This window comes from Telopea speciosissima, chromosome 10 (genome assembly GCF_018873765.1).
Source record: "Telopea speciosissima isolate NSW1024214 ecotype Mountain lineage chromosome 10, Tspe_v1, whole genome shotgun sequence".
Taxonomy (NCBI): domain Eukaryota; kingdom Viridiplantae; phylum Streptophyta; class Magnoliopsida; order Proteales; family Proteaceae; genus Telopea; species Telopea speciosissima.
The window spans coordinates 10,716,069-10,768,502 of record NC_057925.1 but is presented as its reverse complement, the minus strand read 5'-3'; the positions used below and the strand labels follow the sequence as shown (position 1 = coordinate 10,768,502).

Genomic DNA, 52,434 nt, shown 5'->3' with positions numbered 1-52,434 from the left:
GAGAGCACGGAATATGTGAATGTTGAGATCCTCAGTAGGTAAGGGCTTACTGGTAGCAGCTAGTTCGTCAGTGATAATGTGAATATTATTCCTTGATTTCATACCTCTCAATGGAGAGTTTATATACATAATACAAGATAGGAGATCCTAGTTATTCTAAACTAGGAATGGATTACAAAAGATTTACAATCAAATATTGTGTTTCCTTATTCAAGGGATTGAGTCCTACAAGGTAAGATATCATGATCACATGTGGAGATTGTGTTCTACATGGTAGGATTCTGTGATCACATGTGGATGGCTGAGAAAGGAAAGGATATCTGTCGATATCTCTCAATACACCCCCTAAAGGTGGAGAATCGGTTGGCCAAATCTTCAACTTGTCCCTTAAGAAAATGAACCGCGTCGACCCAAGTGGCTTGGTAAGTGTATCTGCGAGCTGATCATGGGTAGAAATAAACTGAACTTGCAGCTGCCGTTTGGACACTCGATCACGAACAAAGTGGAAATCGATTTCCACTTGTTTGGTGCGCGCGTGAAATACTGGATTTGCAGACAAGTAGGTCGCCCCGATATTATCACACCACAAAATTGGTGGTTTGCCCAGTGGACAACCCAGTTCGTGCATGAGAGATTCCAACCAGACTAGTTCGGCTGATGCATCGGCCAGGGCTTTATATTCAGCCTCAGTTGATGAGTGGGCCACAGTACGCTGCTTCTGAGAAGTCCATGAAATTAAGTTAGGCCTGAGAAAAATAGCAAACCCTCCTGTAGACTTGCGATCAGTGCTATCACCGGCCCAATCAACGTCCAAGAAAGCTTGAAGTGAGCGTATAGGGGAACGCTCAATGAAAAGTCCATGCGATTGTGTACTCCGAAGATAACGAAGGATCCATTTAACAAGCTGCCAGTGATCCTCCATTGGAGCGTGTATATACTGACATGTCCTGTTGACCGAGAAAGTGACATCAGGCCGAGTAAGAGTAACATATTGAAGAGCACCCACAACAGACTGATACTTTGTAGGGTCAAACATCAATGCACCCCGTGAGAAAGACTTTTCATGTTGGAGAAAGGAGATGACATTCTCAATTCTCATCAGGTTTTTGAGTTAGGTTCTGCAGGGCAACATTGAGGGACAATATTCATGTCGTTGAGGCCGAACTATAGGTAGCGTGAAGGGGCGTCCCATAAATCCTTGTTGGGATTACGACCAACTGTAAGGACTATAGTGTTTTCAGTAAGACATGCAATGAGGAGACTATTCAAAAGAGCATCCTATTCACGCCAAGTAGTTGCAAAGGCTGGATCTTGAGGACAGGGCTTGTCACCAGTAACAAAATTATAGAGACGCTGCTGGATGAGGTAGGGCTCAATCTGAGTGCGCCAGTAGACATAGTTTTTGGAGGAGAGCTTTAAGTGCAAGAAGGTAGAGGAACCAGTGAGAGAAAGAGGGCCATAAGAAGCCGTGGGCAAGGTGGAGTCGGCCATGGAGCAGACGTCAGACATGGATGGTAGAAGTAGAGAACAAGAGAAAACGTTGAAGATGTAGGATAAAAAAATATATATAAAAAAATTAGATTTAGGTATGCTCGTTGGAGCGGGAGGCTTTGTTGCCGACTCTTCTACTTCCGCCTGCCCGGTACTTTCGTGCGCCCACACATACAAGGCGAGTGGAAAGTATCACCTTACCCCTCTCGGGCAAGGCGCTCAGACAGAGGTAAGGCAGTACATTCCACCCGCCTTGTATGTGGGGCCCACGAAAATACAGCCCGAGGCGGAAGTAGAGGAGTCTGATTGCTGTAAACCATAATGATATTGGAGTTTTGTTTTCATTAAAGTATAATTCTCCAATAGGAGTGAATATATAGTACAAAGGGAAAGCCCTAGCCGATTATTTAGGCTTAGAGTTTTAAACTATCTAAAACACATGGGATCCATTATCACATGTAGGAGATAAGGATAAAATCCATTAACTCATGTGATATGGATAAACAATGGTGAGAAGTTTTAGTCTAGACCTATGGGGACGGTCTCCATATGGGAATTCATTGTTCATGCATGGGGTGTGGATCCCACACTTCAGAGATAGATTCCACTCCCTATAGACAGTGGATCCCCATATAGGGGACCGTTCCCACATAGGGAGCGGAACTGGACTTGTGTAAGGGGGTTTCATGTCAAATATGAGCAAAACATTCTGGGTTTCTTAATAACTATGACATTAATATGTCTACAAATACAGTATTGCATTGCCTATACTGATAAACATTTTTTTTTTGGTAAAGCCTATACTGATAAACTTACCAGTACATACTGAGTGAGGAGAAGCATAGTATTTATGTATGATGCATGGAGATCACTATACGTAGGAAGTATGATTTTGGTTCAATGCAAAATCAATACTTGGTAATGGGATTTTTTTTTTTTGTTGTTGTTGTTGTATATATACATATATTTCTATTAAGTGTTTTAACTAAGTTTATGTAATCGAAGAACAGGAGATGATTGATCTGAGAGGTTTCTTGGGCTTCCCTGCTCTCCAGCAACAGGCTCGAGTAGTTGAAGGCCCTTCTCGATCTTATGCAGCAGTGGCACGACCGGTGTTACCTAACATCGAGAACCTGCCATCACCCGTAAGGGATGGTTCCCTAACAAGGATAAACATCCCGCAGGAGGCTTATCCCAAGCAACTGGAGACGCTGAAATATGCTCTTCTGGGAAGACTGAACTTTCGACATACCACGATGGACAGGCTGCGAGACTCGGCCAAGGGATGGGGTCTGAAGAATGGTGTTTTCACGAAATCACTGGGGAAAGGTTTCGTTGTTTTTCGCTTCCTCTCTGAGGAGGATATGACCAGTACATGGAAGCGAAGCCCTGTGCGTGTGGATGGGCAGTTGTTGCGCTTCCAGCGTTGGAGAAAGGATTTTAATGTAGATGATCCGGCTATCACTCATAGGCTCTCTTGGGTACGCTTTTCGAATCTGCCGCAAGAGTACTGGCACAAGGAGGTTCTTCTCTCTATGGCAAAGGCGGTGGGGGCGTTCCATTGCAATTGACCGGCGCACCAAGAACTCATTCTACGGTCTCTTTGCGAGGGTTTATGTGGACATAGATGACTCGGCACCGCGCGTGGAGGAGATTTATGTTGAGCGTGAATAAGAAGGGTCACAAGAAAATTTTGTGTTCAAGCAACGGGTGGTTTTCGAGAGTCCACCCTCGCGATGCACTTACTGCCGGCGCTATGGTCACAATGTGGAAGTCTGCTCGGCTAAGGCGCAGGTGCAACCTGCAGAGGCGGAGATCCCTGGAGCAATTTACGTTGATCAGCATGATGTTCAGGTAGGGCGCCCACGGCGGGGTTGGAGACCCAGGGAAGGTCCGGCAGCGGCGGAGGAGGCAGTCAACGGCGGCAGTGAGCACGTCATATAGTTAGATAAGGATACGGTTGCCCAGCCAGCGGCTTTTGCGCCAATCTTGGAGGACACCCAGCCTGTGAAAGCGGTTGTACAGGCTAGGATTTCAGATGAGCCAGCCAACTCAGATTCAGTTTCGTTAGTTCAAGACTCCTTATGTGAGTTGGTTACTCCACGTAACAAGGATTCTGAAACTCCACGAAACATGGATTTTGAAACTCCACCTAATTTGGCTGTGCATGAAGGGAGGAATCTAGAGCCGAGAATGGATAATTGGGTTTTATCTACCATTGACCCGGCAGAACCGAACCGGGATGGTCCAGAACAGGTTCAAGTGATGGCTGGAAGGCTTGAAGTCATTCTCTCACCAGCTGAGGTTATGTGTAGTGACAATGGACGCACAGCGGTGGTTGTTCACCCGATGCATTCACAAGAGAAGGACAATGCTGATGAAGCACCTTTCATGAAAGTAACGCGACGCAAGCAAGGGAAAAATAAGCACATACGGCAGGCGAACATCGTCACTGGTGCTCGGCGAAGAGGAAGATCAGTTCTTGAAATGGGCGCTGTAGAGGCCAGCTTAATAGAACAGCAGCAAGGTGGCGAGCCAAATGGACGCCAGAGTGAATCCCATTCCCAATGCTAATGAAGTGCGTGTTTTGGAATATTAGACGGTTGGGAAACGACAGAGCTCGTTCACACTTGAGATTTGCTTGGCGGAACCAAAAATCCCAATTGAGAGGTGCCCAACCAGGTTTTTTTCAAGGATTGGTTTGCATTCTGAGGTTATCGCGAATCACAGAGAAGATGGAGCTGCTAACTTATGGTTTCTTTGGAAGGCAGGGCTGCCAAAACCGGTGGTAATCCTTAGCTTCAACCAGCATATGACTCTGGAGGTCGAAGTCCAAGGGGCTAGAAGTTTTATTTCAGTGGTTCATGCCAGCTGCTTACGAGCAGTACGACGTGAACTGTGGTGTGATTTAGCATCTGTAGCAGGTGTTAACTGTCCCTGGTTGGTGACTTTAATGCGTATTTATGTGCTAGTGAAAAATCGGGACCTGGTCGCTTCAATCAGGGTGCAGCTGAGGAGTTTGCGGCAATGGTGGACATGGCATCGCTAACGCCAATCCCTTCTTCAGGTAAGAAATTCACATGGTCTAATAACAGAAACGTCGGAAATGTGCAAGCAGTCGTTGATAGAAGCTTTGGGAATGACGCCTGATGGCATCAGTACGAAGGGTGCACTCAGCGTGTCCTAATGAGTAGTTATTTGGATCACTCTCCTATTTTGGTTTCTTGTGATAATATTCCACGCCCTACCAATGTGCCTTTTCGATTTCAACGGTTCTGGAGTGATCACGAGGACTTTAAGGGTTTTGTTAAAGCTTCCTGGGAAGAACAAGTCAAGGGCTCACCACTATTTGTAGTTGCAACGAAGCTGAAGCGACTCAAAGGCCCTCTTCGTGACTGGGCTAGAGGGGCGTTTCCTCGTATAGATCATGAGATTTCACGCACCAAGGATCACCTGCATTCAATTCAACAATCCATTGAGGAAGATGGTTTCTCGGATGATTTGTTTGAGAGAGAGGTGTCAGCGAAACTGAGTTATTCTAAGGCAGTGGAGCTACAGGAGAAGTTGTGGAAAGAAAAAGCCAAGGACAAATGGGTTAAACACGGGGACAGATGCCCAAAGTATTTTCACCTCTCCACTAAAATCCGCCGGGTTGTGAATTTTATCCAGGAAATAAAGCGGGACGATGGAGTGAGATTAACGTAAGTTGGCTCAATTGCTGATTACTTTGTGAACCACTTTGAAAGCTTTTATAAAAGAGGGACAGTTTCTAGAAACACGGAGTTGGTTGCAGCTATTCCCTCTCTGATCACTGATCAAGGAAATGAAATGCTAGCAAAGGTCCCCACGCAGGAGGAAATTAAAGCTGCAGTTTTTTACCTTGACCCCTCTAGTGCCCCAAGCCCGGATGGCTTTCCAGGTACCTTCTACAGAGTTTGTTGGGATTTTATAGGGAGGGACGTCTGTCGAGGGATTCAAATTTTTTTTCATGAAGGAGTAATCACTAAAGGCTTGAACAGCAATTTCTTAACTCTCATTCCCATGGTATACAATGCCAATAAAGTAGGGCGGTTTCGGCCTATCTGCCTAGGGAATTTCTTTTTCAAGCTCATCCCTAAAATCATGGCTACTCGGTTAGCTTCTGTACTTCACAAGTTGATTCCGGCGGAGCAAGGTGCTTTCCAGAGAGGAAAAGTTATTTTTGATAGCATTGGAGTAGCTTCTGAACTTACAAACTTGATGGAAGTCAAATGTAGAGGAGGTGGGTTGGGAATGAAATTAGATGTCCAAAAGGCTTTCGATACTTTGGAGTGGGGATTTCTCTTTGATGTTTTAAGAGCCTTTGGGTTCTCTACCCTCTGGATCAACTGGGTGCACCAAATTCTACTTTCTACAAAAAATTTTGTTTTGATAAATGGAGGACCAATAGGCTTCTTTGGGATGGAACGAGGACTGCGACAAGGGGACCCTTTGTCCGCTCTCTTGTTCATTTTGTCTGAGGAGGTGTTGTGTAGGGGTCTCAACCAGTTGCGAGATCAAGGCTGGATCACGGCGCTCCCAAGGCTGTGCGGGGTGACAACACCCACCCATATACTTTATGCAGATGATCTATTTATATTTATGAAGGCAGAGCTGAAAAATGTTTAAAAAGTCAAGCAGTTTTTGGAGGAGTATGGTAGTTCTTCGGGTCAGGTAATCAACACAGCAAAGAGCAAGGTTTTTTTAGGGAAGGTTAGCAGCGCCCGAAGGCAAAAGCTAACATTGATCCTACAGATGCCGGTGTGTGTCTTCCCAACAAGATATCTTCGTGTAGAAATTATGAAGGGAAGAGTGAAGAAAAATACTGTCCAGCCGCTTGTTGACCATTACAAGAAGAAATTGTCAGCTTGGAAAGGCCGGCTCCTATCTATGGCAGGGAGGGTTGAGCTGGTGCGTTCTGTGTTGGGGAGTGTCCCGGTACATAATTTTTCTGTTTACTTATGGCCTGCAGGTACCATTGAGGTCATGGAGCGATGGACACGAAATTTTATTTGGGCAGGGGAAGCAGAAAAATCAAAAGCTATTGTTGCTCGTTGGGACGTGGTCTGTAAGCCAAAGAAAGAAGGTGGTCTTGGGATTCGCCATCTCAGGGACTTAAACATGGCGCTGATTGCTAAGTTTGCTTGGAAGATCAGAAAGGAGAATTCTATGTTTGCAAATTTCTTGCGAGGACGGTATTTGAAATCTGATGGCACCCTCAAGTCTTGCATTGGGTCCTCCACAATTCTACTAGGCATACGGAAGGTATGGGATTTCGTTCAAGATGCAGAGCGATGGGTTGTAGGCAATGGCAGCACAGTCAGCTTCTGGTATGATAAGTGGGTAGGAAATCAGAGCATAGAAAACATGTTGAGCCCAGCTTCTATACCCCTAGGTCTCTCAGCCATGGTGTCAGATTATTGGGAGATGAATAACTAGAATTTCCCAAATGTAGGAAGTCCCACCCTGCAGGCAGTTCTCAATGTTATTAAAGACTTGAACATCTTGGTCACGGAAAGAGAGGATAAGTGCTTTTGGGCGCACACGCAATCAGGCTCATTCACGGTCAAGTCTGTTTGGGAAGTGCTAAGGAAGAAGGCGCACCCTCCTGCATGGGTCTAGGCGATTTGGCATAAGCACTTCCTGCCACGTACATCACTGTTTGGTTGGCGCACTCCCTACAGATGACAAGGTGAGGCGCAAAGCAATACCCATTGTGTCAAGATGTGAACTTTGTAGGGCTGCATGTGAAACAGATACCCATCTCTTTTTGGAATGCGCCTTCACGACCCAAGTTTGGAGAGAATGCTTATACTACTTCAGTGAAAGCTGGGGACGATTTCCAGCCATGGAACTACTATTTTCTTGGTGGAGGAGAAAATCAAAGGTAGTTTGCTTACCCAGGACTTGGGAAAGTTTGCTGGTCATTTTATGCTACCAGGTATGGATGGAGCGCAACAGAAGAAGGTATGAAGGTACTGCGAAAAACCCCAAACAGGTGGTAAAGCTAAGCTTATTTGAAGCCTCAGAGGGCAGCGCTATTCATGGGGTGCAGATCAAATCGGTTCAAGCTCTAGTAATGGCAAGACACATGCAGCTCACTATCACAAGACCAACAGCAAGAAGAATCATTGAAGTTCATTGGAAACAGCCACCCATGGGCTGGTAGAAGCTCAACATAGATGGATCATCAAGGGGTAACCCAGGGCCAGCAGGGGCAGGAGGAATTTTTCGTGATTACAGGGGCACAGTAGTAAGGTGCTTTGCAGCTTTCGAAGGAGTGGGTACCAACTATATGGCAGAAATGGAACCATTTTTTAGTGGGGTGAATCATGCAAAAGAAATGAATATTGATAGAATTTGGATTGAGAGTGACTCAGCTGCGATGGTTACAAGTATTCTCTCAAGAAGCATCCCTTGGAGTTTGCTGCAAAATTGGTGGTCAGTGTCCTCTTTGCTAGACACTATCCATTGGCGCATAACTCACTGCTACAGAGAAGCGAATGTAGTGGCAGATAAGATAGCGAACTATGCAGCAACAGAGCAAACAAACAGCTGCTGGACTACCCCTCCAAGCTTCTTTGCTCATGCAATTTTGTGGGAAGCTTCTAGACGGCCTTATTATAGATTCACTTAGAGCCTTCTTTTGTTCCTACTTGCAGGAGTGGATTGATTGAGATAGCCAGGCTGAGGGTATTTAGCTCTCACCTGGATCTTTCGTTACATTTGTATTTTTAAATTATTTTACACTTCATTAGTTCAATACATTGCTAACCTTTAGCAAAAAAAAAAAAGTTTATGTAATTAAAGCAGTGTTTGGTATGCATTCTTGAAATGCATTCTAAGTCGATTTCGTATTTCAGATGATAAAAATAGTTGTTTTATCGCCTGAGAATGCAAAATGCACCTAGAATGCATACCAAACACAGCCTTAAGATAAATGGCTAATCTCAGTAGCTCACAGACTGGCTAATGAGGCCAGGTTTGAAAAACTTAAGGAAACTATGATGCATGCATGCAGGACTTGAATACTGATCTTTTCGCTTAGTGTTTTAATTTTTTTTTTCACTTTTTTTTTGTTAAACGTCAGCAAATGATTTATTAAAAAGGAAAGGAAAATACAACACAAATAAAAAAGAAAACAAAAATATTGGGTCTCTACTCCACCTTGGGCATGGCCATCAGTAGAACTACAACTCAATCAAAAGATAACAAATAATTAAGTAAATTTATATCGAGGTCTCATTTGGGGGAGTCCCAGCTAATATCTTTTTTTTTTTTGTAGAAAAAAGGCTATTCATTCATGCGAGTCCCAACTTCATGGATAGTGAATGAAGGCGCAATGTCCCAGATTAAAGATAATGTTGTTGATGCTGCATATTTTGCCGACTTATCAACCACCATGGTTGCTTCACAGAAACAGTGTGAAATATGCCATGAAATATTATCCAAAAACCTCATTAAGAATCTCCATTTTTTTTTTTTTAAAGCACCATGAGAATTTATTATTTTTTATGCAATCCACAATGCTTGAAATTTTATTGTTGAAACAGTGTGAAATTGTTTTTCACCCAAAAAAAATAAAAAAAGAGACATATCTGTCTAATAATTGAAATTGCCAAATCATCCTTCAACGTGTCACAACTAGGTTGGCGAAAGCCCATACAACCGCCTTTTTGAGCCTCATGGAAGATTTTTAAAGAAAAATCCTTGCCGGATATCTACATGTGAAATTTCGTGTCATATCAGACTCTAAGACATCTACATTTAGTAGATTTTCCTATTATTTATAATCATCTGATTTTGGACTTTGGAGTTGAGTGACTCGAGTCCGACGGGGGAAGACATGGCGAAATGATTGCCAGCCCTCATGAAAGGTGGAAATCCCATCCCTGAGATGCCAGTGCTTGTGCTTTCATTGGTTACTGCACTTGCGAGCCCCTGTGCTCCACATAGAGAATGCTCCATATTATTATTATTATTAGGGAAAGAGAATGCTACTGAGCGTGTATGGTTCACTGCTCTTGTGTCCAGACACAGGGGCACGAGAAATGACCAACACACCCCTAACAAATTCTATCTTTCCTTGGGGGGCATGGTAGTAATTTCACATGCCTCTGTGTCTAGGTGCAGGACAGTGCACAACATGCACCCAGGTAGCATTCTTTCTCCCTTTTTATTATTAGGAAGAAAGTTTTCAATCGAAGAGTGAACCGTCTACATCCAGATATAAAGGGCGGTGAAATAACTACCCCATCCACCGTAAAAGATAGAAATGCTGGCCCCCATGATGCCAATGTGCATGCATACTCTCGTTAGTCCCCACACACATGCAGGGACTACACTTTCCCACATAGAACACCAACCCTTATTCTTCTTATTCTTATTATTATTATTATTATTATTATTATTATTATTAAATCTTTGAAAACTAGCCGGAGTCTTGGAGTTACTTAGTTAATTAATAAATAAATAAATAAAGGGAAGATGAATGCTGCTTTGTCACATGGTCCTTGCACCAGATTATGTATCGAGGAGATGTGTAGGGTCATCCAATAAGAGGGGTGGGGCAATCATTTTTCTCCCTTGTGTGTGGGTGCAAGGGGAACGCAACCAGACAATGTTTTTTTTGTCATAAATAAATAATGCCAAAAGATTGGGCATGCTGGCAACATACCCAACATGTGTCATTCTCTTTCTTCCCTTTTGGAAAAAACCTTGAATCAGGATCAGCTACCCACATGGTGATAGATGGGGATTGATTTGACCCCTCTATGGGATGTGGGCCGTCCCCATGTGGGTAACAGATCTGAACTCCCCTTGCCTTCCAATGTCTTTTTTTATTTGGGTAAAGCCTTGCCTTCCAATGTCCAACCTTGTGGTTGACATATACCACTAACTTACCAAAAACTGGTAAAATACCTAACCCTTTCCCAGAAATAATAAATGTGAAACCATCATCAAATCCATCGGAGTGGATCATCATTGATTTTTGTCCTTATTTTTAGCATGTCTAACATATAGCCATAGTACTATAACCTCAAGTACAAGGCCTGTACAATTGACACTACAGAGTCATCTAGCTATATATAAATCTTGTGCCCCACTTGTAGCACGTTTTATCACATTCAGACATCTTTTTTGCTGTTTCCTCATGTAAGATTTTTTGTTTTTTCTTCATTTAGTGATCACAAACACTTTCTTATTTACTGTTAAATTTCAATATACTCAAGAACCCTTTCTAAGTAAAATCAAGCCCTCTTCTTTCTATTTTAAGCTTGAATCCAACCGAGATGCATATTCTTTTCAGCAAAAATTTTCCTTTTTTAAGATGTTGGTTCACTCACAAGTTTACAATCATCATTATTCTACCCTTATGTTGGAGGTCTAAAATGCTATTCACTTATATCTTATATCCATCAAATTAGGGCTCCCTAATGTTAGATTTTGTTGTAGTGGTACATCACACCTATAGATTCAAGTAACAAAAGTATCTAGTTGAAGAGGTTACTTGATGAACTGAGAATCAAGCAAAATGTGATAATTATTTATTGTGTCAGTCAGAGTACATTACGTTTGTCTTTAAATCCAATGTTTCATTCTTGAATTAAATACATTGATCTAAAATATCATTTTGTTTGAGATGTGGTGGAAGATGGAGCAATCTCTCTACAAAAGATTCACACCAATGACAATATTGCAGACTTGCAGTCAATTTGATGAAGCCTGTTACAAAGGAGAAGTTCATATGATGCAAAACTTCTTTTGGGCATGTGTTTACTTGATCAAAAGTGACCTTTGAACAATTCAGAGCTGTGAAGGTTATTATCAAAATTAGTATTCGAGTGAGAGAATGTGAACTTGAATTGACAATTAAAAAATAAAATTCATGAGCTGTGAAGGTTATTATCAAAATTAGTATTCAAATGAGAGAATGTGAAATTGAATTGACAATTAAAAAATAAAATTCATTAACTACCCCACCATCATTACAATATTGGTATAAATGAATGGGAAGATAATTCCCATTACGTCTTCTCTTTGTAGGTTGTAGCTAATGAATGAAGAAGAAAAATTGAGAGAAGGGGTCAGCCATGGTCGGCACAGCCCATACCTACCGCTGCCATTTTTGAAGAAAATGGGGAAAGACAAGACCGGTACAGAATCATGAACGAGGTATCGCATCCCGCTCACCGCACCTATAAATAGGGAAGAAGGGAAAAAAGTTGCACACAGAAGAGCGACCGAGAACTAAAGAATTCAGGAATTCATTGAGTGGTGTTCTTAAGTTGGGTTGGGTTTTTCACTTTAGGAATTTTTAGTGTGTATTACTCTCTATAATTGTTTTCTTTTGGGGAGATTGTGAGGGTGATACTATGAGTGTGAGATTTGTTGTTTAGTGGATTCCACGTACAATATTGTGGGTATGGTGTGTCAGTTGTATATTTTCCTAAATTATAAAGTGAGCTCTGTGAGATTGCCCCATAAACATAGACCATCGCACTAAACCACGTAAATCCTATGTCTACGAATCTTTTACTTTTTCATGTTTATTTTAATAATAAACTTTATATTCATAGTACCAATTAGTATGGGATGAATTTCCGTTACATTCTTCCCCCTTTACTTTTATGCTTCTATCTTCTTTTCTTCTCTTCTACTCTTACACTCTTAAAACCAACCTCAATTACCTAACACATTTTGCAATGGATGAAGCAAACTTTTATTTATTAAGACGTATTTTTCAACGTCACTATCATAACAAAACAGTCAATTCACACCCACACACAATCTTCAGATAGAGAGAGACGGGAGAAGAGTAATCTTCCTCAGTCCCCTCAATTCTACATACACTCATACATAATATTAGATTAGAGAGAGAGGCGAAATGACCAAAACACCTCTCTGCTCTATTTCCTACATAGAAGACACAGGAAGCTTGATATCCCCTTCGTTTATTAGGAAGCCTTTCAACCACTTAGCTGATTCCTTTGGGATCCGCTTCAGCCTAGACGATATTATCTCAAAATCCACGTAGTAAATTCCAAATGGGGTGGTGTAACCATAGTTCCACTCAAAGTTGTCAAGCAAAGACCATACGAAGTATCCTTTCACATTTACACCCTCCCTGTTCAAGACAACCAAATAAAGAGGATTAAATTTTGGTTAATCTTAATAATAATTAATTATTGCATCATGGAATACTTTTAATTGGCAAGTCAATACATTATGGCTATTTCAAAAGAAAAATGTAGATGATGTTGAAGAGTCATATTTGAAATAACCAAGCTAGGTAGCTCAACCCAGTTATAGTCCCTTATGAACTAAGCCATGCTTTCGTAGGATTAAGAATGCCACATCCTAGTTTCCACAACTAAGTAAACATATTTTTTTAGGAGATCTTATAAATGTTGAGAGACATGCATCATGAAAAACTACTTAGAGAGAAGTCTTAACAACCGTATCTAACCCATAAGTAAAAGCAACTTAGATAAGTCTTTTGGGTGGAAGGACTTTTCTGTGCTGTAGTTTTCTTTTGGCATTTTATGATATTTTCTTTCTAACACCAACACCCCCCCCCCCCCCAAACAAAAAAAATAAGAGTAGAGATTTTTGGATATTATATAGACAATTTTGGGGATTGCTCTAGATACTTACCTGATGGCTCTGTGAAGGTAATATAGATGACTTTTGAGGTAATCAATTCTGTCGGTGTCATTGAGGGACTTCGATTTTGGGGCTTTCTCCTGGGAAACTCCTGCATGGGTAGCCAAAATTAAGAAAAATAACTTCATTGGAAATTGATTTTGAAATGAAATTTAAAACTTCCTATGTTAATGTTGCGAGCTTTCCCCTCCAGTTGATGGCATTACTGTAGGTTGTAGGAGTCTGATTTTTGTTGCTGCATTGGTTTCAAACCAACTTGTATTTTTTTCATTCTTTCTGCCTTTAATATAAATGAACTTTTAGCCAAAAAAAAAAAGATGGATCTTTAATTAGTCTTACCATTCTCGGTGATGTAAATAAGAGGATTGTTGTATTTCCCATTTATGTAATTCAGAACTTGTCCCATGGCCATTGGATATACATAGAGCCATGATGAAGCAGTCTGCCAAAAAAAATTAATAATAATAATAAATCAAATGCAACATCACTATTATTAATTTGATTACTGTGTCACATGGGGAAAATTAAAGCTCCCTAAAACTGCATTTTCCATACAAAAAAGTGGAAACTACATCGATAGGGAGGGCTAAGTGGTGTGCCTCCCCCACATAGGGGCGAGGGCCAATAAAACGGAATTTTTACCTATCTGACTCGTGTCAGATGTGGAGTGTACCCAAAAAAAAAAAGATGTGGTGGAGATTCCACTTCATTGGTCTTCACCATTTGGGGTGGTACCCTACATGAGTAGAGAATCTGGATTCAACTAGTGCGGCCAACCACGACTGTTCACCACTTTAATATGAACCTGTGTTTTTTTTTGGAAAAAAAATCCTCTTCAACCATCCATCCAATGGTGAGAAGAACTTGGATACGCATCCCCAGATATTGGGGAGATGTTGGGATGCATGTCCAAGTCTTCCCAGCCAATGGATGGGTGATTGGAGAGGATCTGGATCCGTTTGTCTTTATCACTTAAAATAAAACAGGGATGGGTAAGTTTGTAATTAAAGCTCATACCAGTGTACCAATTGCAGTGCCATTTCGAACACCTGTGACATTGAATATTGAACAAGAGTGGGAATTATAAGTCTATCATTAATTAATATTAGGGTTCCATGGATGTATTAATATCATCTTACTGGTGGTATTGGCACAAGCATCAGTTTGATAGCTTAGATAGTTGGGGTCGGCTGGAGGAACATTGAAAGCATAAGAGGTAGTATAGTAATTTAGCCCCAGGAAGTCAAAAGACCCTTTTAACATCTGTGATTCTGTTGCATTAAATTTCGGCAGCCGTTCTCCCACAAGTTCTTTCATAATTTCTGGATAATCGCCATTGGTTATTGGGTCCATATACCTTCTCGTACAGGAACAAATTAAAAAATAAATAAATAATAAAAACTGAATTGAGAATAAATAATAAAAACTGAATTGAGAGAGAGAGAGATCACTGTACGTTAAACTGCAAACGGAGGAGACTCACCATCCAAACTTGAAATCAGCCGATCGTTGGGTGGCATTAATATCTTCCAAGTGTGAGGAGTAAGGCACCGTCCAGAAAAAATTTAATGCTAATCCAATCTTTCCATTTTGAGATGCCTGCAAGTTCACAAAAATTTAATGCTATTCAATCGTGCTAGAATTCAGTCCCTAATTGCAAAGGGAGAGCAGGCTTGTTAGTAGGCCGATGTGGGATTAATCTTCCAACACTATCCCGCACTATATGTGGCAGTCTATACTAGAGACACGTGGATACAGTGAAAAACCACTTTGGTACCATGTAATGATTCTATTCCAAAAGTTCGAACTGTTAGGAAGAGGGACTCCTAGGTGTATTAGGGGGCTATAGGCTTGTTAGTAGCGGATGTGGGATGCACCTTATATTTTCTCCTATACACATCAACTGCTGCTGCATGAGCAAGGAGCTGATTATGGCTCACAATATATGGCTCCGTCGATGAATCCCCTCCACTGCAACCCAACCATGTAGAACATCGGGCTGGCGCATAGGTTCCATCGCCATATCCATACACCGCATAGGAATATGGCTCGTTCAAGGTCATCCAGTTCTTCACTCGGTCACCAAAGTACTGAAAGCACACATCTGCATAATCTCTAAAATCATTCCTGCATGTACACAAATGAGATCATCAAAAATGGACTCTGGAAGGGTAGCTCTTGCACCTAGATATATGATGGTGCGACAGCCTCACCCCCATGAAAGAGAGAAAAAAAACCCACCCCTGTTATGCTTTCTCGTGCGTTCCCATTACCCTCTTCCTCCAATTCCCTAATTATGTTGGGGAAAAGTTTCTAAGTCAGTGACATAGGCCACAACAACACTCTCTCTCTCTCACTCACCTCCCCTCCCTATACTCCTATTTATGAACCGTCTCTCACCCTTCCATGGCTCCCCACTCCCATCAACAAAATTTGAAACCCAATCCGTACTGCCTAGCAAATAAAGGGCTCAAGTTCCTTACACAATACTAGAGTTTAAGAAACCCCCGTATGCATCTTCAAGGGCTTGGGGAGAATCCCAGTGAAATAAAGTTACGAAAGGCTCAAGACCTGCACACGATGGACAACCAATATATAAGAAAAACACAAAGACAAAAGAGAAGAGAGAAGAGAGAGAGAGAGAGAGAGAGAGAGAGCTGACTATTGTTCTTCAGGTTATCAATAAGGTCACTGTAGAATTTGATGCCTTTAGGGTTTATTCCCCCACTTAGTGTGCCATCTGAAAATTAAAATTTTTTCAAAAGAAAGCAAAGTAAATATTGGATTATCTTGCACATAAGAAGAAAAAAATTATATTTGTATTTTGGTATAGACATATTAAAAAAATGTTTAAAAAATCATCTTCTGCTGATTTCTGGGCAAGGTTGAGTTGTACCTGACCACCACGAGGAGTTTCCAGGTGGTGGTCACCTATTCTAGTACTACTATCGCCCGGGCCAATAACCCTAAACTGTGAAGTTCTGCGTAGAAATGATTTGATCTAATCAAAGAGCACTTCTCTTCTTTTTTAATTTTGTCATCTTCATTTGAATGAATATCAAATGATCATCTCACTTACGAGGTAATATTCTAGACCACGAGATTGAGAACCTGAAAGCTGTCATCCCCATATCCTTCATCGTGAGGACATCCTCCTGTTAACATTGGACACGCCCCCATCCATAAATACATATATAATGTCTAATACACACACTAGTACTGTTCATGGTTTAAAATTCAAAATCAGCTAATAACTTACTTAAAACTAAAATTTAAGCATAAGACCATAAAAACCCCAGGTGAGAATAAAACAAAATAAGATCCAATGTTACAATACCGGATAGCGGTGATAGAAATCCACCGTAATATCTGCATTGGAATTATCTGCTATGGCATCTGTTCATATAAACCACCATACAATTCCGTGAAGAACAAAGTTTAAAAATTAAATGGTAAAAATTTATAGAAAATGGTTTAAGGTAAAATTTTATAAACCTAAATGGTTAATATTTATATATTTTGGAACAAAGTTTTCCTCTACCTATAGAGGATTGTTCAACCACCATCCTAGGGTTCACAAACCCCTCCTGGGGTTTTAGTATGTTCCAAAATACCTCTCAATACCCATTGCCGCCCTCTCCCACCCGTAGGTGGAGGGAAACTTGATCTAATCTTTTGCATGGATGGTTTACTACAAAAGAGATCCAACCAAGTGGTAAGATAGGGCATTTTGACTTAACTAGGTTACCCTAACTTTAGGTAGAGAAGAGCTTTCATGTGGTAGAAAAGACTCTTTTAATTGCTGGCTTTCAAATAGTAGATGCTTTTGCTTATCCTCTTTGAGTGAAAGAGAGACCTGGATGATCACGAGTTAAAGTGTCCCAGATGCTTGGGCCTCTACCATCTACATTCCATGCACCTTCATACTGAAACACACACACACACACACAAACAAACATGTTTATTAGAAGAGAAAATTAAGTAGATATCTAATAAGAACATTATTAATGACAATGGCCGGAAATGATAAGAAGAACTACTTGGTAAGCAGATGATGCGGAACCGAAATAAAAATCCGATGGGAAATCAAGCCGGTTGATGGCATTGACATCATCGAATGGTAATGCATTCATGGAAAGGGAGAAGTAGTTGGAAAAAAGGACTAGGAAGACAAGAAGAACAAACTGAAGAGGAATGCCTAGAAATGCCATTGTAGATCTTATGAGTTTTCAAGCTTCCTTGGCTCCCCTTTTATAGAGTCTGGATATGGTTCATGACCACAAGGATAGCATCTGTTAAGGAACGAGTGAATAAGAGAATAGATGAGAGAAAGAAAGAGAAAAACAGAATGAGTTTAACGTGGCCCACCCTAAGATGATTTTCCACTATATTTTGAATTGATGATTTTCCACTATTTTGAATTGATGATTTTCCACTCTATTTTGAATTGATTACAACTCTTGCAGCCGCCCGGGGAGGTCAGTGTAGTAAAAGTCCCCTTGGGCAGTCTCTTAGATAGGTTAGCAAAAAATAATAATAATAATAATAATAATAATAATAATAATAATTAACGTTGGCTGAACTGCACTGGTCTTAATTCTACCACCAAAAAAAAAAAAAAAAGAACTGCACGGTGGAGATGTTGACACCTAGCAGCTCGGACATCCAACGGTCCTAATTCATTGATTTCTCTTGTGTTCGGGTTGTTGAATGTCTGAGCTGCTAGGTGTCGACATCGCCACCTAGCACTGCCACACTGCACACTTTTAGGAATTGGAGATGATTAAAATCCGTTCCTTTCCTTCCATAGATGATTATAGTGGAACAATATCAAGTCATCAGTTATATTAGGATAGCATTAGCATATATGTGTTGATGCCCTTGCGCGCACTCTTATTAATCGCCACGATAGTGCAAAGGCTACATGATCAAGCAGCAATCCTGCCCTTAAATAAATTAAGTTCATCTAACTATTAGCAAGTTCCCCTCTCTCTCTCTCTCTCTCTCTCTCTCTCTCTCTCTCTCTCTCTCTCTCTTGGAGAAGGTAGTTCTTCTCACTCAGGCTTGAGTAAGGATCAAAATTAGAACAAAAATAAAAGATATTCTTATTGACACCCCTTAATGTGTCAAATAATTTGTAACTTTACTTTTTCACCCTTTTGAGTTTTATACATAATTTTTTACTAATGACGGTAATAGTGTCATTTCACATATATAACAAAAAAATGTGAATGAGAATGATCCTTTTTGATAATGACATAATTATATTTAACTTTCAAATTATTTTAAAAACCCTTTATACCCTTATCTTAAAAAACTTTTAGGAATAAGACAAAAGGGCAATTAAAAGAAAATACAACAACAACCCAACCTTATCCCAACTAAATGGGGTCGGCTCCATAGATCCTTTCAAAAATAAAGTAGGAAAAACTGAAGTCCTCATAAAGAGAAAGGAAAATAAGAGAAACTTAAAAGAAATTGGATAAGCAAAGTAAGTAACGGAAAGTGAAAGATGTAAGTAAGAGGAAAGAGGATAGCCCAGTAATTCAGAAAAACCTTAGCTACATGGTGTCGATAACATGGATCCTTGCCTTCTAATAGGCTCTATCTGAGGTCATACTCGGTACAAGGCCCAGACTATACATGTCATTCTACACAACCTCACCTATAGTCATCTTAGGCCTGCCCCTAGCTCTTTTAGCTCCCTCAATTGGCATCAGATCACTTCTTACTGGAGCATCCCTAGGCCTCCGTTGTACATGGCCAAACCACCTCAAGCGACATTTTCGGAGCATGTAGTTGATCAGGGCGACTCCCACATCCGTTGTAATACGTTCGTTCCTCACTTTATCCCTCCTAGTTTTGCTGCACATCTATCTTAACATTCTCATCTCCGCAACACATAGCTTCGCTATATGACACTTCTTGGCTGCCCAACATTCTGCCCCATACATCATAGCCGAGCGGACAACAGTCTTGTATAACTTTCTTTTAAGCTTTAAAGGAATGTGTCGGTCACACAAGACTCCAGACACCTCTCTCCACTTCATCCATCTTACTTTAATTCTTTGTGAAATATCATCATCTATGTCACCTTTTTTGTGTATGATAGACCCTAGATATCTGAAATAGTCATTTGGCGTTATCTCTCGCTCCCCAATTTTCACCATGTCATCATCCATCATAGTGTGACTAAAGTTACACATCACATACTCCATCTTTGATCTACTAATCTTAAAGCCTCTTGATTCCAAGGTTGTTCTCCATAGCTCTAACTTAGTGTTAATCCCTGCTTTTATCTCATATACCAAAATGATATCATCGGCGAAGAGCATACACTATGATACCTCATCCTGGATGTTCTTTGTTAATTCATCCATGATAAGCGCAAACAAATAAGGGCTTAGAGCTGATCCTTGATGCAACCCAACCGTAATTGAAAATTTCTTGCCCTGGTCGGGGGGGGGGGGGGGGGGGGGGGGGGGGGGGGGGGGGGGGGGGGGGGGGGGGGGGGGGGGGGGGGGGGGGGGGGGGGGGGGGGGGGGGGGGGGGGGGAGGGGTGGCAAGACCGCAGGAGAGCGTGGGTTCTTACTTTTTTTAAGTGGCCTACTGTCAAAAGTGAGGGAAGGAGGTCTCGGTGGGATAATGCTGAAAGCAACCGAGACAGTGGAATAGGAGAGGGGTCTAGAGGTCTATAAGGCTAAAACAGAGATAGGGAAGGGGATAAAGACTTTTGGAAAAGAATATACTAAGAGAAGGCTTCTCATTTTGTAAATGGGAAAGGGTGAGGTGGCAAGTGGTGTAGGGAAGACGAGGTGAAGTGGTAAGTGGTAAGTGGGGTAGGGATGATGTAGGCTAGGTGTTAGGATGGCTTGGCTTGGTCCGAATTAGTCTGGGTTGGGTCAACCTGTTTTGATCCAACTTGATTCGGTCCAAAATATTTATATTTTTGGGGCAAGAGATCGCTGCCAATGCTCACGGTTCGAGTGCAAAGAAAGGTTGTTCATTGTGACCAAGTGGTCATGGGTTCGAGTCTGGAAACAGCCTCTCTGCGAAAACCAAGGATGAAGTTGTGTACATTATGACTCTTCCCATACCCCATAGTGGCGGGAGCCTTGTGTACTAGGTACGCCCCACATCATTGCCTAATAATGTAACTCTTGCACCAATGCGGGGGTCAATGAGAGCAAGTGTAGAGACATCAATATAGATGAGATTTCTTATTTCATGTGGGCAGAATGGTAATTATTCCATCACTACCGATAGCATCTTCGTGGTGGCAAAATTCATTGTTACACTCTATGAAGGAAAGGGAGCTTCTAAAGACGTTAAGTGGCTATTAATAAATTCGATCATTCTTCTAAAAAGATTTTAGGGGTTTTTCTAAAGACATTAAGTCACCACCTAAATTAAGGTCAATTAAGAATCCACAAAAAATTTGATTCCAAATTACTCCAAGGAAAATTTTGACCATGAGATCGAGAACTTGTCAAGTTACAGCCAAAGAAGTTCATAGGAACCCAGTCCACTCGATGAAAATTGATCTTCTATTTATTTGATATTTTATTAGATCATGAATATTTATAAAATAAAATAAAAGAGTTATCTCACCATGTTGCATATTCAACATAGGATTAGAACCTTAGTAAGTTCGGGAACACCAGTAAAATGGGTACAGATACATACGTCAATTAAACGAATCAGACGATAATTATACTTTTTGAAAATTCGGCATAATAAAATATGTATAGCAATGATACTGTATGAGTTTAATACAACCGCTGTGTAAACAAAAAATGTGAGTCTTTATTTTCCGTACAAAATACTTTTTATTAAGATTTTAAGCCAAAAAGAGATTAATTTTTTATTCTTTTTATGGTAAGAAAAAAGAGATTAAAATTGACTTGTTATGATTGGTTGAAATCAATATTCAAGATAAAGCAACGTCCTATAGAAAGAACTTTTCTACACAACCACACAAAAAAAAGGACCTCAAAGGAATGTAGATCAACCCAAATGATTTGAAGGGAAAAAAAAAAATTGCTACTGCATAGATTCCTCAATGCGTGGCCATCTATAATGGCCTAGCCTATTAGAAGATATTTTTTATTGATAAAATAAATTGTTCAAATAATGGAAATATACTAAAAAATAACCGTCATAAAAAATTGTAAATTACCTAGAAACCACAAGAAAACACCATAATAAATCCAAACTAAACCAAAAAAGCTTGAAAATTTTGTATCACAAATTAGAGCAAAACTAATCCTTTGGTGTTCATTTTGCAATTACTTCAATGGTTTAAATAAAATCAAATGAAAATTATATAGACACTCAATTTTGTCACTCTAGAGGGCCCTCTAGATAAATTGAGCCTAGCGCTGCTCTTAGAGGTTGTACAGTGAAAAATGACCATTTTTTACTAGAATGAGTTGATTACCTAAACCTTATCTGAATCGTATGATACCTTTTTGATATGTCTGTTTTATCATATTTAGCCTGAATCTAGGCTCTATTGCAAATGACATTGTTTTGCCATCATCTCATCAAAATTACTATTTTTACGTCCCCTTCTTTGGGCATGGTTTTGATTGTGTTCTTAGTAAAAAATTTTATCGATCTTCACATCATTGGATATTACATGGAAATACATTTCTAAAACTATATGGATCATAAATTCCGATAATGAGATCTCTCGAAATCACCGCCTAAAAATCAGCCAATAAAGCAACAAAACTCAGCAAATCAAAGTTTTCTTGCCAACCGGGCTTGCCATGTAGCAAGACCCTTGGTGACACCACCAAGGAGTCCTGGTGTTGCCGCCAGAGCCCCTTGGTGGTGCCACCGTTGGTAAATTACAAAAAAAATACCCCTCTTTAGAGGCTATAAATAAGGCATTAGTTAACAGTTCAAAACACACCTCTAACCAATTAAAATCCCAAAGCTTTGGAGAACCCTGAAATCTACAAATAGTTCTAAAAAACCCTAAGAAAGAGTCTTAAAAAATCTTGAAAAATTGGAAAATACCGAAAATACATCTTAGAGTTGGGATTCTGATGTGATTGCAACCAAGCTGCCTACATTACTGATGTAGAGAAAGTATCGGTTTAGTTCTTGGATTCTCTGAACTAACAGAAAGTCACTTGATATGGTAGAAAATACTGAAAATCCCAAGGTGAACTTCCGGATGGTGTAACTTTGTCATTTCTCATTCGATTCGCTACTATAATATCTTTTTGAAAATGGCGTGTAGAGATCTACAAATTATGAGAGTAACCTGATTCAACAAAAGTATCCACCCAAAAAACCCTTCGTTTTCAAGACCATCTGGTGCTTCAAAATTTGGGTGCAATTTTTGAATTTTGAATTTTAGCCCACTTTTATTAGTTCAAAATGTATCTTGACCTATTATCTAAGGTCTCTTTGGGGTTTGTAAAGGGTTATCTTGAAATCTATTGAAATCTGTCATTTTTCGTCCTTATCTTCTATCTTGTGGGTTCAAGGTTCGTTTGTGCTAGAATGGTATCTCGCCCATCCATCCTTCTACTGCGTCAATTACACATGACCAGATCCCTAGTAAGGGTATATAGGCATCTTGGCAAAATTCTGTCTCTCTCATGTATATAATTTGCTTTTTCATATATTCCATTTGTATCATGTTTATATATATTAGTTTATATGCTTTCACATGCTTTATGTGCTTTCCAACCTAGCAACGTAGACTGGTTTAATTTATTTCAGTAAGTCTACTATGCATGCTAGTATAAAGGATTAGTCAGTAAGACTAATAAATTTAAGAATGATCTAAATAGAAGGAGATTCGCCTCCGGTAGGGCAGATTGGATATGTTTAACACCTTCACAATCCATAACCCTGAACCTACCCAGAGATTTAGGCAGACCAAAGCGTTAACCATTGGAGTTCATTCTTTCCCCTAAGGTATAGCCATTTATGGCTTTTAAACCCTTATCTAGGTGACAACTCCCAAGAAAACCATTTTTCCTCTCTTCCAACAAGGAACTTGAGAAGTGCTACCTCAAAGGTATACATTTCTCGTATACCTACAGAAAAGAAAATAGATTCAACTAGCATTAAAAATCCTAAAAAAATATGCCAAAAGAATGTTCTTGAGTTCATGATGTGTGGCCCCAAGTTGCAATGATCCCTCAATGCAAAATCAAGAGTTCTGACACTAATTGGATATTTTTTTTTTACTTTCTAAGGCTTTCCTCAAGCAATTTGACTCCTCTACTTCTGCCTGCCCCTACTGCGGTGTGCGCCCCCCACACACAAGCAAGGCGGAATATACCGCCTTACCCCTGCCTGAGTGCCTTGCCCAGTGGGGGTAAGATGGTACTTTTTGCCGCACTTGTGTGTGGGGGCACACGATAGTTCTGTGCAGGTGGAAGTAGAGGAGTCGGATCCTTCCACAAGTCTTCTAGGACTTATAAGGTTTTTTTGAGGATTATAAAATTTATTTATATATTTTTTCTCATTTTAAGAATTTTTGGATTTTTTTAGTGTTTCAAGGGCCTTATGGTAATTTTATATTATTTAAGGGTTCAACATAGGTTTCTTGGAGTCCAAAAGATTGGTTTTCTATTTATAGAAATTATTTCTTGAGGAGTTCGGTGATTTTAGGATTGTTTTGTATTTTTATCAAAATTTGTCTACATTTTTAATACTTTTTCAATGGCTACGCGCCCTCACACATGCGGCTTGCACACTGCTATCAGTCTATCACACACGCCATGGTGGGAAGTACGGAAAATTATCACCTTAATTTGTCTGCCCATCAATTTCTCGATTCCATCTAATAGAGGGAGGTGGCCCCCACCCGGGCAGTGTGTTTGGGTAAGGGGTAGGGTGGTCATTTCTACCCCCTATTAGATGGAATTGAGGAAATTGAGGGGATAAAGATCCGCCATGTTATCAATGTGTGTCGCCAGCCGACCATCCTACAAACGAATCGTTATCGCTCCCAATATTGGGGGGGTGCTGTGCGCATCGTGTGGCGCATCACCGTCCATGTGTCCATGATGAAGCCCACTGTGCACACATGGGCAGTGCTGCGCCGCACGATGCGCACAGCACCGCCCCCAGATAATTTTCCCCTGCAAACAAAGGTCCATTCAAAGGTTGAACCACAATGACTCAATCTGACATCAGCACAAACGTAATGTAGAAGTCAGCACGTGTTTTTTTAATTTTTTTGTCTCTTTCTTCCTTCAATTTTTTGACGAACCAAGGGTAACTGAAAAAACTTATTCATCCTGTCCAAAAAAAAAACTTATTCATGGTGTTATCTAAGGATCTTTATCCTTTTATGTTCCCTGCTCGGTACAGTTTGTACGATTTCTCTCATGGGGAGTAAAAATGATCACTTTATCCCCTGTTTGAACACTATCCCCTGAGGTTCGCTGATCGGTATGATTATGCGATTTTTCTCATAGGGGGACTAAAATTAGGACTGTAAACGGATCGGATTCGGCTCGGATAGTGCTATATCCTCATCCACATCCGCATCCGCATCCGATTAGCTATCGGACGGATTCGGATAGTGCTAAACAGATACGGACATGGATACGAATCGAATATTTTATCCGTTTATATATAAATATAGTTTTTCGGATAGCTATAGCCTATCCGTATTCGCATCCGTTTAGCTTTCGAACGGATTCGGATAGTGCTAAATGGATACGAATACGAATACGAAAATGGATTTCGACTATTCATTTACACCCCTAGCTGAAATGACCATTCCACCCCTTGATCGAACACACTGCCTAGGTGGGATTCACCCCCTTCTATTAGAGGCACTAGGGAACCGTATCGGATAAGGGAACCGCAGGTGATAAAAATTCCCTGAACACACTGTCTAAGTGAGATCCAACCCCCTCTTATTAGAGGCACTAAGGAACTGTACGGGTCAAGAAACCTGAGAGGATAATTTTCTGTCATCTAATAGAATGAAATTTGAGGAATTTGGGTATTAATTCAGCTAAAAAGATTGTTAAAAATCCTTATAATTGTAGGACCCACACAATCGAAAAAACACGTACACTACAATAAAACGGTGCTTTGATGATAGAAAGGCGGAGCCTAGAGCGGAAGTATTTGTTTTTTACCACTGCTATATGATCCGTGCATGCAACGATAAAAAAAAATCTGTGCTATGGAGAAGAATCTACTATACCTAGCAGTGGTAATCATTTACCGTTGTTATATTAATTACTGCCGCCATACATTATCTATTAAGACCGATAAATAATAAAATTAATTTTTCTGAAATAATAAAATGCTTTGTAATAGTGGTTGTAATTATATCCCAGATTATTAATTATAAATAATGGTATTTAATAGTGCTAATTGCCGCTGCTATTTAGATTTTTGTCGCGGCAGTATTTTTTAACTCCTACTAAAAATGACAAACACGGTAAGAACCATGAATCACCGAGATTAAACAGCTAAGACACAATTCGTGGGGGATTCTTACGATTAAAAAATAGTAGTTGGTTTAGGGATCCAGATCTCCTACGGTCCAGCTGCCCGTAGCAGCCTGTGCAATGTGACAAGGCTATGCGCATAATGACCGTCTTACCCCCGCTCAGACAAGGTGCTAGACAGGGGGTAATTTAAATAATGCAATTTTTAGACGTTTTACAATGGTAATTATTGTAGTGATAAAATAATGGTCAAATAAATACATTTTTGTACCATCTTCAAATAATTGATATTTTATAATAAAATACACCTAATTTATTAAGTTTGAAGTTTCTTCAGGGTAGTTTTATTAATTTTGTTCAATTAAAAATTCTCTGTGTTATAGTAATTTAAAAAATATAAAAAGTGAATTTGAAATCCAGAATATCCATTTTTTGATTTTAGAAAATTCGAAACATGCAATAGATTCCAACTTCAAAAGAAAAGAAATGAATCACCTTTAAAAATAGAAAGAACGAAAGGGAAGCGAAAGAAAGAGAATAATAAAAGAGGAAACAAGGACATGTCCCAAACCACTCCCGTCCCTGTGACCCCAAATCATCACCCCATCTCTGTCCTAGCGCCCACCCCCGAACTTGAATATGGCGGATTCAAAACAGAAGGAAAGGTGCAGGCTTAAACTATATACGGGTTGGTGAAGGATATTCTATTTTGATTTTTTTTTTTTTTAAAATAAAAGGGGGGGGGGGGGAGGGGAGAATACTCTGTTACGATTTTGTGAAGGTCTCAAGGAATTGAGATGGAAGTAAGGTGAAGGGAGAATCCCTTCTTCACCCACTACTTAAACTATATATGAGCTTTGTCCCAATGTCTTCCTAAACAGACTAATTTTCTATAGTTTGCGCCCATTTCTTTGAAAATGTTATAAAATTTTCTATAATCTATTATGTCTAACGACTATCAAACGGTTTTCATTTTTTGGATCGAAAATAGTTTTCATTAATTAGTCTTTTAAATACATCATAAACAAATATAAAAAAATGATAATAAAGAGAGCCTTAAAATATCTATTTTATTATTATCGAAAATATTCTTTACGTGACAAAATGAAGTGTTTCCACATATCAATCATATAGCTAAAGTGGATGACCTATCATGAATTTTTAGTCATTAAAATAAAAGTATATGTACTTGACCAATATTCATAACTTTTGGTCGTTGATTCATTATGGATGAATGTAAATCATTAATGAATTTCACATCAAATGGTATCATCATGGATTTTTGTCATCATTTTTGGCACCACTAAAAGAGAAGGGGCCTAGCGTGCTATTTTTTGTTTGGTAATCGCCTAGCGTGCTATTGATTGCTTTGCTTTTCAATGTGGATGGAAGCTTTGGATTGATATCAAGGAACCATATCATGCAATCAAAGAAAATAAGAAGCGAAAACGATAATAGAAGATAATGGCAATCACAATCAAACAACGACACAATGTAGACATGAAGATTTACATGGATCAACAAGATTGTCTAGAATCCTTCTATACCAGGAGCCTTGAAGGCCCCATAGCGAAAACAGCTAGTCTAATTTCCTCAACATCGGGTAATCGGCATAAAGAGGGATTGATGTCTCCTCAATAATATTAGGGTCAAAGAGACAGACAACAAACTCAGGATCAAGAGGATTAGACGTGGTGTAAATCGGTTTAAGATGAATAATAAAAGCATTAGCAATTCCCCGAGGATCCTCAATTTTAGTGCCATAGTCATCAAAAACATATTGAATAGTTCTTTTGCGAACATTATTCTTTGCTATCGAATGATAGAAACGAGTGTTCCTATCCCCATCGTGGATATAAGAGGTTTTAGAGTCCAAAAGATTGGTTTTGAATAAGGAGTTCACCTATTTATAGAAATTATTTATTGGGGGGTTAAGTTATTTTAAGATTGTTTTGGATTTTTATCAGAGTTTCACAATAGGGTTTTTTTCACGTACCCCCTAAGGTTTGACGTAATTATGGAAAAATCCCTCAATTTTGAAAAATTCTACGTGCCTCCTGAGGTTCTTAATAATTAACAGATATCTCCATTCCGTTAGTCTAAGTCTAACAGTGTTAAAATCAAGGGGTGAACTGACAAAAATGCCCTCATCTTCCTTAAACCTGCACATAACTTCCCCTTCTCCTTTCATTTTTGAAACCGAGTCTAATTAAAACTCTCAACCCATTTTCTCCATCTAAACCCAAAACCAAATTCATCTTCTATTTCTGAAACATGACCCTCTCTCAAAATCCATTTCTGCCAAAACCGAATTTGATTTCCATTAATGGTTTGTTTATTGGCTTGTAAAGCACAAGAGCCCTCTATTCATTCAGAGGATAATTTGGAGGATGGTAGTGGTGTTGCAGGATGTGAACCATTGAAGCTTCCTCGTTTCTGCTCAATGTCCCATATCTCTGCAACTCATTGGGCTTGAATGAGGAGACAGCTGGAGATTGGATGTGGGTGTGACCAATCTTTACCATTTTTGGGCATCTGAGACATAGGGAACCAGAATTCCATGAGGCCTGAAGCATTGAAGACTTTAGTTAATCCCCCTATGGCTGTGTAATCTTCAATAAAAATGGTGACAATCGCTGAAGGGTTTGCAACAAGAAAGGCTTGAATCTCTTTCAAAACATTAATGGCAGGTTGCTATTATTTCAAATTTAGTAGTAGTTAGTTCCAAGATAAGATTGAATCAATTGAGGAAGTCATCTCTGGTTTGGTGTTGTGGTGGGCTATAAACCGAAAGCATGAATCCTTGAAAGGGATCATGAAAAATTACTATAAAATTTTGCTGCTTTACAAAGAAAATCATGGAAATCAATAATTTCTCAAGAAATTCCATGATTCCCTTTGTCCTCTTCCTTAAATTCCCATGGATTTTAATGGTGAAGTTGGACAAAGTCCGTTATTTAAATTCTTGGACTTTTTACGGCGAGACTTTTTAGGTTTAGTTGTCTGGTCTTGCAAGGATGAATCCATACTGAGACCTGTGTTCTCATTGTTCTGAGATCGTCTCGATGGTCCATGGCCATGGTGGAACCGTAATTCAATTAGGTTTAGAAGGAGAAGAAGTAGTGAAAGGGTGAAGAGGTTTTAGTTGTAGGTTAGGATTCTTCAAGAACAAAAAATAAGGGAAACAATTTGGGGAAGATTAGGGCAATTTGATCAATTTTCCTTTTAATTTTACCATTGTTAATCCTAAACTAACGGAATAAAAGAATAAGTTAACTATTAAGAACCTCAAGGGGATATGTAGTATTTTTGAAAAGTGAGATTTGTTCATAATTACGTCAAACCTCAGGAAGATGAAAAAACCCCACATTTTGTCTTTTTTCAACTAGCTACGCTCCCTCACGCGCGGCGTGCACACAGTTATCACACACGCCACGTGTGTCAATGTGTCTCGCCGGCTAACCATCCAACTAAACAAGGTCAACTCATGTGTTGATCCACATTTGAAACTTACGTGAGTCGGCACGTGCTTTTTCTCCTTCTCCTTAAATTTTTTTAAATTCATATCTTTGTCTGATTTAGAGGGAACCAAGTGTCACTGAAAAGCTTAATCATGGTGTTATCTAAAAAGATTGTTAAAAATTCCTTACAAGATTTTGGAGACAGAAAGGCTCCCAGAGCAGAAGTAATTTTTTTACCACTGCTATATACATGGTTTTAGTGTACCGTATCGGATCGGGTATCGGTCACTTGCAAAACCGTTATTATATCGCTATGGTATCAAAATGGATTAGTCATATCGGATAAAATTACCTCTGAATCTCCTTAAAAAATAGATTTTTTGACCATTGCACCCCTTGTCTGTACCGTATCACCGATATAATATTGATAGAATATCGAAATCGGTTACATACAAAACTGGTATTATCACAATAGCAATACTTAGAAGCATGGCTATATAATAAGCTCGGCATGCAACGATAAAAAAAATCTGTTTGTGTAGAGCAATCTACCATATCTAGCAATGGTAATCACTTACCGGCAAGGAAGGCCCTATCTATCATGTGTATGACAGATTGGCTGATTACCATTCCGTGGGTTGATGATCTTTGTTTATCTGAAGCCACTGGTTGTACACATGATTCTCATCAATAAATCTTCATCGTACCAAAAAAACAAAAATCACTTACCGTTGTTATATATCTATAATCCATGGTGGTAATATAATACTATCGGGATATAACATAATAAAGTGGCGGTAATATATTAATTACTACTGCCATAAATTATCAATTAAGAGCGATAAATAATAAAATTAATATTTCTGAAATAATAAAATGCTTTCTAATAGTGGTTGTAATTATAGGAATAATTATCACCTCCAATTCGTGTGCACCTCCAATTACTCTAATAGGGAGAGTGGATCCCACCTTGGGCAGTGTTTTCGGGCAGGGGTAGGGTGGTCATTTCTATCCCCATGTGAGGAATTGGAGGAATTGAAGGGGACAGCGAATTGAAAGGGATAACGATTCGTAATTATAACCGCTAAAAATAATCAATTATGGATTATTAATTATAAATAATGGTACTTAGTAGTGCTAATTGCCGCTGCTATTTAGACTTTTCTCACGGTGGTATTTTTTTTTACTGTTGCTAAAAGTGACAAACACGATAAGAACCATGAATCACCAAGATTAAATAGTTACAATGCAATTCGCGAGGGATCTCTGCGATTAAAAAAATAGGGAAGCAGTTTTTTGTACAAGAGTGTGGCCTACGTCTGTACTCCGATCCCACGTGTCTATCTCTCTCCTCCTTAAAACAAGGAGGCAAATGTGTCTTTTCACATGGGAAGGAAAGGGATAGACTCATCACTCAAGGGAGTACTGGCGTAGGCCACACTCCCGGATAGAGAACTTTTACCCAAAAAAATAATAGTTGGTTTAAATAATGATAGTTTTTGGGCATTTTGCTGTGGTAATTACCGTCGCTATTAAGCTGTTTTCTTTCTACCAAAAAAAATTAAGTTGTTTTCTTGTAGTGACAAAAGAATGGTCAATTATAGATATTTTATAATAAAATACAACCAATTAATGAATTTTGAAGTTTCTTCAAGGTAGTTTTATTAATTTTGTACAGTTAACTTCTCTCAGGTGCATTTTGGTAATTTAAAAAATATAAAAGGTGAATTCAAAATCCAGAATATCCATTTTTGATTTAGACAATTTGAATAGATTCCAACTTTGAAAGAAAAGAAATGAACCACCTTTAAAAATAGAAAGAACGTACAGGGAATTGAAAGAAAGACGATAGAAAAAGGGGAAGCAGGAACATACCCCAAACTGCCCCTGCCCCTGTGACCCCAAACCACCACCCCATCTCTGCCTTAGTGCCCATCTCTGTCTTAGTGCCCACCTCCGAACTTGCATCTGGAGGATTAAAAAGACATGGGAAGTTGCAGGCTTAAATTATATATGAGCTGGAGAAGGATACTCTATTTTGATTTTTCTTTAAAAATTAAAGTGGGGTGGAAGAGAAAGAATAATCTTTTACGATTTTGTGAAGGTCTCAAGGAATTGGGATGGAAGATGGGTGAAGGGAGAATCCCTTCCTACACCACTACTTAAACTATATATGAGCTTTAGACCCAAGTCTTCGGGCTGATTTTCTATAGTTTGAGCCCATTTTCTTTGAATATATTATGAAAATTATTAAAGTCAAGGTAGTTACGAAAATATTTCTCCTTGCATAATTTATTATGTCTAATGACTACCAAACGGTTTTCATTAATAAAAAAGGCCGTACCCAGTGCACAAGGCTCCCGCATTTAGCAGGGTCTGGGGAGGGTCAAATGCCTAGAGCATACCCCCAAAAAGATAAAAGTAGCTCACTAAAAATGAGAATAGTCCTGACCATGTCCAACAAGGTCCTATTGCGCCTTTCTAACACACCATTTAACCCATTTTGTTGTGGCGTACCGGGGTTTGTCAATTGTGACATAATTCCTTCTGAAGTGAGATATCCTTTGAACTCATATGATAAATACTCCCCTCCTTGATTTGATTGAAGGGACTTAATGCGCTTGTCTAACTGTCTTTCGACCTTTGCCTGAAACTCCTTGAACTTTTCAAAAGTTTCAGACTTTTTACGCATCAAGTTGATATAGCCATACCTAGAGTAGTCATCAGTAAAAGTAATAAAGTATTCGAAACCATATTTTGCTTGAATATTCATGGGTCCACACACATCAGTATGTATAAGTTCTAACAAACCACTGGCTCTCTCGCCTTTATTGCTAAAGGGCTTCTTGATCATGAAGGCACGATTCACAGGTTGGGTAAGGTTCGACTTTTAGACTTTCTAATGCTCCATCCTTAACCATCATGTTAATCCTATCTAAGTTAATATGACCTAACCTGAGATGTCATAGGTATATAGTACTCACTGGAGCTCTCTTACGTTTCAAATCGACATTTGAAACCTCATTCATTTTAACAGAGGAATCTAGAAAATACAAACCATTTTGCATATATCCAGAAACTGGATTTATTGCTCAAATGAATTGTCAGAGAAACATTAAAGGAAAAACTATAACCGTCTTTAACAAATTGAGAACAATCCTTTAACAAAATAATACTAGAATCAAATACTAAACTAAAATCTCCAATGGCCATCGCCATGGCTTCAGCTCCAGTGCCCATCCTTAGACGCACTTCATTCCTGTTAAGTCTTCTTATCACTTTGAACCCTTGCAACATATTGCATATGGATAGTGGATCCAGTATCCACCAACCAAGAGTTAGATTGTTCAAAAGATAAGTTTGACTCATAAACGATTCGTTAGGGTTTTCATCCGACTTCTTCTTAGTAGCCAGGTAAGTACGACAATTTCTTTTCCAATGACCATCCTTTCCACAAAAGAAGCATTTCTCCTTGGGTTCTGCAATTTTTCTGTATCTTTTCACCCTTGCCCTTAAGGGTCTTATCCTTGTTGGCCTTTGATCTTCTTCCCTTTATTCTTGGAATTAAAACCTTGGACTTCTGTGGCATTGACCTCACCCTTTTCCTTCTTAAGTGCTTTCTCCTCCTCTTGTAACATATTACCCACCTTAGTCGGCTCAGCATCCAACCTATTCATGTTGAAGTTGCAGACAAAAGGGCTATATGCTATGGGGAGAGAGCTGAAGATCACATTTCTTTTATACTTAAGAGTGAAGGAAGTATCAAGGATTTCCAGTTTCTCGAACAAATTTCTCATCTTCATGACATGATCGATGATTGGAGTTCCCTCTTGCATCTTAGTATTATGGATAAGACCAACAAGCTCATGGTGCTCATGCACATCAGTTTGACTGAAAAGTTCCTTGAGCTTATCCATCATATCCTTGGCAGAGGTTATGCCTTTCATAGAGTCAGTGATAGATTTATCAACCGATCCAAGGATGTATAACTAGCCTTTGAATCACATGAATGAAAGTATTTGTAGGCTTCATGCTGATCATAATCATCATCAAAAGGTTTCTGACGGGCCACTTCATCAAGAACTGCAGACAGACGTTCCGCAATCAAGAGTAACATAATATTCTAATGCCAGTCGAGTCCTTTCAGTTTGTAGTCATTGATAAGGGTCAGGAGGGTAGAGTTAACGGAGGCCGTCATCGCACAAATATCTACACATGTACAAGACATAATCAAAAGGATGCACATAAAAAGCAAAACCATCGAATTCTAGTGGGCAAAACATAGACAATGGTTTTTCACAATTCAAGAATCCCTCTTATCTTGTAAAGTGAATTGGAACAAACAAATCCTTGCACACACAACTTACCATATCGGGAATCATTCCACATACGGTGATTTGGTGGACTATGTTGTCTGACTCCAAGGCTTCCAATATCATTGGCCACCTGAGTGTCATGTCCAGATCCTATCGGCTGACACACACTCAAGTCATGTGTTTTCTTATCAAATCGGACTGAATCACAATATCATGAGAGATGACCCACTATCGCAGTGCCCCCTCACTACCTGTGTCCATTTCCTATCCAATGGGAAGTAGTGTAGACCGTTGACAATAAAACCCTGACAACGTCCTATCGGCTCTATTGCGGGGGTCGTATTATCAGCCTCTACATCCACTATTGATAAGGGGCCATGGATATGATCTACCTGTTAAGATTCATCCATATCACACATGTTTTTTAACAATTGAGGGTAATCGCTGTTGGAAATGTGTGTCCATCAAACTCGAATTATTAAATTATTAAATTTAATATTTACATATTATTATTTTATTTGGGCTTATAAGAATGTTCCATAGGTGTTAACCTAAAACTGGTCTGAACTGGGAATGGGACTAGACATCCTGTTTATGGTTTCCATATTGCATGTCACGAGAAATGGAGATTTTGGTGCATGGATGTGGGTACACGTCGAGAACGTGTATAGATAAGAATCTGGTACGTATATCTAATGTATTGCTACTGGTTGTGTATTTGATATACTTACCCGTCACTCGATAACCCTTAGACCTGAGAGATTCCATTTGTTGCAGTGTGGCATTACGAATTTTGGTAAGCCAATGGTTGATGTCCAATCGGACTATAAAATGGTACACTAGATTCGTGATGCTACATTGTAAGCAAAAAAGTTTCTCAACATGGAATCCACTGCCCATTTACGGGGAATATCCAGGAGAGAGAAAGTTAGTGATTGGTCGGACAGAAATCTGGATCCAGTGTTTATTCGAAATGTTTTATCAATTTATTTTTAATATAAAATTAATATATAATATATTGAATTTGATTTCGAAGTTTTTCGATCGTTCGATCGCAATCACATATTCTCTCGATCAATATACATGATGAATTGGGGATCAGTAGCACTAAAGTACATACCCTATAATTCATTATGGGATATTAGGAAAGTGGAAGGTTTATGTGTAATAAAAAAGTTTATTGGACACATGGCATTATGTGGGAGAACAAAATATTTATGACTAAATATCTTTTTATATTATGGCAAGAGATATTATGAGAATATCTCATGAACCATAATTTAGAAAGATTGTATCCCTTTTGAGATTCTATGTCTTCACTTTAGTAGCAAATTGGAGTTGCAAAAATTGGAAGATTCACAAAACACCAAAATAGAAGGTTGAGCCAAAGCCAAGATGGAAGGGAGTTACTTGAGATCCAAGGTTCTCCAAAATTATAAAAGAGGGAGAGGGAGGAGCCTCTACACGATTTTGGCAGTGCACCTCCCCCTCTCCACGTTATTCACCCCCCCTCTCTCTTGTGGTGTGTGAGTGAGTGAGAATTGAGTTTGAGAACTCAAGAGGCTTTGGTGATTTTTTGTGTTCTTCTAAAAGTTGCAAGGATTGAACAGGCATTCAAGTGTTGAGCAAGTTTTCAATCTCCATATTTGCATAAGCTGGAAGACCTATCATCTATAGGAGGAGTTATGCTTGCAACTCTAAGGTAACCATATATTTTGTATTGAAATTGTTTCTTCCCTACTCTTGATCATGAACTACAAGTATTGATCCAATCCAAATTCCGCTGCGTATCGGGTTTATTTCCAACAATCACAAAACACATTCAATATCATCATATACAACATCACATATCATATGCATATAAACTAAATTAACAATTAATTGTGGTTATGAGATGACTAGGTTAGTGAAAATAATAACGAATTATTACTCCCACTAAAACAGAAAATTAAATTAATTTTTGCAATATGGAAGCCATGCATCTTATGCATCATTATGATGCACAAAACGCAAACTCCATAATTATATCTCCATGTGAATATGTATCTCCATGGGATCTCCATCTCCAAGCGTCATCGTATGCAACCCTCCACCTTTTCGTACGTCATCAAGGGTCCACCGATTGAAATTACATTAAAAAATAAATTGCAACCTATGTCTATACACTTTCCTTTCATAAAGAAACCCCCTTGGAGAAACCATCCCACCATTTGAGCTGCCGAAGGAGGATGAGAGAGATGGAAATAGAGACAGAAAGCACAACACATCACATCCATATTTCATTCATCACATGAACAATAGTCATCTACATAGATTTAAAAATTTAAATCCATTCCCATAACCACATTAAATATGAAGACATAGAGATCCCCATGAAATAACAATTATAATGAAACACATCTTATGTACATTATGGTGTACATCTTATGCACCCCAACATTAAACACTTTAATGACCATCTACCTTAGCCCCAAAAACCATGAAATCTTAAAATGAATTATACAATTTAATCAATTTAAAGTTTCATGAGGGTGGGTGAAGAGATACCCTTCTCCACCCAACATCTTCCTCCCATTAATGGTCTTTATCATTATTTTTCTGCAGATACTTTTATCCGCTGGAAGGAGGGTACCACCCGCGGCACAAAGGCCGCAGCCACATGCCATAAATGGGCTGCCCGAGCGCACATGGCCAGCCTTGCGGCAGCAAGCCTTGCAGCCCAACTAAGTGGGCTTGGGGCCATAATGCAGCCCATGTGCATAGTGAGCTTGAATGCTTTGCAGCCCGGGTGCAAAAACCATTTTTTTTTTAAATTGCAATGATGCAATTGAAAAATAAAAAAAACAGATTAAAAACTTCGAAAAAGCTAAGAGGCATGTGGGCAAAGAGCTTGGCCTTGCGGCCAATGGCCAAGGGGCATATTGGGAGATTGCACGCATGAGTCCAAAACACCTTGTGGTTGGGCCCATGCGACCACCAGGTTGCTCGAGTGCCTTGCGGCCTGGAGCTTTGGATGCATGCGGTCAAGGTGCCTTGTGGCCTGGCCGCATGCATCCCGAATATAATTTTTTTTTAAATGTATGAGTCATAAATAAAAAATTACAAAAACAGAAATTTTGATAGAAAAAAATAATTATTTCTTCATCAACCATTGATAGGAAAACCATGGGGAGCCTATGCACATCATACCAAATTCGAATGAGAACGGAAAGGCGTCGCTCTGATGTCAATTGTTGGTATGAAACCAATGGCGCAACGGAAATGGATCGGAGAACATTGCTTTTGCATTCATATACGAAAAATCACGGTGAACCAAAAATAGCACGGGAAACATTCGGTTACCTTAGAGCCACAATCGAAGCTCCTTCTCCAGTTAATAGTTCTTCCACACCGAAGCAAGAGGTGGATTGACTTGATCAACACTTTGTCACTGTCAATTATCCACAAAACAAAGTAGAGCACCACTAACTAATTTCTTGGGTGTCTCAAAACCCTCACACAAACTCACACCTCAAAAGAAGAGGAGAGAAAAGAGAAGGCTTGGGAGAGAGAGGGAGAAGCTCCAAAAACATGGAGCTCTCCTTCTCCTCTTTTTCTAATTTTTGATCCATTTTGAGATCCTAGCTTGGCAAAGTTCACTTTCTAAAATTGAAACTTGTCAAGTTGCCGTTCTCAAACATGGTTTCCAAAAATCAAAATGTTGCTAAGTTGGTGAAACTCTCCACTTTCTAATTTTGTGTAACATCTTTGTTTTCATAATGAGAAGAGGTAGAATCTAAAAGGGATTGTTATCTCTTTAATTATGGCCAACCATATAATCTAATTATATTTGATTTATTGCCATAAGCAAAAAGATAATTAACCAATTTAATATTCTCGAATATTATTGTGCACAATTAAACTCTATAATTTGCATATAAGACCTTCCACTAATTCAATATTATGCTATAGGGTATGTAATTAAATACTATCAACCCCCAACTCATTATACAAGTCTATTTCAGAGATTCTGTGAATGTGATCGGACGCCTGGAAAATATTTTAAATAAATTTAAATACATACATAATTATTTTTCATATTACAAAATAATTTTTGTAAACAATTTACAAAACGACACTGGTACCAGATTTCTGTCTGATCCATCACAGACCTTCTCTCTTGATATTCCCGAATGAACGGCAATGGATTCCATGTTGAGCATCTCTTTCATTAATAATGCGTGATCACATCTCCAGTGCGTCGATATAGTCCGTAGGACGTCAACCATTGACTTACCAAAACAAATGACCTAGTACTACAATGAATAGGATCTCTCAGGTCGAAGGTCAACTGGCAGGTACGAATCTTGTTCTCACACAACTGGCAATAGCACATGTGAGATTCTTACCAAATTCTTTTCTATACACACACAGTATGTGTACCCACATTTATGTACAAAAAACTCATTTCTGATAACATACAATGTGACGACCATATGAACTGATGTCCAGTCTTGTCCCTAGCCGAGAACCCATGGAACAACTTACAAGTCCAATAAAATACATATAATGCACAAAATAAATAAACGTCTTATTAATAAACCGGGTTTGATGGACAAATATCCAACACTATCTTCTTTTCTTCTCTTCTACTCTTACAATCTTAAAACCAACTCAATTACCTAATACAACAGTTAATTCACACCCACACACAATCTTCAGATAGAGAGAGAGGGGAGAAGAATCCTCCTCAATCCTCTTTATTCTACATACAATCACACATAATATTATATTAGAGAGAGAGAGGCGGAATTCCCTATATTTCTTAGGAAGTCTTTGAACGAGTTAGCTGATTCCTTTGGGATCCACCTATGCTTAGACAACGTCTCAAAATCCACGTAGTAAATTCCAAACCGGGATGTGTAACCATAATTCCACTCAAAGTTGTCAAGCAAAGAACATGCGAGGTATCCTTTCACATTCACAATCTCCCTATAAAACAACCAAATCAAGAGGATTAAATTTTGGTTAATCTTAATAATAATTAATTTATTGCGTCAAGAAATAATTTTAATTGGCAAGTCAATATATTCTGGCTATTTCAAAAGAAAAATGTAGATAATGTTGAAGAGTCATATTTGAAATTACATAGATGTCCTCATGAATCTTTTTTTCTTTCAGATAATTTTTTGTTTAATAATATGTCATGAACTGATAATTCTATTTTAGTATCATAAAATATTATTTATAGGATTATTATTTAATCTTATTCTTATAATTAGATTGGGTAGAATAGTTTTAGAACTTGGATTAGTTTTTGGATATATTTTTTCCGAATACAGATTCAAATGGACACGAATACGAATCAACTATGAATTTTTGACTATCCATTTACATCCTTAATTGTGAGAGAGTGTATAAAATGTTGATAGGCTCAAACAACCATTCCCCTATGTTAAGGAATTCGATTACGAATTCAAATACCATTTGACCGTGTCATGTCTTATCCTTCTTGTGTAGCCATTTTTTTTTTAAAAATTAAATTGTATAACCCTCCTATCCCAATCTTATCTTTATTGTAAGAGTTTTACAATATAAATGAAGGAAGTAACCCAGTCAAATGGGTAAGAGACATTAATTCAAAATCAATATCCTCTTAGAACTTTACATGGTATCAGAGCCAGTAGTCTCTCTCTCTTCTCCAACCTCCTTCTCCCTGTTGTTGAACCACCATGCTTCTTTCTCTCATGGGTAGGTACCTTTTTTTTTTTTTTTTTTTTTGTTCCTATTGGGAACTTGTACTCTACTGGCAAGGCACCAACCAACTATGCTAGCAGTTGTCTTCTTTCGCGCTAACAATTGAGTGGGATGATGCTAATAAAAAAATTTGTGGAGTGGTAGCTTTCAACTAGGCCCATTTAATAACTAGGCTAGGTAGCCCAACCCAATTATAGTCCTTTATGAACTAAGTCATGCTTTGGCAAGATTGAGAATGCCAAATCCTAGTTTCCACAACTAACTAAACATATTTTTTTAGGGGATCTTATAAATGTTGAGAGACATCTATCATGAAAAACTACTCAGAGAGAAGTCTTAACAACCGTATCTGACCCATAAGTAAAAGCAGCTCAGATAGGTCTTTTGGGTGGAAGGACTTTTCTATGCTGTAGTTTTCTTTTGGTATTTTTATGATATTTTCTTTCTAACACCCCCCCCCCCCTCAAAAAAAAAAAAGAATAGAGATTTTTGGATATTATATAGACAAGTAGGGGGATTGCTCTAGATACTTACCTGATGGCTCTATGAAGGTAATATAGATGACTTTTGAAGTATTCAATTCTGTTGGTGTGATTGAGGGACTTCAATACTTGGGCTTTCTCCTGGGAATCTCCTGCATGGGTGGCCAAAATTAAGAAAATTAACTTCATTGGAAATTGCTTATGAAATGAAATTTAAAACTTCCTATGTTAATGTTGCGAGCTTTCCCCTCCCGCTGATGTCTTTACTGTAGTTGGTAGGATTCTGTCTTGATTTTTGTTGGTGTATCGATTTCAGTCTAGCTTGTATTTTTTCATTCTTTTTTCCTTTAATATAAATGATCTTTTAGGAAGAAAAAAAGATGGATCTTTAATTAGTCTTACCATTCTCGATGATGTAAATAAGAGGATTGTTGTATTTCCCATTTATGTAATTCAGAACTTGTCCCATGGCCATTGGATATGCATAGAGCCATGGTGAAGCAGTCTGCAAAAAACAAAATAATAATAATAATAATAAATCAAATGCAACATTACTATTATTAATTTGATTACTGTGTCACATTGGGAAAATTAAGGTTCCCTAGAACTCCATTTTCCATACAAAAATATGGAAACTATATTGACAGGGAGGGCTAAGTGGAGTGCCTCCCCCACATAGGGGCGAGGGCCAATGAAACGAAATTTTTACCTTTTTGACCCGTGTCAAATGTGGTGGAGATTTCACTTCATTGGCCTTGACCTTGTGTTTATTTGGAAAAAGTTCATCTCCAACCATCCATTCAATGGTGGGGAGGACATGGACACGCATCCCTAGATATTGGCATATGTTGGGATGAATGTTCAAGTCTTCCCAGCAAATGGATGGGTGATTGGAGAGGATCTAGATCTATTTATCTTCATCACTTAAAATAATACAGGGATGGGTAAGTTTGTAATTAAAGCTCATACCGGTGTACCAATTGCAATGCCATTTCGAACACCTGTGGCATTGAATATTGAACAAGAGTGGGAGTTAATTATAAGTCTTATGATTACACTCCATTAATTAATTAATTAATATTAGGGTTCCATGGATGTATGTATGGATTTCAAGTTACCGGTGGTATTGGCGCAAGCATCAGTTTGATAGCTTAGATAGTTGGGGTTGGCTGGAGGAACATTGAAAGCATAAGAGGTAATATAGTAATTTAACCCCAGGAAGTCAAAAGACCCTTTTAACATCTCTGATTCTGTTGCATTAAATTTCGGCAACCGTTCTCCCACAAGTTCTTTCATAATCTCTAGATAATCGCTATAGGTTATTGGGTCCATATACCTTCACGTACGTGCACGAACAAATAAAAAAAAAATAAAAGTAAAAACTAAATAGAGAGAGAGAGAGAGCATTTAGTTGTAAAGTTTAATGCGATCGTTTCTATCAAAAAAAAAAAAAGATTAATTCGATCGTTGGGTGGCATTAATATCTTCCAAATGTGAGGAGTAAGGCACCGACCAGAAAAAATTTAATGCGATTCCAATCGTGCCATTTTGAGATCCCTGCAAGTTCACATAATGCAATTTCATTCTATCTCAATCTCAACCATGGATGATTTTTAAGAACAAACAAAAATATTCACTCTATAGAGAAAGAGAGCATTTAGTTGTAAAGTTTCCATCTCACGTTTCCTTATTTCTCTCTCTCTCCTTTCTCTCTTCTCTCTCGTACAAACGCCCTCGAGCCTATTTTTCTCATCTTCCCCGCAAGCCTTTGAACTGATATGAAAATTTCACATTACTCAACCAGATCCAGCTCACTCTATTTCGTGTAAAGCTCTCTGAAACCCTCATTGGCATTTCCTCCTTTCCTTTCGTCTAAATTTTCAGAAACCCTTTCTCTGTGGCAGTGCTTGTAAGTTATTTGCATCAGGCTGAGAATCCCTAGGGAGAAGACCATGAGGCCTTCCATCTCAGAACTTTTATTCATCTTCGGCAGAACCAAAAGATCGGGCTTACCAAGTGGACAGCCCTATTTTTTTTCTACAGATAATGTGACAGCTACTTTTCATTCCTTTAGGATTTCTTGTATTCTAATGTGTTCCTTGTGACAGGCTTGTCTCCCTCCACATGTTTTTAATGTGGTTTCTGGATATGACCCAACCGTTGGTGCAACTGTTACCATTCATATGGATGTATCCTTGGGATGAACGTAGAATTTTTTTTTTTTTGAAGGGGGGGGGGGTGGTCTTACCAAACTGTTGAATAGTGGTAGTTGTCGTCTTCCATCCATCATGTAAGTTAGTTTCTTATCCAGCATAAGACATCAATTTACATTACTAATGAACTAGGAACCTTCACATACGTAGCTCTATCAATGACCCTGCTTTGTTGTAGAGGCATCTCTATCTTCGCTCTGAACAAGTTTTTTTTTTTTTTTTTTTTTTATAGGTAATATCAATTTATTGAAAGAGAATGAAAACAATTACAACTCAAAGGCAACTAATCCAAGCCTGAAAGAAAAGGTCCTCAAGACTAAGAAAGCTCCTAGGACCACAAGGCCAGTACAGTTGATAAAGACCAAACCAAAAGCACCGAAAATTTAAGGAACAACCATTGTGATTAGATCTCCAGTGACATGCGCCTTTCAATCCAGATTGGATGAACACCCCATTTTTGAGTTAGGTAGAGGTTCTTAGGGTATTTCCTACCCTTAGGAACAACAACTCTACACTTGTCCTCGACATCCATTTTAATATCCTCTATGATGCAAGCGGGTACAAGAACTGCATGACCAGATACAATTCTTTTTTTTCTTCCCAGCCTAGCAAAACTATGCATCTCCCTTCCCCCCCATGGTCAGGGTCAATCAAGGTTAGCCCGACCCGACCCTGAGGACGGGTCAAGGTTGGATTTTTTTGGCCCTACGTCTGGGCCAAGGCCTAGCTAAGGGGACTCAGGATTGGGTTTTTTTGGCCCTGCGTCTGGGCCAAGGCCTAGCTAAGGGGACTCAGGATTGGGCTGGGGTTTTAAAATGCCCAGCCCAACCCAACCTGTTGCAGCCCTAGTAGTCTCAAGTCTAAATAACATGAAATGGAACTTTCATAAAAAAAACCTAAAGAGAGAGAGAGAGAGATGGTATGTAAAGAAGAATGAGGAGACGCATTCAAGGTGGTCCTTGAGCATGAACCAAATCCAGAGTCTATAAAAGGGGAGCCAAGGGAATCTTGAGAACCCATAGATCTAAACAATGGCAGTTCAAGGCTATGTGCTCTTGGTTTCTGCCCTTCTACTCCTCCTTGTGAGCTGCTTCTCTCTTTCTGATCAGATTGCAATTCCAACTTCTGTCAATCGAAGCGATTTCCACTTCTGTCAATCTGCTTACCAAGTATTTATCTATCTACGGCTTTATATATATATATATATATATATATATATATATATATATATATATATATTCCTATATATAGTTAAGTTGTTGTGTTAACCAAATTCCATATGCTACTTCTACATTTTAACATGTCTTCATGGCTATGTTACTTGTGCTTTTTTAGTATGAAGGTGCGGCAAATGTAGATGGTAAAGGCCCAAGTATTTGGGATAGCTTCACCCATTAGTATCTTGATCTCTCTCTCTCTCTCTCTCTCTCTCTCTATATATATATATATATTTTAGAGTGAATAATATTCTTTGATTTCATTCATCTCAAAGAGAGTACAATATATAGGTTACAAAGATTACATTCCTAGCCTAGTTTAAACTAGGTAAGATATTTCTCAGGATCACATAAAATATATATTGACTTTACATGTATATGAGGATCTCAATCCAATGAGCTAAATGAAGGAGGTTTATTATCACAAGTGATAATAAACCGAGAAAGGAAACTCAATACAGTTTCTCTCAGTGCTGTCAAGGGAACTAATAAGGAAACTAATTTGGTTGGAATCGTTACAAGTGATAATAAACCAAGAAAGGAAATTCAATTATTGTAGTGGTACATCGCACCTATAGATTCATGTAAAGAAGGTATTTGGTTGAAGAGGTTGCTTGATGAACTGAGAATCAAGCAAAATGTGATAATTGTTTATTGTGTCAGTCAGAGTGCATTATGTTTGTTTTTAAATCCAATGTTTCATTCTTGGATTTAATACATTGATGTAAAATACCATTTTGTTTAAGATATGGTGGAAGATGGAGTAATCTCTCTACAAAAGATTCACACCAATGACAACGTTGCATCATTTTGATGAAGCCTGTTACAAGGGAAAAGTTCATATGGTGCAGAACTTCTTTTGGGTTTGAGTTTACTTGATTGAAAGTGACGTTTGAATAATTCGGAGCTGCGAATGTTATTTTCAAAAGTAGTCTTCAAGTGAGAGAATATGAGATTGAATTGAAAATTAAAAAGTCAAATGCATTAATTACCCCACCATCATTACATTGTTGATATAAATGAATGGGAAGACAATTCCCATTACGTCTTCTCATTGTAGGTTGTAGCAAATGAATGAAGAAGAAAAATTGAGAGAAGGGATCAGCTATGGTTGGCACAGCCCATACCTTATTTTTTTGCTAAAGGTCAGCCATGATGGGCACAGCCCATACCTACCACACCTATTTTTGAAGAAAATGGGGAAAGACAAGACCGGTACAAAACCATGCACGAGGTATCCCATCCCACTTCACCTCACCTCATCTCACCTATAAATAGGGAGGAAGGGAGAGAAGTTGCACACAGAAGAGCGGCTGAGAACTAAATATTTCAAGGATTCATTGAGTGGTGTTCTTAAGTTGGGTTGGGTTTTTCACTTTAGGAATTCTTAGTGTGTATTACTCTCTATAATTGTTTCCTTTTGGGGAGATTGTGAGGATGTTACTATGAGTGTGAGATTCGTTGTTCAGTGGATTCCACGTACAATATTGTGGGTGTGGTGTGTGAGTTGTATATCTCCTAGAATTGTAAAGTGAGCTTTGTGAGATTGCCCCGTAGACATAGACCATCGCGTCGAACCACGTAAATCCTATGCCTTTGAATCTTTTACTTTTCCATGTTTATTTTAATAATGCACTTTAAATTCATTTGTACCAATTAGTACAGGACGAATTTCTGCTACATTCTTCCCCCTTTACTTTTATGTTTCTATCTTCTTTTCTTCTCTTCTACTCTTACAATCTTAAAACCAACTCAATTACCTAACACAATTACAATTGATGAAGCAAACTTTTATTTATTAAGACGGAGGAAGCTTGATATCCTCTACATTTCTTAGGAAGCCTTTAAACCATTTAGCTGATTCCTTTGGGATCCGCCTCTGCTTAGTAGTCACTATCTCAAAATCCACGTAGTACAGTCCAAACGTGGTTGTATAACCATAGTTCCACTCAAAGTTGTCAAGCAAAGACCATACGAAGTATCCTCTCACATTCGCGCCCTCCCTGTAAAACAAACAAATAAAGAGGATTAAATTTTGTTAATCTTAATAATAATTAATTATTGCATCAAGGAATACTTTTTATCTCTTGAAGATTCTATCTTGTGGACTGCCTCCCCAACAAGGTCCTTCTCTATAAAATCTGCTTGGAGTTTGGTGAGACCATCTTCTCCACAGGTTGATTGGGCGGGTTCGATATGGTACGGCAATTGTATTCCTAGGCATTCGGTAACAACATGGAGATGTTTGAAGGAATCTTAATCCTCTTCAAGAAGATTCTATCTTGTGCACTGCCTCCCCTATAAGGTCCTTTTCTATAAAATTTGCTTGGAGTTTGGTGAGATCATCTTCTCCACAGGTTGATTGGGCGGGGTCAATATGGTTCAGCAATTGTATTCCGAGGCATTTGGTAACAACATGGAGATGCTTGAAGGATGGGCTCCCAACCAAAGATCAACTCAGGAAACGCCAGATGATGGTTGCTCTGTATTGTGTTTTTTGTTGGACAAGATTGGAGAATAGAGACCATTTATTTTTTGAGTGCTCCTTTACTAGAAAAGTATGGGGAGATATTTTGAGTCTTTGCTCTTCAGTTAGAAGGCCAGGGGCTGGTATTCTTATGGAAGCAAAGTGGATCACCAAGACTTTCAAGGGAGATTCGATTGGGTGCATCGTTAAATTGGCTTTTTGTGCCACAGTTGTGCACATTTGGAAGGAGAAAATTTTCCGTCTTTTCAACAATAAAATGAAGACTATGCCTTATCTTATTACACATCTCAAAACGGACGTCCAGGACCAGTATAGAGCGGATATCCCCAAGGGGGAGAAATCTCCCAGGAATATGTTCTTAGTTCAAAAATGGGAAGTGCATCCAATGTGGGTTGGGGGGAGTAATGTCACGATGGGATGATTGGGGTTCTGTTGCTTTTTTGTTTTGTTGTGCTGTTGGGGTCTCATGAGTTTTGCTTGGCTTTGGGCCTTGGGTATAATCTTTAGTCTTGGTTCCTTCTGAGGCTTGGGGAATTCATTCCAAGTCTTGGTAGGCTGCCATTGTTTTTGTATATCTTTGCTCTTTTTCTTTCAATAAATTGATTTATCTATAAAAAAAAAAAAAGGAATACTTTTCATTGGAAAGTCAATACATGCTGGCTATTTCGAAAGAAAAATGTAGATGATGTTGCAGAGTCATATTTGAAGTTATAGATGTCCGCATGAATCTTTTTTCTTTCAGATAATTTTTTGTTTAATAATATGTCATGAACTAATAATGCTATTTTAGTATTATAAAATATTATTTATAGAATTATTATTTAATCATATTCTTATAATCAAATTGGGTAGAATAGTTTCAAAACTTGGATTAGTTTTTGGATATCTTTTTTTCGAATACAGATTCCTCCAAATGGACACGAATACGAATCAACTATAAATTTTCGACTATCCATTTACATCCTTAATTGTGAGAGAGTATAGAAAATGTTGTAGGCTAAAATAACTGTACCCCTATGTTAAGGAATACGATTACAAATTCAAATACCATTTGACCGTGTCATATCTTATCCTTCTTGTGTAACCATTTTTTAAAATTTAAATTGTATAACCTCCTATCCCAATCTTATCTTATTGTAAGAGTTTTACAATAGAAATGAAGGACGTAACCCAGTCAAATGGGTAAGAGTCATTAATTCAAAATCATTTACTCTTAGAACTTTACATGGTATCAGAGTTAGTAGTCTCTCTCTCTCTTCTCCAACCTCCTTCTCCCCGTTGTTGAACCACCATGCCTCTCTCTCACGGGTAGGTACCTTTTTTTTTTTTTGTTCCTATTGGGAAACTTCACTCTACTGGCAAGGCCGCACCAACCAACTATGATAGCAGTTGTCTTCTTTCACGCAAATAATTGAGTAGGATGATGCTAATAAAAAAATTTGTTGAGTGGTGGCTTTGGGCTAGGCCTATTTAATAACCAGGCTAGGTAGCCGAACCCTTATGAACTAAGCCATGCTTTCGCAGGATTGAGAATGCCACATCCTAGTTTCCACGACTAACTAAATATTTTTTTTTTTTAGGGAATCTTATAAATGTTGAGGGACATGCATCATGAAAAACTACTTAGAGAGAAGTGTTAACAGTCGTATCTGACCCATAAGTAAAAGCAGCTCAGATAGGTCTTTTGGGTGGAAGGACTTTTCTGTGCTGTAGTTTTCTTTTGGCATTTTTATGATATTTTCTTTCTAACACCCCCCCCCCCCCCCCAAAAAAAAAAAGAGTAGAGATTTTTGGATATTATATAGACAATTTGGGGGATTGCTTTAGATACTTACCTGATGGCTCTGTGAAGGTAATGTAGATGAGTTTTGAGGAATTCAATTCTGTTGGTGTCATTGAGGGACTTCGATACTGGGGCTTTCGCCTGGGAAACTCCTGCATGGGTAGCCAAAAATAAAGAAACTTAACTTCATTGGAAATTCCTTTTGAAATGAAATTTAAAACTCCCTATGTTAATGTTGCGAGCTTTCCCCTCCCGCTAATGGCTTTACTGTAGTTGGTAGGAGTCTGTATTGATTTTTGTTGGTGTATCGGTTTCAGTCCAGTTTGTATTCTTTTCACTCTTTTTTCCTTTAATATAAATGATCTTTTAGCAAAATAAAAAAGAAGGATTTTTAATTAGTCTTACCATTCTCGGTGATGTAAATAAGAGGATTGTTGTATTTCCCCTTTATGTAATTCAGAATTTGTCCCATGGCCATTGGATATACATAGAGCCATGGTGAAACAGTCTGCAAAAAAATAATAATAATAAATCAAATGCAACATCACTATTATTAATTTGATTACTATGTCACATGGGGAAAATTAGGGCTCCCTAGAACTGCATTTTCCATATAAAAATGTGGAAACTACATCGATAGGGAGGGCTAAGTGGAGTGCCTCCCCCACATAGGGGCGAGGGCCAATGAAACGGAATATTTACCTATCTGACCCGTGTCAGATATGGTGGAGATTTCACTTCATTGGCCTTGACCTTGTGTTTATTTTGGAAAAAGGTCATCTTCAACCATCCATCCAATTGTAGGAAGGACTTGGACATGCATCCCCAGGTATTGACAGATGTTGGGATGCATATCCAGGTTTTCCCAGCCATTGGATGGGTGACTGGAGAGGATCTAGATCTGTTTGTCTTCATCACTTAAAATAACACAGGGATGAGTAATTAGTTTGTAAAGCTCATACCGGTGTACCAATTGCAGTGCCATTTCGAATACCTGTGACATTGAATATTGAACAACAGTGGGAGTTAATTATAAGTCTTATGATTAAACTCCATTAATTAATTAATTAATTAATTAATTAATATTAGGGTTCCATGCTTGGATGGATGTATGGATTTCAACTGCTTACCGGTAGTGTTGGCGCAAGCATCAGTTTGATAGCTTCGATAGTTGCAGTCGGCTGGAGGAACATTGAAAGCATAAGAGGTAGTATAGTAATTTAATCCCAGGAAGTCAATAGACCCTTTTAACATCTTTGATTCTTTTGAATTAAATTTCGGCAGCCGTTCACCCACAAGTGTTTTCATAATTTCTGGATAATCGCCATTGGTTATTGGCTCCATATACCTTCAATTCACATGAACAAATAAATAAATAAAAATTAAAAAATAAAAACTAAATAGAGAGAGAGAGAGAGAGAGAGATAGAGATCACTGTTAAACTGTAAACGGAGGAGACTCACCATCCAAACTTGAAATCAATAGATCGTTCGTTGGCATTAATGTCTTCCACATGTGAGGAGTAAGGCTCCGTCCAGAAAATATTTAATGCTATTCCAATTATGCCGTTTTGAGATGCCTGCAATTAAGTTCACATAGTGCGATTTCATTCATCTCAACCATGGAGTAACCACAAGAAGAACAAACAAAAATCCAAACACCGGTAACTAGTCAATAGTAGCCGATGTGGGACCGACCACTTGACATGCACACACCTTATATTTTCGCCTATACACATCAACTGCTGCTGCATGAGCAAGGAGCATATTATGGCTCACAATATATGGCTCCGTTGATGAATCCCCTTCTCTGCAACCCATCCAAGTAGAACATCGGGATGGCGCATAGGTTCCATCACCATATCCAAACACCGCATAGGAATATGGCTCGTTTAAGGTCATCCAGTTCTTCACTCGGTCACCAAAATAATGAAAGCACACATCTGCAAAGTCTCGAAAATCATTCCTGCATGTACATAAATGAAATCATCAAAAATAGACTCTGGAAGAGTAGCTCTTGCACCTAGACATATGATGGTGCGAAATGATAGCCTCACCCCATGAGAGAGAGAGAGATAAACCAACCCACCCTTGTTATGCTTTCCGTTCCCATTACCCTCTTCCCCCAATTCCCTAATTATGTAGGGGAAAAGTTTCTAAGTCGGTGGCGTAGGCCACAACATCTCTCTCTCTCTCTCTCTCTCTCTCTCTCTCTCTCATCAACAAAATTTGAAACCCCATCCATACTACCTAGCAAATAAAGGGCTCAAGTTCCTTACACGATACTAGAGTTTAAGAAACCCCCGTAAGCATCTTCAAGGGCTTGGGGAGCATCCCAGTGAAATAAAGTTACGAAAGGCTCAAGACCTGCAGACCATGGACAACCAATATATAAGAAAACCGCAAAGAGAAGAGAGTGAGAGAGAGAGAGAGAGAGAGAGAGAGAGAGAGCTGACCATTGCTCTTAAGCTCATCAATAAGGTTACTGTAAAATTTGATGCCTTTATGGTTTATTCCCCCGCTTAGTGTGCCTTCTGAAAATTAAAAAATTTCAAGGGAAAGCAAAGTAAATATTGAATTATTTTGCACATAAAAAAAAAAAGAGTTTGAGAATATCTTGTGCTGATTTTTCGGCAAGGTTGAGTTGTATTTTTCTTTCCGCTAAAGACCATTTGTTTTAAAGAATGAAAGAGAATAAAATATAAAGAAAAAAACTCCGGAAGACAAAAAAAGACATCTACAACCTAACCAACAAAGCCCCTGACACCTTCGGTAATGCCATCAATGATAGGGACTAACAGGTTACTCACAAAGAAAGCTATCGAGAAAAGAAACGAAATCTCGGTCTTTGCTGAACAGGACAAAGTTGATTTGTAGTTCCAAGACCATATGGAATTACAAAATAGTTTAATGTCTAGTTCTGGTTTAACTAGTTTAATAATTGGTTTTCACCAAAAGAAAAGCGAATTTAACTGATCCGATAGCTTGATATATATATATATATATATATATGCTTGGAATGAAAAAAAGGGTTGCAGCATGAGGACTTCCCAGGAGGTCATCCATTCTAGTACTACTCTCATCCAAAAACACTAAATTGTGGATTTTTATGCTTTGGGTCCAAGAACTCATAGAAGGTTAGACGGAAATGATTTGATCTAATCAAGGAACACTTTTCTTCTTTCATAATTTTGTCATCTTTGTATTGAAGGACTAGTTGATCCTTTAAAATTACAAATGATTATCTCACTTACTAGGTAATATTCTAGACCACGAGATTGAGAACCTGAAAGCGGTCATCCCCAATTTCTTCATTGTGCGGACATCCTCCTGTTAACATTGGACAAACCACCTCCATAAAAAAGTAAAAAAGGAAGAAGGAAATATTTTTTCATAATTAAATATTTAAGTAATAATATTTACAATTTTGAAATCATTTGAAAAGGTCAAAAAACATATGGGTTCAATATATATATATAAATATATATTTGTGAAAAAAAATACCGAGCTAGAAAGTATTTACATATTTTGGTAGAAAATAATTGGACAAACAAGTTTATATTTATTTTTTCCTTTTTTAAAAAAAATACCAATCTAGGGTTTAGTTAATTCCAAAATTGAGTTTGAAAATTTTATGATGCATATTAGACACTCAAACAGTTTTTTTTTTTTTTTTTCCTGGCTAAAACGGTTCATTTGAAAGGAGAAAAAAATTACAAGAAAACAAAAGCCCCTCATTCCCAGGCATAAACACCGAAAATTAAAAACAGCTAATAAGTAACTAAAACTGAAGGGTTGATGTTCTCTGTGCCATAGCACCCAGACACATGGGCTGGGTATTCCTGCCATTCAGGGGGCAGGGTGGTCATTTCGCCCACCCCCATGTGTCTAGGCGCAGAAAACATTTGGCCAAAACTAAAATTCAAGCATAAGACCCTAAAAGCGACAGTTGAGAATAAAACAAAATAAGATCTAGTGTTACAATACCGGATAGCGGTGATAGAAATCCACAGTAACATCTGCATTCGACTTATCTGCTATGGCATCTGTTCATATAAACCACCACACAATTCCATGAAGGACAAAGTTTATAAATTAAATGGTAAAAATTTATAGAAAATGGTTTAAGGTAAAAATTTATAAATCTAAATGTTTAATATATATTTCGTAACAAATTTTTCTTCCACCCATAGAGGATGGTTCACCACCATCTTAGGGTTCACAAACCCCTCCTAGGGTTTTAGTATGTTCCAAAATATTTCTCGATACCCATTCCTGCCCTCTCCCGCCCATAGGTGGAGGGAAATTCGGTCCAGTCTTTTGCATGGATGGTCTCCTAAAAAGAGATCGATCCAACCAAGTGGTAAGATAGGGCATTTTGACTTAATTAGGCCGGTTGCCCTAACTTTAGGTAGAGATCGAAGGGCTTTCATGTGGTAGAAAGGCACTTTAAAGTGCTGGCTTTTAAATCGTAGATGCTTTTGCTTATCCTCTTTGAGTGAAAGAGAGACCTGGATGTTCATGAGCTAAAGTGTCCCAGATGCTTGGGCCTCTACCACCTTTATTCCATGCACCTTCATACTGAAACACATACACACACACACACACATACACAAACATGTTTATTAGAAGAGAAAATTAAGTAGATATCTAATAAGAACATTATTAACGACAATGGTCGGAAATGATAAGAAGTACTACTTGGTAAGCAGATGATGCGGCACCGAAATAAAAATCCGATGGGAAACTATGCCGGTTGAGGGAATTGAGATCATCGAATGGTAATGCATTCATGGAAAGAGAGAAGTAGTTGAAAAAAAGGACTAGGAAGACAAGAAGAACAAAGTGAAGTGGAGAGCCAAGAAAGGCCATTGTTTTTTATCTTATGAGTTTTCAGGCTTCCTCGGGTCAACCGGCCAACTACAAGCTAAGGGGGAAGGCTAAGACAAGCCCACAATCTACAACTAGGAGGGGTGGAGAGGATCGAGGGGTGCCTTTTTTTTGGCACAATATGCAATCCAAGAGAGCGATCCCTTGACCTCCTGGGGGCATACACTCAACTTCCAATGCCTCCAACCAACCAAGCTAGCAAATGATTGTTCAGGCTTCCTCCTTGA

General features: G+C 38.6%; 4 protein-coding genes across 4 annotated transcripts; all 4 read right to left on the bottom strand.

The window, feature by feature from the left end:
* Nucleotides 1–12,426: 12,426 nt before the first annotated feature.
* LOC122643212 (beta-glucosidase 24-like) lies at nt 12,427–17,309 on the bottom strand. The gene is made up of 13 exons (XM_043836860.1): nt 17,217–17,309; nt 17,033–17,102; nt 16,514–16,572; nt 16,256–16,331; nt 15,839–15,916; nt 15,660–15,747; nt 15,054–15,303; nt 14,660–14,775; nt 14,316–14,533; nt 14,194–14,225; nt 13,516–13,618; nt 13,168–13,267; nt 12,427–12,637 (listed from the first exon to the last, which is right to left on the bottom strand). Exons 1-13 carry the CDS (start codon nt 17,307–17,309, stop codon nt 12,427–12,429), a joined length of 1,494 nt encoding a protein of 497 aa, XP_043692795.1.
* A 15,295-nt stretch (nt 17,310–32,604) lies between these two features.
* Nucleotides 32,605–33,030, bottom strand: LOC122643211. The gene has a single exon (XM_043836859.1). The coding sequence runs from the start codon at nt 33,028–33,030 to the stop codon at nt 32,605–32,607; it is 426 nt and encodes a 141-aa protein (XP_043692794.1).
* LOC122643210 (beta-glucosidase 12-like) lies at nt 33,027–40,949 on the bottom strand. Its single transcript, XM_043836858.1, has 6 exons — nt 40,736–40,949; nt 40,587–40,618; nt 40,020–40,122; nt 39,670–39,769; nt 33,270–33,292; nt 33,027–33,166 (listed from the first exon to the last, which is right to left on the bottom strand). Exons 1-6 carry the CDS (start codon nt 40,947–40,949, stop codon nt 33,027–33,029), a joined length of 612 nt encoding a protein of 203 aa, XP_043692793.1.
* A 3,896-nt stretch (nt 40,950–44,845) lies between these two features.
* On the bottom strand, nt 44,846–52,111 carry LOC122643209 (beta-glucosidase 24-like). Its single transcript, XM_043836857.1, has 13 exons — nt 52,019–52,111; nt 51,829–51,898; nt 51,305–51,363; nt 50,572–50,647; nt 49,774–49,851; nt 49,597–49,684; nt 49,034–49,283; nt 48,782–48,897; nt 48,449–48,666; nt 48,281–48,312; nt 47,724–47,826; nt 47,371–47,470; nt 44,846–45,050 (listed from the first exon to the last, which is right to left on the bottom strand). Exons 1-13 carry the CDS (start codon nt 52,109–52,111, stop codon nt 44,846–44,848), a joined length of 1,488 nt encoding a protein of 495 aa, XP_043692792.1.
* Nucleotides 52,112–52,434: the final 323 nt, after the last annotated feature.

Coding starts and splice junctions, on each gene's coding strand:
- LOC122643211 (XM_043836859.1), bottom strand. CDS start 33,030: ATGAAAGGCATAACCTCTGCCAAGGATATGATGGATAAGCTCAAGGAA.
- LOC122643210 (XM_043836858.1), bottom strand. CDS start 40,949: ATGGACCCAATAACCTATAGCGATTATCTAGAGATTATGAAAGAACTT. Junction 40,619..40,735: donor TGCTTGCGCCAATACCACCG/GTAACTTGAAAT, acceptor TCAATGCCACAG/GTGTTCGAAATGGCATTGCA. Junction 40,123..40,586: donor GCATTGCAATTGGTACACCG/GTATGAGCTTTA, acceptor TGTTTTTTGCAG/ACTGCTTCACCATGGCTCTA.
- LOC122643212 (XM_043836860.1), bottom strand. CDS start 17,309: ATGAATGCATTACCATTCGATGATGTCAATGCCATCAACCGGCTTGAT. Junction 15,748..15,838: donor TGATAACCTGAAGAACAATA/GTCAGCTCTCTC, acceptor CATCGTGTGCAG/GTCTTGAGCCTTTCGTAACT. Junction 15,304..15,659: donor TTCTTAAACTCTAGTATTGT/GTAAGGAACTTG, acceptor GTGTACATGCAG/GAATGATTTTAGAGATTATG.
- LOC122643209 (XM_043836857.1), bottom strand. CDS start 52,111: ATGAATGCATTACCATTCGATGATCTCAATTCCCTCAACCGGCATAGT. Junction 48,898..49,033: donor TGTATAGGCGAAAATATAAG/GTGTGTGCATGT, acceptor ACTTAATTGCAG/GCATCTCAAAACGGCATAAT. Junction 47,471..47,723: donor TATTTACATCACCGAGAATG/GTAAGACTAATT, acceptor CTACCCATGCAG/GAGTTTCCCAGGCGAAAGCC.